This window comes from Juglans microcarpa x Juglans regia, chromosome 1S (assembly GCF_004785595.1).
Source record: "Juglans microcarpa x Juglans regia isolate MS1-56 chromosome 1S, Jm3101_v1.0, whole genome shotgun sequence".
Taxonomy (NCBI): Eukaryota; Viridiplantae; Streptophyta; class Magnoliopsida; order Fagales; family Juglandaceae; genus Juglans; species Juglans microcarpa x Juglans regia.
This window is the reverse complement of record NC_054595.1, coordinates 6,620,669-6,692,757: the sequence shown is the minus strand read 5'-3', so window position 1 is coordinate 6,692,757 and position 72,089 is coordinate 6,620,669. Positions and strand designations below refer to the sequence as shown.

The 72,089-nt window shown below is 36.8% G+C and overlaps 4 protein-coding genes and 1 long non-coding RNA gene across 5 annotated transcripts in view; 4 read left to right on the top strand and 1 right to left on the bottom strand.

Moving 5' to 3' along the window:
- The window catches only part of LOC121247518 (protein DEFECTIVE IN MERISTEM SILENCING 3-like), a 4,822-nt gene extending 1,519 nt beyond the window's left edge, over positions 1-3,303 (top strand). Inside the window, exons 3-6 of the mRNA XM_041145863.1 lie at positions 38-263; positions 686-877; positions 951-1,271; positions 2,794-3,303. Coding sequence (XP_041001797.1) covers positions 38-263; positions 686-877; positions 951-1,271; positions 2,794-2,989 — 935 coding nt within the window. The 3' untranslated portion in view covers positions 2,990-3,303. The remainder of the gene's footprint in view (positions 1-37; positions 264-685; positions 878-950; positions 1,272-2,793) is intronic.
- A 24,780-nt stretch (positions 3,304-28,083) lies between these two features.
- On the bottom strand, positions 28,084-56,376 carry LOC121247861. The gene is made up of 5 exons (XR_005937299.1): positions 56,243-56,376; positions 36,570-36,574; positions 35,028-35,032; positions 34,416-34,418; positions 28,084-28,094 (listed from the first exon to the last, which is right to left on the bottom strand). It is a non-coding gene; the product is annotated as an uncharacterized LOC121247861 (long non-coding RNA).
- Positions 50,663-52,269, top strand: LOC121247860 (aspartyl protease family protein 2-like). The gene has a single exon (XM_041146325.1). The coding sequence runs from the start codon at positions 50,740-50,742 to the stop codon at positions 52,174-52,176; it is 1,437 nt and encodes a 478-aa protein (XP_041002259.1). The 5' UTR covers positions 50,663-50,739; the 3' UTR covers positions 52,177-52,269.
- A 7,146-nt stretch (positions 56,377-63,522) lies between the features above and the next one.
- Positions 63,523-64,107, top strand: LOC121247260. Its single transcript, XM_041145636.1, has one exon. It carries the CDS (start codon positions 63,523-63,525, stop codon positions 64,105-64,107), a length of 585 nt encoding a protein of 194 aa, XP_041001570.1.
- A 2,878-nt stretch (positions 64,108-66,985) lies between these two features.
- Positions 66,986-67,543, top strand: LOC121247259. Its single transcript, XM_041145635.1, has one exon. It carries the CDS (start codon positions 66,986-66,988, stop codon positions 67,541-67,543), a length of 558 nt encoding a protein of 185 aa, XP_041001569.1.
- The last annotated feature ends 4,546 nt before the right edge of the window (positions 67,544-72,089 follow it).

Below are 72,089 nucleotides of genomic sequence, written 5' to 3'. Positions count from 1 at the left end.
TACTGCCATGTCTTTGCTCTGCTGACAAAGAATTTAGGGAGTCTTGGAAGGTATCATTCAGAAAATGTGGCTGAGACAGTAAGTGATAGTTCTTTGCACACTGAGGTGGAAACAAAGATATTGCAGCAAGAAAACTCTGCAGCTGGCATACTTTGCTGGTTGAAAGCTAATCGTTTAAGCCGGGCATTGGATTTGGCATTAACCAAGGATGTTCTGGGTGTTGTAGCTAGTCTTGCGAGAGTGGATGACGAGAACCTTAGCAGGTCAGCAGTTTTCACCCTCCATCTGTTCCCTTTGTCATCTGACTGTTGAAGAAGGCAGATAATTGAGCTACTGTTTATTCCGAGTTTTTTATTAGTGAAATTTGTTTTCTTGATTATCTGTGGTTATGTCGAACTTTGTTTTTTTCTCCACACTCTTGGTTTTTGCCGCTGTCAGTGATTCTTTAGTTCATGTACTTTACCCAAACAAATATAGACCATTGGTTTTGTTGCTCATTCCAAAATTCATCATTGGCTGGAGTTCAGACGTGTGTACTCTTCATGGGGTTCTACATGATATTAAGATTCCCCACTTTTCTGATTTAATTTTAACGAGGATAATCATAGAATAGTTTCAAGAATGGTAGATAGAAAGATTAATATTTATTAAGTCTTTTAATCTTTCCTCTGGTGTTGTTCCACAGACTTCTCTCAGAGTACTTGGGATTGGATGCCATGCTTGCGATAGTTTGCAAGACATATGGAGGAGTAAAGGCTTTGGAGAATTATGATGGGGAAGGCTCAGTAAATAGCAAGACTGGTCTACATGGGCTTGGATCATCTATCGGAAGGAGGATAAATGGCAGATTCCTTGTCATATGTCTTGAAGATATAAGGCAAGAGTCTCCTACCCTGTTATGTTTGAGTAATTATTGGTATGTAAAGATTCTAATTATTGTTTGTTCTTAGATCATATGCCGGTGGGTTTGTAGAGGATGACCAACAAAGGAAGCTTGCTCTTCCAAAACCAAAATTACCAAACGGGCAGTGTCCATCTGGATTTCTTGATTATGCAGTAAACATGATCAATTTGGAAGGGAGAAATTTATCTTATCTCACTGCCAGTGGATATGGTTTACGAGAGACATTATTCTATGGACTCTTTTCTCGTCTGCAAATATACAGAACCCGAAGTGAGATGCTACTTGCTCTCTCATGCATAACTGATGGAGCACTATCTTTAGATGGTGGGATGATCAAGAAATCTGGTGTATTTGCCCTTGGTAGCAGGTTCGTATCAAATTAAATGCAAGTTTTATCGTTTTTAAGGCATTTGTTAGTAGTCTTTTATTTTCCCCTCTAAAAATTGGCAATTCTAATGTCATGTTTTTTTCTTGTGATGCTCTTGCAAGGAATAGAAAAGTTGCACTCCTTTTTTTATTATTGTAAACTTCTTAGAGAATCAAATGTTAATTTATCAGAAAACCAGATTTATATGCTTCCCCAAAAAACAGGACAGCAAGATTTATGTGTTACAATCTGAGCATCTTTTATAAATTGATGTTTCTTTCTTAACATACTAGTCGTAAACCTGCGCGATGCATAGGAATAACTAGGGTATGTTTGGACACTTGGAGTATCTCAAAATTTTATGAATAGTAGTGATATGGTTTGAGTAAAGACGTTTTATTGGGTTTTGGGAAAGGAGAGAGAAAAACTTGAATAAAAATATTATAAAGTTAAAAAAATTGTTTAAATATATATATATATATATTTTTTTTTACGTTTGTAAAAGTTGTGTTTGACTTTTGATTAGGTAATGATTAAATGAAAAAATTGAAAATTTGAAATTGAAAAGTGTTTTGTGTTTGAGTGATGCTTGAGAATGAAATTATGAGGAGTTTGGAGAATTCTTAGTGTCCAAACGTGCACTAAGTATACTTGAGGCATCTTTAAAAGACTATCAATATTTTTAATCAGGAAACAATTTTATTGATAGAAATAGTCTAAAAGAATAGCACTAGTAGCACCTTGATTTTCAAAATCTGGCTGAGCATCTTGATCTTCTCTCACTTACTCTCTTCTTTGTTTTTATTTAAATGATAGGAAATTCCACAAACTTTACTTGAATGAATGGAGGGGCCATGAGCTCTTTATAGTGTAGGAAGGTAACTCTGATCATCAAGATAATCATTCATAGACTACACTTAATTGAAGAAGTTAAAAAAGTGTGAACGATTATCTCTTTTTTTACTTAAAAAAAAAAATAATCATTCAGACTTTTTTAACTTCTTCTATAAGTGAAGTTACGAATTAAAAAGGCATGAGTTCGGAAAGATACATGCGTTAGGAAAACTGACTCTCAAATGAAAATTACTGATATAGATATATTATTCTCATTTAATAATGTTGATTTTAATTATATATTATTTAATTTGAAATTGAAGACATAATGGGAGTGGATGGTGAAGCTAAATATGAGCAAAGCTCTCTCCAGGAGAATGAAGGGTCTTTTTGTTATAATAGAAATGCGTGAAGCTCTGCTTTAGTTCTTGATCAGTATTGGGTACTTGGATATGTTATAAATTTGCCCTTATGCTTTCAGTTAAGATTCTTTTTCTTCAAATCAATTTTTTTTCTCTAATTTGAAAATTTGCATGAATGACATTGTGCCATCTGATCTATGTCGTTCTTTATTTTGCCATTATATATAGTCCATTTTCAGATTGTTCAGAAATGACACCTTTGTTATTGATATCTGCTGTCATTGTACCACTTTAAGCATGATAATGAACAACTTATCTGATTTTAGGAAAGATATAGAGGTAAAGTTTCCTATAGCCTCTGTGAGATCTAATGCACCTGCGAACTACATCCAAACTGAAGATATGATCAGGATGCTAGAATGGGAAAGATCTAAAATTGCCGAGGACATGGAAAGAGAAGAACAATTGTACAATACAATGTCCTCTGTTATAATTTTCCCGCAGAAAGTTGAGCCAATGTGATACACTTACACCTTTCATGGCATCTTGGCAAAGTAGAATGAAGTCATGAGATTTGCCTCTATTATTGGCATAGTTTTGTTTGTTAACTAGAGGGGATATTACTGGAACCTCTTGTAAGCTAAACTTAAATTAGTTTATTTGACTTTAGCTGGTCTCTCTCAAACTTGGAGATTTGGAATTATTAACATGATTTCGTTTCAGAGGAAGTTTATGTTTTTTGATCAACATGCATGTAATTTTGTGACTTTGCTGTTGAATAGAGCTCCGCAGAGTGCGTTTTGTTTTAATTGTGAAGCTATTTACTTTTTCTAGCAGATGATATGCTGCCTCGTTTAGTTCTGTGCATGCTTACATTTATATTGTGACAATTTGATTGTATGGCTGTTTTATCTACGACTCTCTATGAGATAAAAGTTTGTATTTTTAGAGTAAGAGTCCTGCTGGACTGTTCTTCTTGCCTTTGTTATAGATTTCCATGTTGGGTTCTGATTAACTCGTCTTATTATTGGAAGCTTGTTATAATTATTAGTATATGTTAGAATTGGTCCATCTGGCTTTGTTGGGTTAGATCCTACCTTGTCAGAGACAGAAAGTCGTGGTAGTTAAAGTTCCAAGGTGATTGCTCCTGGATGTGGAAGAAAATATTGAAACTGAGATCCCTTGCATGAGACGTGATAAAGTGTGTATGGTGAAATGAAAATATGGCAATTAGCACCCTCTTGGTCCCTTTGTTAGCAAGTTTGGGAATGGTTTATATCAACTACTGATTTTGGAGAGGAAGCTAAAGTTCGGGCAGGTGATTGGAACTGGCCTAGTGGATCCTCTGAATGGCAGGAGATTGTAAGTGTCATGACTCATGGCTAGTGATTTAAAGTCCAATATTGCAATGGAGACAATGTCGTTTGGTTGAATGATCCTAGTGATAAGTTGTCTATCAAGCTTTGCTTGGGATGTTATTCAGTCTCGCTGCCCTGTTACGAATTGGCATCATCTTGTGCACCATGGCAAGTCTATTTCCCACTTATCCTTTGGTTAGCCATGTGCGAAACTTTGTCTATTCAGGTTTTCACTCTTCTGTTTCTTTTCTCTTTTGAGTTTTCAGACAACACATCTTACCTTCTATTTTGTATTTTCTTTCTTTTTTGGGGGCCTTGCTTGTTTCATTTCTTATAAACTGCTTCACTTCTATGAACAAATTCTGAAACTTTGATCTCATTGGGTTGATACCTATTCATGCAGAGCACCAGCAGATGAAATATTGGCCAAATAAGCAATTGTCCGCATTGCTTTGTATTAAATGGATAAGCTGTCAAAGTCTGTTAATTAATCTTGCTGGTGACATCTATATGCCCATAAGCAACTACGAAATTCCCTAATTAAGGTAATGTTTCGTCTGCCCACTTGTAAACCTCCCAAAGGTTGTTAATTGTAGTTTCATTCCGTTCCAGTTTGATACCATCCATGTTTCCCCGTTCTGCTACAACACTTTAACGCAAAGGTCAACATGTTTTCATATATTACGAGTATAGATATATTTAGTATGAACTGGGTTACAAAGGAAGCGGGTGTGAGGGTAAACGGGAGCGGAATGAGGCCTCATGAGAAGTCTTGGTTCTATGGTTTGAACCTTTTGATGTAAATAATTTCCAGGGACCATCAGATTAGGAGAATTTTTTCTTAAATTACTCGAGGCTCGCTTGCGAAAAACTACTAACTGAGTCTATGCACTCTTAGAAGTAGGTAAGATTCAAGGCTGGAGAACGTGAATTTATTTGAGAGGATGACAAGAAAAATGAGAAATATATGTTTTAGCTACCCTTTCAAGGAGTTGAAGAGAGAGGAAGAGGAGAAAAGAGAATGGGGTTCTCTTAAATAGCTCTACAATTAAGCTATTATAGTAAAGGAGGTAACAATGAGCTTGTCACTTTTAAGTTCTTAGACAGAGATATGATCCTATGGATCAGGCAAATAACTTGTTTCTTTTTTAAGTGCCTATTTGGTTGAGTTTGGAAGTTTAAAAAGTACTATTAATAGTCTAAAAACTCTTTCATAGAAATAATGATATATTTGATAAATATATAAAAAGTTATTTAAGCAGATAAAAAAGCTAAAAGTCAACTTTAAAAGACCATATTATCTTTTTGAGTGTTTATCTTTATGGCTTTTCTCTAAGTTCTCTAAAAGTCAACTTTGAAACATCATATTATCTTGTTGGAACCAATGGTAGAACCAACAATTGTTGAGGGGCCAACTTTTCTACAGTGTGACACATTTATTATAAAATAAATAAGAGAATAAAAAAAAAAACCTTAACTATATAAAGTATATCTGGATAATTTGCTACATAAATGTAAAAATAAAATTCTAAAAAAGTAACTTAATATATGTTTCAGTTTGATGATAATAATGTTTTATGGAATAATATTCATCCATAATTATTTTGTAGTTAAATATTTAGAATTTATTTATTTTTCAGAGAAACTATCAAGTGATCTTTTAGAATGTCATCTATCATTCTAGTATGTAAGTTAGTTTATTAAGTTTCATGTAAAATCTATATATTTTTGTCTCAATAAATATATAATAATATAATTGTGACCTTAAATAATTTTTTTCTTGCTCAATGAAGTTTAGAGAATAAAACCTCCCAACTATTTTTTTATATAGATCATCAATCTTAAATGATTTTTCTTGTATTTTCACTTTAGATTCTATATTAAGAAGCCTAATATTGTATAACAAAAAGATTTAGGATCCGTATTAATAAATTTAACATTTCTCCTAAAATTAGTTTAAGTGAAACCACGTCTTTAAAAATAGATAATATATGGAAATTATATAAAATTTTGGGATTATAGGAAAAAAAAATGGATAGAGGCATTTTTAGATATATTGAGATTTTCGAGAATTTTAAAGATTATATGGAGATTATAATTTTTCTGGAGGCCATTCTCCATATAAACCAACGTGGGTCCGCCACTGAGAGTTGGAACACAAGAGGTTCCATTGTCATCTTTGAAGGGGTGTAAGATAGATACATGATAAACCCACCTAATGTTCTTTCGCTATCTATGCTAAGTGCACCTTACAAGGCTTCCTTCCTCCCAAGAAGTGTAGGCTGTGATCTCATGAGAAAAGTAAAATACAGCCCCCCAAATTTAGATAGTATTGTATGAGAGTCATGCTATACAGAATCTTTATACTTTACGCACCACTTAAAAAATATATAATTTTACTTTTAAATATGAAATATGAGGGTAAAAGGTAAAATCACATATTTTTAAGTGGTGTGTAGAGTGTGAAGCTTATGTTTAAAATTTTTCATTGTATAAGAGAAAGATAGAAGTATAGAATGAACTTTATAATATTTATTAAACATTTAATGATGTTCAAAAAATACACGTGAGCAGATAATAAATCTTGTAAGACCTACTTCATAGTTTATCTCTTATTTACTCGAAGAGAAAATATAATTGCAGTCGTAAGTGTGTAAGTATTGCGCAATTACTTTAAAAAAAATAAATAAATATAAGACTTATTTGAAAAAAAAATTAATTTTTTAATAGTAGGCTCCTTTTCAAAACGATTGTATGATACTTGTGTACTCCACGACTGAATATAATATTACTCCTACTCGAAACACTCAAGTTCGGATAAAAATTCAAAAAAATTTCATCCTCTCACAAGGTCATCTCTTCATCTCTTTTCTTCTTTTCCTTTCATATTTTTTTTTCAACTGCTATGCAATTATTCGTGTAATCAAATACTAATATTAATATTACACCTTAACAACAATAAAAGTATATTAAATTAAACATTTATAGAATTTGAAAATAAGATTTATTTGTATTATAGAGATTGATTGTGGGTTTCAAGAATTGACCAGTATTAATCATGTTTTTTCGAGTCAATCCATTTTAATCCAAATCCTTTAATATCAAATTCAAACTCATTTATTTGATGTTAGATTCATGAGTGGTGTCGTATATTACCAATTGACCACCCATAGTCATATATTACCACCCTTAATGAGTAGCACCTTTGTAGAGACGGACGTTGCGCATAATTGGTCATAATGCGCTACAGTGCTTAGCAAACAACCTTATCTGATCTGTTTAAAGAAATCTATCTAGTTATTTGAGTTTAAATTAAGAAATATAATTTTGGGAACTTATAATTATATAAGCTAAATATAATATATTAAATAATATTTTCTTAAAAATTAAATCTCTTACATAAAATTAATTATTAATTTATTACTCATTTAATTTAATGATGTCTATAATATTTACATTGGGTGCGTGAGATGAAAAGGTTGGGTTCACCTAGGCATGAGGTTGTAGCCTTCCTCGCCAAAGAGTAATAAATCTGCAAACTAATAGTTAGTTTATTTTTTTACACGACGTTTTAATTTAAAAATGATAATAATATTTATTTATTAAATAATAAAATTTATTGAAAATCTATGAGATGCAAAACAAATAGTAATATTTTTTTGATTAAAAATATCTATAAGTCCTATAACAATTTAAAAGAGAATCTAATTTTTTTTGTACATATAGTATTATCGCTTATCCATATATATTTTTTTAACACTTCATTTTGAAAACAAATAAAGCCATCGATATCAAAATAAAAATCATATTTTATCAAATATTAAAGAGTAATATATCATCATTTTGCTAATTCTATTCCGATTTTACTATTGTCTGAAAATTTTGCGGTAAGAATTTTTTTTTTAAGTAAAACTTTTATATTGACTGGTTTTTTTTTTTTTTTTTTTTTTACCAAATCTTACCATTTAAGATTGATTTTATTTTAGGCAAAAAATTTTCATCTTTTTTGCTAACTAATATTTTTTCTGTAGTTTAGTTCTTAGGGTCTTAATAATTATTTTCTTCTTTTAATTTGGGGGCTTACTCAAGGTGGGGGCTTTAAGCGGTGGCCTTAGTTGCCTATCCCTTGAGCCGGCCCTGCCACCATGCATGTCTGTTTAGTACTGTTTGGATATGGAGATTGTTCTTTCACATTCTATCTCATCATTATAATTTTTTTAAATTTTCACACTAAATATAATAAACAATTCAACTTTTTGAAATCTCAAAATAATAATAAAAAATAATATTTTATTTAATTCATCTCATCTCACTATCCAATCTTAATTTCAGGAGAGTGGGGGCTTTAATTACAAGCATGCATGTCTATAAAACTATGTTTTCTTTGACTCAGCTATTGTCATCAAATTTGCACGGGAGTTTGATCAGGTGCGTGCCATTGACTTGCGAGGAAAAGCGACCAAACATTGTGTGAATCTGGTCCACAAAATGATCAGTTGAATTCGGTCTCAGACAAAAGTTAATCCCGTGAGCACTAACTTGCAATAAATAGTCTTTCTCCTCTTTAAATATCTAACAGGAATAATAAGCAGATAGGAATAAAAATATGTTACACAATAATTAATATCAACTGCCATTTTCAAAAGAAAGAAGTCAAGAATAAAGAAGAAGATAGGAATCAAAGCAGAGGAAGGGTACTAGACATGAAGAGTCACGAGGAAACAGCAACATTATTGCAAGGAAAGAGTATGATTTCAATTAGCTCTTTTTCTTATTTTTATTGTAACAAGGAAGCGTTATTAAAATAAAATAAAGGATGCAAGAGGAGATCGTATGTGGAACACCCCGACCGAACAAAAAGCCACTATATAGACAACACAATGTATTGAAAGAACATAAACGTCCTTTGGATAGATTGAGGAGTTGTGGTTGGGAATCGAGAACATGATAAGTTTCTTCAATCAATGACTTTCTTATGGTTGAGAAAGATGGAGATTTTCATGCTTTCAAAGTGAACAAAGGAGTGCGTGTTTTGAGGATGTCAATATGTTTGTTGCCTCATTAAAAAATTAGAGACCTAAATGACTATAAGTCAATTATATATAGTAATTTACTTCACACGAGACAACATGTACTCTGAAGTTTTGTTTGTTTTGTATTTTTCTTTCTTCAACTTGCACTCTAAAATTAATCACCTGTCCGTGATTGATTAATTGTTGAGTATCCTTTCATTCAAAAGGTTGGATTCTTTATTTGGAAGGTTGATTACTTAATTATTCAAAAAGAATTAGTATCTATCTCTAATAAAAGAACGAGCGTAGACCCTACCGTACCCCATAAGACATGGATCAAAATTGCTTGACTTGCTACATTTTGATCCAATTGAAATGTCCCTCTACAGGTCACTTGGGTCAAAATTTCACTCTACAGATCCCATGTTGGACTAAAATACCCTTACTACATATAGTGATCCGACCAATGTGCCCCTACAAGCAACCTGAGTTAGGCTCAAATGCCCCTGCCGCATATCCAAACTAACTAAAATATGCCCCTATAACAAATCGAATTAGATAGAAACAACCCTAATCCAAATCAAACTAGCTAACAACCAAAAATCTCTAGAATCAGCTTCATCTTCATCTAATCTTGCACCCCCACTCTCCATCTACCCTATTCTTATTCTTCATTCTTTTGTTCTTTCTCTTCTCCTTCTACTTCATACTTCTTCTCTAGAGAAATTGTAGAGATGGATGACCGCGTCAACGTGACCAGATTTAACCACGGCGCAACCTGTGGCCATAGTAGAGATGGAAATATAGAGCGACTAGAAATATCTTAACTTTCACACTAGAGACCCATGGCGCTGCCATTGCCGTGGGTCTGAGATGGATATTTCTAGTTGGTATTTTTGTCGTCGGCTTGATGATTCTTAGATGGATATTTTTTGCAGTATTTGTGTTGTGGGCTTGATGATTCTGAGATGGGTTCTAAGATGAAGATTTCCGGCGATATGTTGTTGCTCGCCACATAATCCAACCAATTTGATTGAGAGTCTGATATCCCAAGTCATCCAACCAATTTGATCGAAGGTTGGATACTATTGGCAATTAGATGCACTTTACATGCTCAAGAGCCAAGCTTCCATGTTAACCGACCAATTTGGCCAAGAGTCGGATACTTTTGGAGATCAAGTTGCTTTACACGCTTGAGACCATAGCTTCCACACAAGCATAAGATCTAGTCAAGCTGGTATGATTTTTCCAAGCTCCCATATGCATTGGGCACGATTCTCGAGCATGTAATGCGAGCAAAGTGCTCACCAGCGGGAGTGGGATGTTGTTGCTCGCTTGAGGTGGCTAGCACTTTTATAAACACCACATCATTTATTTTCTTGAATGTTTGCTCTTAGATGAGTACTTCCTGTGAAGTTGGTACAACTTCCTCAAGCTCCCACGGGGTTAGGATACTTTTGATCGCCTCAGGGTACAAGCATTAGCCTTGTTGGGGCATGGGGAAAAGTGTCTTGCTAGCCCTCGACAGACATGTTCTTCTTCAATATTGTCACTCGCTCGGAGTTCGAGTGCTTCTCTCACTCTTTGGGATGAGAGTGTTGCTTGCCCCCCATTGCCTTGGGCGTTGTTGATTAATATAGTGCTTGCCCACGAGAGTAACAGGCACTTTAGATCAACATATTCGTCATTCGGATCGAGCACTTTTGGTGGCCCAAGGAACGATCACTTTTTCTCACCTCATTGGGCGAGTACTATTTGCTTACTTAGGGTACAAGCTATTGTTGCTCACCCGATGCGAGCATTGGGTACGGGCATGCTTTGATCACCACGGGTGCATGGACGAAAGCTTTGTTTGTCTATAAGGGTAACAAGTAGTTTTAATCAACACAATGCTTGCCAATATTTTTTCACCCTACATCAATTGCTCACCCAGGGATTCAAGCACTCTTTACTCACCTGGGGTGCCAACACACCCATGCGAGCACTCCATGCTCGCCCTAGATTCACGTGGATACAAACACCACTTCTTGTTTTATTTTCTTCAAATTTCAAATAATTTTTATACGAAGAGTCGATCCAATGTCTAGCACGTGCCTACCTTCTAGTTAAAATAAAAATCGTAAGGTGTACAACTTATAAAAAAGATTATTTAATTGGTCTTAGATTTTTATTCTATACAAACAAATGAGTCCAAGGGATTTGTAAAAACTTCGAAAGGGGTTTACCAAAACAGTGCTTTCAAATATACGTGGTATAAAGAAATAATAATAGTGATGATGAAAGGTGCACTGCTTAATGCGTATGAAGTTATATAGCCAATTCAAATTGTGTACAATTGTGACACGTGTACTATTATTGCTACATTAAAAATTTTATTAATATAAATAAGTACAAAACTAACAAAATAAATAAAAGAAAAAGTAACGTCTTGCTCCGGCAATTCAAGAAACGGTTATTTAGGGGGGGAAAAAAGTCTCTCTCTTAGATATGAGCATTCTCATTGGCTTGGTAAAAATTGAAGGATAGCTAAAATTTAGATAATTTGTATCAAAAGGACTTCACATTAGATTGATCATCTCTAAAACAATTTGGATTTCAGCTACAGTGCTTCACCAAATATAGCTAACTATAATTGCTTCATCAAACATTAAAATATTAGTTTCTCATTCCAAGCAAACAAATTAAATTAATTAGAATATAATTAACATTTAACATTTAGAATATAATTATTATTAACATTTAATAATACTTTTTTAATATTAATTTAATTAGAATATAATTATTATTAACATTTAATAATAATTTTTTTAATATTAATTTAATTAGAGTATAATTATTATTAACATTTAATTGGTAGAACTACAAAATGTGATAAAAATAAAATTAATTAATTAATTATTAAAATAATAATATTTTATTATTATATAGAAAGTAAATGGATAATCCAATGTGGGAATTGAATTTAAATGGAATAGACAAATGTAAATTCATATGATATTAGCTAAAATTTGAAGATACATTTGACCAATCCAATGAGAATGCTCTAAGGTGAGAGGAACAATTTTGTTAGGGACCCCGATCTTGTCCCTAAACACTAAGTTCACGAACTCGCCTTGGTGAGGATGATGACCGAATGACTTTGCCCTCTTGCTTGGTCTTCGAACAATAATGGCAATGAAGGGTTCCTAGGTTAATGAAGGTTTAGTGTTTGAGTGATGCAATGATGATGATGATGATGGAATGGGTGTTCTAAATGATAATTATGAATGTTTGATGCAATGTGGACGGCTTGAGGGTTGCCCTTGATGTTGGGGCCTCTTGGATGATGATTAGGGTTTGAATGGAGTAGTGTAGCTAAGGTTTTTTGTGGTGGCTAAGGAGGATTTCAAGATTGGAAGAGATGGACTAGGGTTGGAATCTAGGATAAGTTGCTAGGGTTTGAGGATAATGTGGATGAATGGGACTAGGGCTTGGTGTCTAGGGTTGGCCGACTTTGGGTTTGGTTCATCCTTAATGTTAGGGTGGTTCGGTTTTGGAAAATGATCTTGGTTGACTAGATGGATTGGAAGAAGTTGAGAGATTTAATGGATTGGATTATGGAGATGAGATGGAGTTTGAATAAGTCTAGGATTGTTCCTTAAGTTTAAGAATTTGAATTTGAATTTGAATTTGGCAAGAGTGGTTCCTTGAGTTTAGGGATTTGAATTGGAATTTAAATTTGAATGTGAGGAATTCAAGACTCCTAAAAGGAATGAGTTTCCATATAGGCCTTGAGGTGGGCGGCTAGGGTTGGTCGAAAATTAGGTTTGGATGGATTGGAAGAGCAACAATGAAAAGAACACCAAGAACTCAATGAAGAACACCCAAAAACAAAAGTAATAATACTTAAGAACTTGAATGAACCAAATGATAATAATTCAATAATTGATTCACGGATTTCACAAGAGTTAAATAAACCTCATATATTGAATAAAAATATAATCACACCTATCCACGGATTTCAAAGTGATGATGAAACAATAATCAAAAGATAGATAGATGGAACAACACATATTCAAATAATTGCAAGGTGATGATTCTCTTCTTGGGGTTCATGAATGTCACCCAAGTAGCCTAAGTGCAAAAGCACTGAAGTGTTCACAAGAACAAGCCTAAACCGTTCACAATGGGAAAAAGTGTCAAATGATCCAAAGTTCTTAACTCAATGCCTAAGGATCCTATTTATAAAGATTAAAAAGTGGAAACCCCCAATAGGTCCCTTGGAATATTATTAAATAAAATAAATAAAAATGATAAAATGATAAGGCTTTGCATGGCCAATGTGGCCTGTGACATGTTTTGGCCCTTGGTGGCCTAGGCTGGCCCATGGCATGGGCTATGGGCATGGTTGGCACGGCTGGCAGACATGTGGCTAACATGGCTATTGGCTTGATCATGAGCCACAAGACATGGGGTCCTACCAAATTTGCCAATGGCAACTTCTCTCACGGAGGGGTGGGAGTTTCTTATTTGCATTTAGGCAAGATTATTCTTCTTGATTCCTTCTGGGAAGACGCTAGTTTCTGTCAAGATGGCTAAAGATTTGTCTCATTTGTTTGAGAATTTATCGTTAACATATGAAAAGGAGTGGCCTTGTTATTACTGATTTGGCAATTGAGGATACTCTGAATAAGAGTCATTGTTGTTGGGTTGGAAAGTTATTTTCTTATAAGATTATGAATAAAAATATCATCCAAACAACGATGAGTAAAGTTTGGAGGCTTTCTAGAGATTTTTCCTTCACTGTCGTTGGAGCCAATCTCTTCCTTATTAAATTTTCTGCAGAAAGTGATCGAGATAAAGTTATGCAGGATTGTCCTTGGCTTTTTGATCGATTCTTATTTAGTCTTAAGGATTTTGATGGATTTAGTTCTCCAAAAGATGTTGACTTTAGTTTGATTTCCTTATGGGTGCAATCTCATATTCTGCCTTTGGGTTGCATGAATAAGATTGTTGGTGAACAAATTGGCTCGATGATTGGTCTTGTACAACAAGTTGATGTTGTTGATGATTGTGGCATTGGATGGGGTAAGCATTTGCGTGTCAATGTTCTTCTTAATGTTACCCAACCATTATCTCGTGGAAGGATTGTGATTATACAAGGGAGACCAACATTAATTCCTTTATAATACGAGAGAGTGCCACAATTCTGTTTTCGATGTTGGGTTATTACACATGCTGATAAAGGATGTAAAGTTCCAAATGCTAACACCTTAGATGGTGCTGGTTCTCAGTCTCAGTATGGGACATGGTTGAGGACTACAAATCAGGCTCCATCTATGGTAGTAGAAAGATCAGTCATTTTTCGAGATTCTGATGAGATTCAGTTTACAAAGTCGAAGGAGCAGTTTGTCGATGCTGTGGCAGTTATTCCTTCTCTGGATAAGAGTGATTGCCACAAAATAATTACTACTAAGTTGGTCGATTTTTTAGTTGGGTTATCAGCGACAAATAAGAATGTTTCAAATTCTACTAAGAAGTTTGTGTCTGTCCCTTCTATAAAGCATTTTCTTGTTGTCTAAGCTAAACCTTCCCTTATTGAAATTGATGTTATACATGTCAATGAGTCTTTGAGCATTGCAGTGGCTTCTGCTAATTGTGAAGTTTCTACCCAAGAGGAAAGTAATAAGAGATGGAAGCGTAGGGCACAAGTTTGCACACCATGCATCCAATTCAGGAAGCTAATCTTTGTTTCCTATAAAAAGGAAAAACAAGACCGATCTTGGTTTGTCTTCACCCTGGACAGTTTCTTCCTAAGGTGTTACAAAAAAATCCTATGTATTGCCATCAGGTGATCATGGATCTTCTATTGTGTTGTTAGCTGAGGCTAATTCCCAACTCTGCCATAAAGAATGAACCTCAGAAGCAGAAACTGCCGAGGGTTTAGCAACCCTCAAACAGTTTGTAGTCTTTACCATCTGGAAAAGAAATATAAGCCAAAGTGGCTTTTTTTGTTAATGGAGACTAAACTAATTGGTAGTCGCATACAACCTTTAAAATTGAAGTTGAGTTAAAAATTTGATAACTGTTGATAGTGTGGGTTTTGGTGGTGGATTAGCTTTATTTTGGAATTGTTGATGTAAAAGTTTGTTAACTATGATTAGATGACTATGACCTATTGAATTATTGGGTGAAAGTAATTTGTCTTTATCTTTATCTATGAATATTTAAATTCAAAGATAAATAGATTAATAGATAAAGGTTTGTCTTTATCTTTATTTATGAATATTTCAATTCTAAGATAAGTGGTTAAATAGATAAAGGTTCAAAAGACTTTTGATCAAAATTGAATGTTCAAAAAGATAGGAGATATCAAGTGATTTGAATAGGAGATTCAAAAAGAAGATATCAAGCAGAAAGAATTTCGAACTATCAAGAAGTTATCCAAAACAGAATCTGAACAGAAATCAGTTACTGCAGAGAAGATTTATCGCGACATGTCAGCAATCCATCAGGAGACGTCTTCGCGACAGATTCTATCCGTCAGCAAAATCTTACTGAAACTAGAACTCTTTCCAGATAGTTTATTTAAAGGATTCTACTGGTTAAGACCGTTAAAGATTCAAATTTACATATTTTCTAGAGCACTTTCTTGTGCATTGTTTGGTGAGAAGATTCCTTAGTGAATTTTCATATTTGTGATCTCTCTTTGAGTGTGATCGTGCTTCGAGCATGGAGGATCGTGTGATTGGACTTTAGCCCCTAGAGTTCTAGGAGGAAAGGCAATATTTGAAAATCACCGGAGGTTCTAGTTGCTACTGCGGTAAAAGACAAACAAGTCGTTTGTCTGGGCAAGTAAGAGAGTCAAGTTGCAAAGGTTTTGTAATTGATGAGTACTTGTAATTGATTTTCAAATAATAAGATTGACTTTCGTGGGTTTGGCTGCCCCGTAGGGTTTTACCTTTAAAGAATTCTTTAAAGGGTTTTCTTTTGATACTAATCTTAGTGTTATGCAATTTATTAATTTTATGTTATTATTTAATTATTAAATTTGCTTGAATACTAACCAATTTGTTGAGTGAATTGGTAGATATTTCCGATGCATTACAGGGGCACTTGGGTAATTTCAATTGGCATCAGAGAGTGGTTCACTCATTCGAGTGTGATCCATTCCCCTGTTGACTATGTTGCTACATGTCCCGCCACACTTTGATGGAAAAATTATGCATATTGGAAAGTTCGTATGAGGCCTTTTCTTAAATCGTTGGATGAACAAGTGTGGTATTCCGTTGAGAAATGATGGACTAAACCAGCAACAAGTATTGATGCTTGGTCAAAATATGAGATCAACAACTGTAATTGGAATAGCAAGGGACTGAATGCTATATTCATGGCTGTATCTCCGAAAGAATTTAAGAGAATCTTCATGTGTGAGATTGCTAAAGAAGTATGGGACATCTTGGAGATTACACACGAAGGAGCAAAAATTATGAAAAACTAAAAATTACAATTGTTTACTTCAAAATTTTAAGAGATTAAGATGCTGAAAAATGAAAGTTTTAATGATTTTTATGCTAAGCTTAACGATATTGTTAATTCCAGATTTAATCTCGGTGAGAAGGTGGAAGATCCAAGGGTCATGAGAAAGATCTTGTGGTCTCGACCTAAAAGATTTCAGCCTAAGGATATTGTCATTGAGGAAAGTAAGAATTTGGATGCAATAAGGGTTGAAGAACTGGTCGGTTCCTTACAAACGTATGAATCCTCACTTCCTCAAACAAGAAAAGATAAGTCCATTACTTTAAAAACAATAAAAGAGAATCAAGATGATTTTTCTGATGAAGAAAATTTTAACAATGAGGATATAGATCTTATTGCAAGGAAATTCAGAAAATTCTTGTTTAATATGAAAGCTAGTAGAAAACAAAAGCCAGATACATAACTTTTTGCAAAGAAAAGTTATTTTAAAAATTGGAATAAAGAAAATTTTGATAATAATAATAAAGTAAAGTGTTATGAATGTTCTGGTTATGGCCACATAAGAATTGAATGTCCAAATTTCAAGAAAAGTAAAGGAAAAGTATTGAATGTTACATTTAGTGATAGTTCAGATTCTAAAAGTTCAAGCTCATCATCTGATAATGAAAAATCTTTTATGGCTTTTTCTTGTAAATGATTTTCTTGAGATTGCACTAACAAAATCTAAAAGTGGTTGTAATTTCAGTGATTCAGATATATCAGTTGTTGATGCTGACCAAGAACTAAGTTTACAGGAAGCATACAATGATGTGTGTGAAGAAGTGGTCAAATTAAAAAAACTCAACAATAAGCTATACAATAAGTTTACTATTGTGGAGAATGAGAAAAACAATCTCTTTGAGGCATTAAAAATTTCTGGTGTTGAAGTATCAATATTAAAATATCAAAAGGCTACACTTGAAAAAGAATTTGAAAAGTTTCAGGAGTGCAAGCAAAAAACAGCAACATAGAATTTAAAAGAATTGTTGAGTTTTCAAAGATCTAGTTGTGATCGCACGGGTTTGGGGTATACAACTTCTCAAGGTATGGAACTTAAAGGATCATCATCCGCTCTCACTTCATCAAAAGGTATTATTTTTATTAAAGAAAATTGAAATGAGGAAGCTCCAAACAAAGCCATGTCTAAAACTCATGTTCCAAGAGCCTCAAACGATAGATCAATGACAAAGAGGCCCAACCAAGGTAAGTCTATTCCTACTTGTCATCATTGTAGTATTCTTGACTATATAAGGCCATATTGTTTTAACTTAAATGAAGTGAAGAAAAATAGAGATGAAAGAAAGCTAAAAAAGAAGGAAAAGACTCTAAAAATTCAAGTTGATGAGATGAGTCAACAAATCCCTTTTATAACTCTAAAGCTTGGTAAACTAGCAGAATTTTGCCTTCACAATAATGAAAAGATCATGCAAAGTGGTGATGATGAAAATAATAGGCCAAAATTTAAAGCAAAGTGGGTGGTCAAAGAAGATGTCATGTCACATTAATTGCTAGGACCACTTGCATAATCTTGCATTCCTTGCATTTTATTTTATTAGTCTAGGATATGCATTTTATTTTTCTGTTTTTAATTTATGTTTCTCTTTTCAGTGTTTAAATAAGAAAATAATAGAAAAATTTTTCTTGTTTGTTTCCATTTTTTTGGGAAGTGCATACTTGATATATCAAAGTTTTGAGCACATGTGTTCTCACAAAATAAATTTTTAAACTTATGCATCTCTCTACTTTGTGCAGTTCACTTTATGAATACTAACCCTTTGGGTCATCTTGACAAAATTCATTTACAAAGTACTGAGAGAAACTTATGTGTATGCTACTTATAATTAAATTCCATATTTTTTATTGAGATGCTCACCATAAAGGGAGTTCATGCCTTGAATTGACTAATGCTAATTGAACCTAGTACAATAATAAAAAGATCTTCCCTTGTTAAACACAAATAGCTAATCTATATAAAAAAAAGTCGGTGTTATATCATTATGGAAAAAGACAAACATCATACATGGATCTATCCCTTAATTCTTTATAGAAAGAATCACGGCTCAAATCATTGTGGAAAAATATGACCAACAAAAATAGACATGAAAGGGGTTGTGCAAACTAGTGTTTGGAGGAGATACTCATGTATCTAGGCCCTAGCATAAAGTTTGACTTTTGAGGTGAGTGAGAATCTCCTGGGAGCATCTATGAGAAGAAAATAACTCATGAAGAATAATATCAAACATATTGAAGAGAAAAAGAAATAAAAAGTTACTGCTATATATAAGTTTGCTTACTCACATGAACTTTGATATTGATGATTTTATGAGGTGTAAACAACCATTGTGATTGTTACAAATAAGAGTGTATTTTATTGAATTTTTTTTGTGAGTGGCACTATGCTTGAGCTGAAATGCATTTAGGCATGTTCATTGCCTCATTAAAAAAAGGAAAAAAGATTAATTTAAAAAAAAATGGAAAAACAAAATATAAAATATTTATTTAGCTATTTTGTTGATTGTTATTTTTATTTCTTTTATATATTTTTTTTTTTTGGTCTGTGCTAGTTTTGGGTATTTTTGCATTTGATGCATAAGTCTGAAAGTAATAATGTGGGTCTCTATTTTATGTCCTAGTGGGACTCTATGACAAGAGTCAGTGCATGGCATGGGTAGCTCTTAAGTGACTTCAGTTAGTCAAATATGATCCAAACTCCTTATACGTCCCGATACCCCTTTCTCTCTCTCTAATTCCTCACAATACACAGACTCACAGCACTAACCTCACGCGAGCCCTAGCCGCTTATCATTCCCCCTTCATCTCATTCAACTTAATTGTGATAAAGACTCAGTTCCGATTATATTGATCCAAGGTTCTATATCACGGTAAGTTTACTTCATTCAAATCCATCTCTTTTTCAAGATCTAGGTTTCGGCGTACTTATATATTGAGATTGAGATTTATTACTTTGTGGTGTTGGGGCTAGAATACCTTAAATACCTAAATATTTGTTCATATGGGTTTATATTAATCATGTATTAAGGATGATTTTGGTGGGTTGCTACATTCTACCTCTCGGTTTTTAACTAGTGCCCACCAAGTGTTTGTTTTTATGTCTCAACCAAGCTACTGCATTCATTTTATCATGATTTTACTTGCATTCATTCTCATACATCAAATGCATTTAATCCATAAAAAGTTGAGACACATGGGAGCTATGAGTCTTGTCAGATTAGTGACAAAAAAGGGGAGATATATTAGAAGATTGATTTACTTCGGGTATTATGAAATTCGTATTGTGAGTTTTAGGGAGAGTTTGAGTAAGTGTGTTGTTGATGGGGAGATCAGGGGAGTTGAATGAATTTTTATTGTTTTAATTAATAAAGTTTAATATTGAGGGGGAGTACTAAAATATGGATATAATTCAACTCCAAGACTAGAACATGCTTAGATTTTAAATCTTGTGAAATTTAATCTTACTCAAACTCCCCCTAAAACTCACAATATGAATTTCATAATACCCAAAGTAAATCAATCTCTCCAAGACTAGAACATGCTTACATTTTAAATCTTGTGAAATTTAATCTTAGTCATTGTTCTATGTCATTATGTTTTGCCTGGAATCTCTACTCGGTCTCTTGCTCTACTGTTTGTACTGTTGACATGTTTTATATTACATTCATCAAGTTATTTTTGTCACCAATCCGCCAAAGGGGGAGATTGTTGATGTAAAAATTTGTTGGCTAGGATTAGATGACTAGGACCTATTTGAATTATTGGATAAATGTAATTTGTCTTTATCTTTATCTATGAATATTTAAATTCAAAGATTAATAGATTAATAGATAAAGGTTTGTCTTTATCTTTATCTATGAATATTTGAATTCTAAGATAAGTGGTTAAATAGATAAAGCTTCAAAAAACTTTTGATCAAGATTGAATGTTCAAAAAGATAGGAGATGTCAAGTGATTTGGATAGAAGATTCAAAAAGAAGATATCAAGCAGAAAGAATTTCGAACTATTAAGAAGTTATCCAAAACAAAAGCTGAACAGAAATCAGTTACCGCAGATAAGAATTATCGCAACATGTCAGCAATCCATCAGGAGACGTCTTCGCGACAGATTCTATCCGTTAGCAAATCCTACTGAAACTGGAACTCTTTCTAGATAGTTTATTTAAGGGGTTCTACTGATTAAGATCGTTAGAGATTCAGATCTACATGTTTTCTAGAGCACTTTCAAGTGCATTGTTTGGTGAGAAAATTTCTTAGTGAATTTTCATATTTGTGATCTCTCTTTGAGTATAATCGCGCTTCAAGTGTGGAGGATCATGTGATTGGACTTTAGCCCCCAGAGTTCTAGGAGGAAAGACAATATTTGGAGATCACCAGAAGTTCTGGTTGCTACTATAGTAGAAGACAAACGAGTCTTTTTGTCTGGGCAAGTAAGAGAGTCAAGTTGCAAAGGTTTTGTAATTGATAAGTACTTTTAATTGACTTTTAAATAATAAAATTGACTTTCCTGGATTTAGCTGCCCCATAGGGTTTTACCTTTAAAGATTTTTGTAAAGGGTTTCCCTTCAATACCAATCTTAGTGTTATGCAATTTATTTATTTTATGTTATTGTTTAATTATTAAATTAATTGCATGCTTGAATACTAACCAACTTGTTGAGTGAATTGGTAGATATATCTACTGCATTCTAGGAGTACATGGGTAATTTCAGGGATAATTCTCTTGATGTAAGTCTTATTAATTTTTCTCTAAGACATGTTCATCTTCAAGTTAAACAACAGAGAAATTCATCATGTTGGTTTTTCACTGGGTTTATTAGCATCCAATCACAAACCAAAGATTGGAGAGTTTAGGACATACTCAAATTCTTAAGTAGAGGGATTTCTTCTCCTCGGAATGGGTGATTTTAATGAAATTTGAACTTTTTTTTGAGAAAAATGGTGGTGCCAGTAGATCAGTGAGACAAATGAAGGGCTTCAGGGATTTGAGTGTTTTAATACAACTATGTTGGCAAAACAACTATGGAGAATGTTACATTAGCCTTCATCTTTGTGTACTAAGATTCTTAAACCCAAGTATTTTCCGAATTCTTCACTATTTGAGGCAATGTTATCTAAACATGCTTATTATGCATGGAAAAGTATTATTCCAACCAGAAATTTATTGCTTAAAAGTCTGTGGTGGAGAGTATGGAATGGTAAAAGTATTATCGTATTTGGAAAGATAAATGGATTCCAAGACCTATCAACTATAGAATTCAATCCCCAATTTCAATAGTTGATGAGAATGCTTTGGTTGCAATACTTATTCTTCCAGGCACAACTGAATGGGATAAGTCTTTGTTGCAGTATGTGTTTAGTGAAGATGAAACTAACATGATCTATAATATTTGCCTCAGTCCTTTGGCTACTGATGACAAATTGGTATGCAAGTGTACAATTGATGGGATGTTTTCTATAAAAAGTGCTTACCACCTTCATCTTGAGTTAAATACCAGAAATTCATGTACTTCTTCTAAGGATAGTTTTAATGACAAATGTTGGATGACTATTTTGCATTGCAATACACCACGAGTGGTTAAAACTTTTATGCAGAAAGCTTGTTGCAATATTCTTCCTACCAAAACAACCTTAAGCTCTTGCATATGGTGCAAGATGCTCTTTGTCCAATTTGTGTCGTAGTAGTGGAGACTGTGGAACATATTCTTTGGGAATGCTCTTCTAGTAAGAATGTTTGGAGTATTTGTTGTAAGAACTTTTAGAAATGTAGTCTTGTTGGCAAAAGTTTTATGGAAATGATTATTTATCTAGAGGGGTGTTTAGAAGTTGCTGATTTCTAGCAGTTATCATAGTTTTGCACGTACTTAGTGAGATCTGTCTATAGTACTAATTATGTTACATACCAGTTGGACAAATATTGTAACTTTTTGGATATTAGTTATATTGTGAATGTCATAAAGTATGTTTATGTTTTTGAGATACATTACTTATGGTACATAGTATTGTTCAAAGAAAAAAATTGTCCGCTGCGAATATTGCATATTGTTAGTTACATGCTAGATGCATTGCATCTTTAATTGTCATGAACGGAGGCATGTAACCTTGTGTTGTATATCTCGATGCTTCAGATATCTGTCCAATCCCAAGAGGAAATCTGGGGGCATCACAGGTAGTACTAAAGCAATACGTCTCTAGGTTAAACCCACATGTCCCTAGGAGTTGTACCAGAAAATAGGATTGGAATTTCAGTGTTTTTTTGGGCTTGAATTGGCGATATTTAGGCTTGAATAAACTAAAGTGTAGAAGTAGGACAGCATGACAACATCGGCCACATAATAGAGACAACATGGCTAGCTGTCCAGATCATGGAACATGAATAGAAGTCTTTAATGGAGAAACTTAACAATTTTGGATTATTCAGAAGAGTTGAAGGCTACTGCTAAGATATTATGGATTAGAAGAGATAAATTTATGTGTGATAATATTTTTCAGCATCCTTCTCAATTGTTTGAAATGGCTACACATTTTTTGGAGGAGTTTCAGACTACTACTCAACTTGTCGTCGCCACTACTCTTCAATAGCAAGTTTCTACTCAATCTTGGCATCCACCAACAACAAATTGTATTAAGGTCAATTGGGATATAGCTTTAGACTGTAAAAGAAACAAACTAGGCAATGGTATTATATTACGTGGTGGAAATAGATGTGTGATAGCTACAAAACAAATCTCAAAACATGGAACTCCTAATCCACAAATTGCTTAAGGTTATGGAGCTTTCATGGCTGTGGCTTTTTGTTTGGAACAGAGTTGTGAAAAAGTTATCCTTGAAGGTGATGCTAAAAATGTGGTGGACTTCATTCAAAAACCTGAAGGCTTTTATAGTAATTGCGGTCATCTCTTACAGGATACTCAGATTTTGCTATCAAATTTCTCTGTAAGTTTTGTTATGTGAAAAGAGATCTTAATCATGTGGCTCATCTTCTACCAAAAGATGAACTTTGTTTAAATTGTGATTTTGTTATCATGAAAAATGTTCCGGATTGTATCCACACTCTTATAATGTCTTATTTGAGTCAATGAAACCTAGTCTATATTTATCTAAAAATTAATAAAAGACAAAAAAAGGGGAGACGGTTAGAGGGGAGAGAGGGGATGCTTGGAGAATGATATAATATGAGAATTTTGTGAATAGTAGTAAGATGATTTGTGAATAGTTGTGAGATAGTTTGAGTTAAGTATTTATTGGGTTTTAGAAAATGAGAGAAAAATTTGAATAAAAAATATTATAAATTTAAAATATTGTTAGAATATTACTTTTGTTTTGGGATTTAAAAAACTTAAATTATTTTTTATTTTTTATTTAAAAGTTTGAAAAAGTTGTAATGAATAGTTTGAAAACTTGTAATGATTAGTATGAAAGTATTTATGTTTGAACGATATTTGGAAAGAAAATGAGATAGGATGAAATGATATGAGATGAGATGAGATGTGATGAGATTGAAACTTTTCCGAACATCCCCTTAGATGATGGCCTCTTCGCATGGGAAGGGCGATGGCTTATTGGATTGTCAACAACTTATTTTCTCAACAAATTCCTCTTACGATCATTAAATTTTAATTAAATTAATATCTAACGGTTAGCAAAAGCCACTCTCCGGGGTCATATCGATTGGTTGAAAGGTTTGAAAGGCTTTTGAATTAATGATTGCACTTTTTGTTAGGGTAAATTAGCAATATAGTAAAAAAAAAAATTCCAAACAGAATAAATAAAATCAAGCAACCTACAAGCAAGATACCAAGATTTTTACATGAGAAACCCTTCAATGCAAAGAGAAAAATCACAGGACCTAGTCTAGTTAAAACTTGCACTATCAATAATAATGGGTTTACATATTGTCTTCCCTAAAGCAATCTAGAGGTTACCAATACATCAACATCTATATTCTTTGTTCAAAGCCTAATTATTACCATACAATTGGATATCAACCAAAGAGACAAGAAACATCACACCAAGTGAGTATTTGCAGTAAACAAACGGAGAGAAATTTTAATGATCAGGTCTATTCAAAACAAAACTCTTGCCATCAGGAAGAACATATTGAAATTTCATCAAAATCATATGACAAATGATCCCTGAAATCTCTAATGGAAGTGTGAAAAATAGACAAGCTCCCACTCTTTCTTTCTTTTCTCTCTACCCGCACAACACACACAACACATGGCACTTTTAAACAAAACCCTACTTATTCAAAAATTACCAGATTGTCACTAGGTGGATCAATAGGCTTCCCTCACATAGAGAGACCCACCCAACAAATTTCCCCCTCCCGACTATGTGAGGAGCTCCACCAAGCCTTTTTTTCCCCTACATGCTTCAAGTTTTTGCATAGGCTGTGATTTTATCATTGTTATGAAACATGGAGAAAACCCACACCAAAGGGAAAAACCCTTTGATTGACAAAAACTAACTTCTGATTCATTATTGTTCCAAATATATATATATATATATATATATATATTATATACCACGCATACAATGACAATTATACACTCATAAGTTATACATGTTACAATAATGTCATCTAACACTCTCCCTCAAGTTAGGGCCTATATATCATATAAACCCAACTTGGAACAAATAAACTTTAACCTACTCTGACACAAGGACTTAGTAAATGCATCTGCAAGTTTATTAAGTTTATTAGCAGACTTCACAAAAGGTGTGAAAATGTCACCCCTCAGTATCTTATCCCGAATGAAGTGACAATCAATCTCTATGTGTTTAGTTCTCTCATGAAATACAGGTTTAGAGGTAATATGCTTTACAACTTGATTATCACAAAATAAGTGAAGCGGAATAGGAGTTGAAAATCCAATCTCTTGAAGGAAGTGTTGCAACCATGTCAACTCACTAGTAGTGTGAGCTATTGCCCTATATTCAGCTTCTGCACTAGAACAAGCTACTACTATTTGTTTCTTACAATATCCAACAGCAGATCTCCTATCTGACGAAGAACATGCTTAATCAGCATTTGGAAAGGCTTCAACTCTAAGGTGTTCATTTGGCCTATACAACAATATAAGACCAGGAGCTCGCTTAAGATTACGAAGATTATGGAGTACAACATCCCAGTGTGACCTTGAGTGTTTCTAGAAATTGACTCACTACACTCACTACATAAGAGATGTCAGGTCTAGTGATAGTAAGATATAATTCAGTTTTCCAACAAGTCGTCAATACCTACTAGGATCTTCAAACAATTTCTCTTCTTCCTTCAAGAGTTTTCTATTTGGATCCATAAGAGTGTCAAAAGATCATGCACCCAGCAAGCCAATTTCTTCCAAAAGGTCAAGCACATATTTTCTCTAACATAGGCTAATCCTCTTTTTAGATCTGCCAACTTCAATCCCGAGGAAATACAAAGCTTGCTCAGATCCTTTGCCTGGCACTGATCATACAAAAATTGTTTAAGCCAACAAATCCCAACTGAGTCATTCCCAGAAATTACAATGGTATACACATATACAACCAAAAAAATATGACCTACATCACAATGTAGGTGAAATATCGAATGGTCTCTTTGACATCTATGAAGATGAAATGCCAATATAACATCAGAAAAAAGTCCGAACTAGGCTGAAGGGGATTGCTTCAAACCATATAGTACCTTTTTTAACTTGCATACAACACCTCGATACTCTCCCTAAGCAACAAACCCCAATGGTTGATCCATATAAACTTCCTCATGCAAGTCGCCATGTAGAAATACATTTTTAACATCCAGCTAAAATAAGGGCTAGTCTAAATTAGTGGCAAGAGAAATCAACACTCTAACAAAAGAGATTTTGGCAACCGAGGAAAATGTCTCCTCATAGTCAATGTCATAAATTTGTGTGTAACCCTTAGCAACCAAGTGGGCTTACAGAGCTATTAGGATGGAATTTGACTGTATACACTCATTTATAGCCAATAGGTTGTTTACCAAGTGGTAGTGTAACAAGATCTCATGTCTCATTATGGTGAAGAGCATCAATTTCATTCTTCATAGTTGTCCTCCATTCCGGATCAGATAAAGCATCCTAGACTGTCTTAGGAATAAAATATTTTGAAAGTTGAGAAGTAAAACATGTGAATGAAGAAGATAAAGCATGACAAGAGACAAACTAACTAATTGGGTGTTGAAGAACTCAAGAATGAGTACCTTTTCTGAGAGCAATAGGCTGAGAATATGAAGTACTAGGTAACTCAGGATCTTAAGACAAATATGAGATTGGTGGAGGCAAAGGAGCAAGTGGTCATGAGTGCAAATAAACCTATAGAGGAAAGTTGGAAGGCGTTGGGGAAGAGTGGGTGATGGTGAGGAAGGAATGGTAAAAGTAGGTAATGGTAGAAGATCACACTCACCAATCGAATATGTGTTTGAGAAATAGGATATGGACTGAAAGAACATGACATCCACACTTGTGAATTAGCATTTAAGAATGAGACTATAGCAACGATATCCTTTTTGAGTCCAGGACAACCAACAAAAATATATTTGGTAGCACATGGATCAACTTATCAAAGCCTAGGCTAAGGTTATGAACATAACAAACAAATCCAAAGATTTTTGGTAGAAGAGAAAATGAGGGAAATGTATGGAACAAGATCAAGAAAGGAGAAGCACCATCAAGGACTGATGAAGGCATGCAGTTGATAAGGTGACAAGCATTAACGACGCCATCACCCCAAAAAGGTTTGGAACATGCATGTGAAGTAAAAGTGTTTGGGTTACATCTAGCAAATGACAATTTTTGTGTTCAGCCACATCGTTCTTTTAGGGTTATAAGAATATGAAGTTTGATGAACAATTTCTTTATTACTTAAGTAGTAAAGTAACTAGGTTGATATTCTTTTGGCATTGTCAGAATGTAAAACTTGAGTTTTCTATCCAAATTGGGTTTTAATTTCTTTTCAAAAGATTTGGAATATGGAAAGAAGTTCAAATCTTGCCTTCATAAAAAACAATCATGTCATATAAGAATAATCATACACAAATGTAACAAAATATTGAAATTTGTTTGATTCAATATTGATTGGTCTCCATACATTAGAGTGAATTAATTCAAAATGACTCCAGGTACAAAAGACACATTAGGAGGGGTATTTTCCGCCCGACCCATCCTACTTAGGCCTAGGCCCAACATTGAATCTTGTTCCAAACCGAGTCTCACTCTTATGAGGCCCTAGAGTCGCCAAATGTGTCATATCCCTCAAGGTTGCATAGAGGAAGAAGCATGCATAGTCCAGGAAACCAAACAAATGGGACAGATGAGACACACCGACTCTAACATCCCCTGTTAGACTTAGCACTGAGGGACTTACGTTAGTGAATAAACAGAAGATGTGGATGACCTTCCATTCTCTAATGGAGGGGACCAAAAGTGACAGCGTCATTCGCCCACGGCCAGGACTCACCCTGGAAGCCACGCCGCATTAAAAGCGTTGTCCCAAGAGCCACACTACATTGAAAGCTCTGCCTCAGAACATCACATCGTATTAAATACCCACACAAAGATAGATGCAGGCGAGACGGCTTAAACTTGACACGGGGAACAGAATGTTCCCTCAAAACTTTGTATAAAAGCCACATCCAAGGTACAAAGAACTTTCTGGAAACTTGATTATTCTAAGGCCAATACTGAAAACAAGCAAGACTAAATTAGGCATCGGAGGTTCCCCGAACCACCCCGAGTCCACCTTCCTCTTTGTGTTCACAGGTGAAGATCGCAGTCCGAGTTGTTAGAACCTTATTCATGTATACAAAACACGACGTTAATAGTGGCACCTTCTGTAGGATCCTTCCTATAGACATAATGTGTCTTTTGTATACCAGCGACAACCCGTTCTCAGACAACTCAAAGACCAGAAGCCTTATCAGAAGACATGGAAGCGCGATTTACAGAAATTAAACAGTTGGTAAAGACGCTGACTGCAGAAGTGCAAACACTCCAAAGGGAAAACAAAGCCCTATGGGTAGACACTACCAAGCTGCCTGAAGACATTGAGTCGAGCCATAATAGACAGGACAAGTCACGAGCCGTAGGGGGACCGGATGCTGATGACAAAGACAAAAAGTAGATACGGAATGAGCTTCATGACCTCATGGACAAATATGAAGTGATGGCCAAAAAGGTGGGAGCCTCATCCTCGATAGACCAGATGCTCACCAACACGAATCTACCTTATAGCGAGGAAGTGATGGCTATGCCGTTACCACCAAAATTCAGGATCCCCCAGATAAACTTGTACAACTGATCCAATGACCCCTTGGAGCATCTGGACACCTTCAAGGCTTGTATGACCTTACACAGATTCTGTGGGGAGATCGCGTGCAAGGCCTTCCCGTTGACCCTAAAAGGTGCGACACAAGCATGGTTCACATTGCTAGCACCAAACTCCAATCTACAGATTTGAGGACTTGGCTCGTCTCTTCATCACGCGATTAATGGTCAACAGGAGGAGAAGACACTTGGCATCTTACCTCCTAACCATTAAGCAACGAGAGGACAAGAGATCGAAGGCCTAACTGGCCAGATTTAACAATAGCGCATGACCACTGATGACCATGACGAGAAGATTACTCTCGCTGCCCTCACGTGTGGCCTCGAAACCCATTTATGGCTGAGTTGGCTAGGAAGACTCCCACCACGCTGCGAGAATTCATGGACCAAGCGGACAGGTGCATAAATGTTGAAAACACGCTTCGGGCCTTGACAGCACCAAGAAAATCGGAGCTGGAGTGGGCCAACGGTAAAGCCAAGACGTTGGTCCAATCCAAAACTGTGGACAAGGCTAAAGGAGGACATCGTAGCAAAGGGTGGGATGACTCCCGCTCATCAAAGGCCATGGACAAACTTGGTAGCAAACTGCCCCGAGGCCATGGTCAAACTTGACAGCATAATGGCACCCAGCATACAGCAAGCTATGATGCAACTCTTGACAAAGCATCAAAGCATGTTTGCTTGGACCCACAAGGACATACCTGGGATTGGCCCGAAGATCTTTCAAAACCATCTATATGTGAATCCTGAGGCCAAGAAAGTCAGACAGAAAAGGTAGAGTTTTAGTGCCGAGAAGTGCACTGCCATCATGTAAGAGGTCGATCGCCTTCTAGCCGTAGGGTTCATATGTGAAGAAAGCTACCCGGACTGGCTATCCAATGTTGTGCTCTTGAAGAAGGCCAAGGGCAAGCAGAGAATGTGTGTTGATTTCATACACTTGAATAAGGCTTGCCCCAAGGACAACTTATCTCTTGGATCGACTTGATAGTGGATTCCACCGTGGGACATCGCATGCTTAGTTTCATTGATGCTTACTCAAGGTACAACCAAATCCATATCCCGACAATCAGGAGAAAAAATCTTTCATTACGGATAGGGGTTTGTACTACTACACGGCCATGCCTTTCGGCCTGAAAAATGCAAGGGCCACCTACCAACAGTTAGTCAACCGCATGTTCAAGGAACAAATAGGGCAGAACATGGAGGTTTATGTAGATGATCTATTTTTGAAGAGCAAGACCTCCAAATAGCTCTTAGACAATCTGCGCAAGTCCTTCACGGTACTAAGACACTACCAGATGAAGCTTAAACCTGCAAAATGCACGTTCGGTGTAGAGTCCGGGAAGTTCTTGGGTTACATGGTCTTGGAATGGGGATAAAGGCCAACTAGGAAAAGATGGCGGCCATAATCAACATGACCCCACCTCGAAGTATCAACGACATGCAAAGACTTATTCGCCGAGTGGCGGCACTTAATCGATTTGTATCCAGATCGACGAACAAGTGCTTGCTATTTTTCATTGTACTACAAAAGGCGCAGACTTGGAATGATGAATGTGACCAGGCATACGAGAAGTCTTGAGCATGTATCTATTTGTCTCCCTGTATGTAGTCTCCGTAGCTTTGGTATGAGACTTGGAAGGCTCCCAAAAGCCAATGTACTACACTGACGTGCTTTCCGGGGCACTAAAGCAAGATACCCCCGTATGGACCAACTCACGTTCACCCTTGTAATGGCCGCCCGTCGACTCAAACCATACTTCCAAGCACACCTGAAACAACGACTAGATTTCATGGGCTGGTTGATGAATACGATAGTGGAACTGAGTGAGTTTGACATCGAGTACGTCCCTAGAAGCTCCATTAAAGGACAAGTACTGGCAAACTTCATCGCATAATTCACTGGTAGATCTCCGACAATGGTTCATCCTGCCAAGTTGGAGGGAGAGTGGAGGTGCATACCTTTATGGATGCTAAAGAAGAGCACAACTACTCCATCAGATTGGCTTTGAAAACTACCAACAATGAAGCAGAATATGAAGTACTAACGGTCGGCTTGGTAGTCACCAAGTCACTGGGTGCTAATGAGATAGAGGTAAAAGCTGACTCTCAGGTAGTCATCAACCAAGTCCGAGGAGAATTCACCATGAAGAGCGAAAAATTAAAAAAAATACTTGATGTTGTTGGGAGACAAGCGCGGCCACTTCAAATATTTTTAGATTTACTAGATACCAAGAGTCAAGAACCAAAAGGCCGAAAAATTGGCATGAACTGCGTCTGGGCCAGAAAACCTGCCCCTACCAGAGCAGACAATGGTCAGGATAATAGAGATGGTCGTGATGGGGGTCAAGATCTCAGAGGTGAGGCTGGGAGCTCCGGAATAGGCTACGAACATAATCAAGTACCTCGACGCCAATGAGTTACCCAACGATAAGTGGGAAGCAAGGAAAATCAAGAATAGGGTGGCTCGCTTCATTCTTAATGATGGGACCCTGTACAAATAGGGTTATTCCATGCCCTCCTATGGTGTGCCTCGCTTGAGAGCGGGCTACTACTAGCCACACACCCTTAGAGATGCGAAGGAGTTTGTTTGGAAATGTCAGAAGTACCAGGAATTCTCCCGAATACCTCATTACACGCCAGAGGAGCTGACATCAATCATGTCACCACGACCCTTAGTACAATGGGGTGTCAACCTGGTCAGCCCCTATCATTCGGGCAAAAGGGGGTAAAATTTGTGGTAGTGGTTGTGGACTACTTTACTAAATGGGTTGAAGCTAAGGCCCTGACAACGATAATAACAAGCAATATCACCCAGATCCTATGGAAGGCAATCATGTGCAAATTTAACATCTCTTGTTTTTTCATATCTGACAATGGAAGGCAGTTTGACTCGAACCATTACATGATTAGTGCAAGGATCTGGGTATCAAGTTCAAGTATTCCTCCCCAGGGCACCCACAGTCCAATGGACAAGTCGAGGCGACCAACAAGACACTACTCGAGATCCTTAAGAAAAAGCTCGACTAAAAGAAGGGAGCATGGACAGAAGAACTCCCAAGGCTGTTGTGGGCTTACCGGAACATGGTCAGGACCCTGACAAGTGACACCCCTTTCGCCCTCACCTATGGACACGAGGTTGTAGCACCTGTTGAGTAGGAATGTCCACTGACTCACTCAAAAATGAGTAGCACAAAGGATATCCCAAGTGCAGGAGGATGTCGCGTAATAATTAGGAATAAATTCCTAAATCGTCTCCTCAAGAAAAGTTACTTAAAATCAAACTCGTTTAAAATAGTGAAAATATTCACAAAGAGAAAATAAAAATGATGGTATGTGCAATGGATGGAAGAGTGCAACAAGAATGAAAAAGAGCACTAGTCATAGACTAGATTCGTATTTTTAGATTTTTGAGTGTCGAAATGAAATGTAAAAGACTAACAAATTGAAATTAACAATCGAAAAATCAACTAACCTGAACAATCTAAATTAATCTGAAAATTAAACAATAAAACTGAAATTATTTAAGTCCTAATTAAACTTTAATCAATCTAATATATAATGGAACTAAGAGATTAAAAAAATTAAGCTAAGAATTAAACTATATTAGAAAGTAATTGACAAAATACGAACTGAAAATTGAAAAGTCCCAAAATCAAGATTCTAGAGTTCATCCTTGTATTCAAATCACAAATTCTTAAAATAATCCATAGCAATTGTAATCACTGTTAAATGAAAGTTAAAAAAGCGAGAAAAATAAATAACACGAAGTAAATAAACAGCAAATAAATTGCCCAAACTTCTAAGCCAAAAATCTCAAAAATATTCCATAAACTCTAAATTGAAATTAAATAAAAAGTATGGAATGAAAAGAGCAAGCCAAATGAATGTAGATGAAGATGAAAAGCAATGGAGGAGGCTGGAAAGAAATTCAACGGCGCTATGTGCATCTCCCAAAAAGTATGTTTTCCTTTTTGCATCTGAATAGTGAATGAAAAAGAAAATTTATTTTCTTGTGCAGCGTTGCTATCTCCTTTTGCATTCGTCTGAAAAAGAAATTAATCCCCTTGTACTTGTGTGCAAAAACCCAAAGACCAGTCCTCCTTTTCGTCTGCCTAGCCAATCCCTTTCCAACACCATGAAGACCAAGTCAAACTAAAATAACTATTAGCATGGGTCTCCCACGTCCAACTCCATGAAGACCAAGTCAAACCAAAACTCCAATTGCATCATCAATCCGTGTGAAAGCCCATAGAAGAATAAAATCTCATTTGTGCCTAGTCGTTTGTGCATGCATTTTTTTCTCTTTTATTCAGCAGCTCTTATATTTAAATAACATCTTCATTTAAATGAGAATGTTCATTTGACTTTTCTTTGCATTTTTTTTTTTTTGCCTAAAAAAAATAAAATAAAATTAGAAATGAAATAAAATAAAATAAAATAAAAAGAAAGAATAGAAAATGAAAAATATGTTGTGCATGTAACATAACACTATCCAATTAAATCACAAGTTATAAAAATTAAGCATTAACTATACTATAAAGCAATTTAAATCACAACTCAGATTTATTCATCTTAACTATTTTTTCATCTAAAACCAATAATAATATAATGAAATAAATAAAATATATTGGTTCTAAATGTATAAAATATGCAATAACTCAGCTCAATCATCCACCTACAGTATCCCAACACTTCGATCAAAACTCCAATAGCAAGAGATTGGAGGAAGAGCTCAACATGTTGGAAGAAAGAACATTAGAAGCAAAGGTAAGGACGACAGTCAGTAAAAGAAGGGTCGAACGATGCTTCAACTAGTAAGTCCGGCCGAGATCTTTCAAAGTCAGAGACCTAGTGCTAAGGCAAGCTTGTATAACCACTCGGGACAAATGCAAGCTGGGATCAAGATGGGAGGGTCCTTACATAGCCACAACCAACAACTGCCCAGGCTCATATAGGGTCAAAGATGTATGGAAAGGACCTACCACACCCGTGAAATGTCGAACACCTGCAAAAGTTCTTTTGTTGAAAGTGTAAATTGTGTTAATTTCAATAATGTATAAATGATAAATGAAATGATTACTATCACCCAGAAATGTGTTATGTTCCATCAAATTTATGAGTTTAAAGGGCTAGTCTAGTCTAACGTATTACTCAACCTCCCTAGCGTCTACAAGGGCCAACGAGGTGAGTTCAGTCTGGCATACTACTCGACCTCCACTCATTTACAAGGCATAGGATGAGTGCAATCAAAAGTACTACTCGGCCCCCTCGCGCCTACGAGGGCTAATGAGGCGAGTACAGTCTGACGTATTGCTCAACCTCCACTCATTTTATAAGGCATAGAACGAGTCCAATCTAACATACTGATTGACCCCCATTGTACCTGCAAGGGCCAACGAGGCGAGTCCAGTCTGACGTAATGTTGTACTTCCACTCAATTTAAAAGTTCGCGAGACAAGGCCATCAAGTTCATAAATCCTGCGAACAACTCGAGTCTTATGAATCTAACCATCAAGCCTATAGATTTTTAAGTTCACAAGTTTACAAGTCTACGAGGTGAGTCCAGTCTTACAAACTGCTCAACCTCCCTAACACAATTTTGATTATCTTACATCTAAGGTCAGGTTATTTGTGGCAATTAATCCGAGTTGTTTTAAACACCAAGACAATAAAGAACAAATGACAAAGACAAAGAAGAAAGTAAAGAATATGAAACGAGAAGAGGCTAAATGTCGTTAACATACTTAATACAAAAAGCGCAAACAAATATATTACGCAAAAAGCCCAACCAAATACAAAGTACAAAGAAAAAAAAATATGATACAAAAAGGGCTGCAAGGAAACGAAAAGTCAGCCGACAAGGTCGTCTGGGAAGCCGTCAGACCTCAAATTTGGGCCTATGTAGGTGCCATGCTCCAGTCGGGTCCGGAGGTAAGGTCAAGAGATCTTAAATCATCCTGCGGATTCTCCAGCATGTGATCCCGCTTCGTCTTCAAGTCCTCTTTAAAATCGTACGATCAGACCTCATTCCGGACAAATGGTGCCTTCTTTAATTGGGCATTTAGGTAGGGGACCACATCATTCACATTCGCCAGATTGCTCTTCAAGGACTTTGATGGCAGTTAACTTGCAATCCACCTCAGCCAATTTGGTGACCGCCTCGTCCACCTGGGTCTTCTCTTGTATGTCTGTGGTGCGGGATAGAGTAAGTTCAACCTCTAACTCCTTCACTTACTGCGACCTGGACTTGAGGGACTCCATTTTCTTCTTCAAAGAGTCAGAGAGGGACTCAAACTCTTTTTTAAGCCAATTGTATGACCGGGTGTTAGAGTCACACTGCTCCCTCAACTACGAGTTCTCCTCCTATAGTTTCTGCAACTCCACCTTCTAGATATCTAGCGACTCTTGTAGAATGTCCCGCACCTACCCTTGAAGTACAGCATCGAGCCTGTGCTGCCCAGCCTCCTCCTGTGACTTGGCGAGGTCAGATTGAGTGTGGCATCCGCAGATAAAGCTAGGCCATCCTTTTACGCCTCCAACGACAGCTGGACTTAGCCTTAACAGGGCCTCCTCTAGCTTTTCCTTCTCCTCCCTCTCCCGCCTTATGTGTCACAAGGCCAGATTGGCCAAGGAATGGAGCACCCGATTCTCTTCCTCCAGAGCTACCTGGTCATCCACAATAAAAGTTGCATGTTGCTCTGCCACCTGTCATGAAAGGAAAATGAAGTTAGAGCATTTAAAGTGAACTAAGGGAAAAGAAAGAGAAGGCAGGGCGATAAAACATACCCTGGAGAAGAGGTCCCTAAGCTACTCGGTCATCTCTGGGATGGATTCCTCACGCACCCTCCCTAATCCCGACCGATAGGGAATTGGAAGGGAATCCAGGACCAGACACCCTGCTTCTCGGGGTAGAGGCGGACCTCGGGACTACACCCAAGTTCTGACCTAGGCTCATTGACCTGGTCCCTAGCCTCCTCAAACGTTGGCTCCTCGCGAGCACTGCCTCCCTTTGGACTAGCAAATGGGATTTGCTCGGGCACCCACCCTATGTCCTTGCTAGCAAGAAGTTTACTCATGCCTGAGCTTGACATTACAACCCCAATATCAATCGGGGTTGGCGAGACTTTGATAATCTCCACTGATCACATCTCAGCCTCGAACTCATGCGCAACGGCTAGGTCTTCCCTACCTACACTAATGTCTTCTCGACCTCAATTTCCAGCGAGGTAGGCAAGACTTCACTAGCCCCATTGAAACCAACTCGTCCCTAGGTGCGGCCTAGATGATCAAATCCTCATGTCCCCTATCTGGCACCATCCCGGCTTCACTCACCACCTCCCTTTGATCTTCCCCTCTAGTCGTTGTAACCTCAGACTCAACCTCTAAGGGGGCTTCTGTCGAGGCAACCTCATGCTTGGGAGACTATTCAAATGGGGACTCAGGTATAGAAACCCTCCCTTAGCCAAGTTCAGAGTCCCCTCCTCTTCGCCAACCCCCTTCTGTTCCCAGAAAACTAGGAACCTCACGTCGCCCACCTCAACAACCTTTAGGGAGGAGATCGTTTTAACAGTAACTTTGGGCGGTGACACGCAAACTATACTCTCTGGGGGTGGGTTTCAACAGAGCCCCATAAAAGTGCAGCAAAAGCCTCTCATAGGCCCACGTAAGGGTCTCAACTACCCTCACATAGCCAGGCGGGATGAGAGAATACGTAATTGGAGAAGCCTGGAGAGGAACCACGACTAGAGGGACTATGGCCTTTGAAACTTGCCATCTTGTGAGCCGCATGAGCTTCCCGAGGCACCTATTTAGCCCCCGCTTTTCTTGATAGGGTTGGAAGTGACACAGTCTTAGGAACAAAATGAGTCCCAATGGAAACAGTAAACTTTGATACTAATGCTGAAGGCTTTGGGTGACAAACTAAGATGGGGATGGAAGGCTATCCAAGAGGAGGCAACGGAGCAGAGTCTAAACTACTATCCTTAGACACCTTAGTCCAGGTTTTCTTCCCTTTCCCCTCCAATGGTAGGCTCGAGGGCTGCTTGCAGTCTTGAAGCGTGTTGGCTCGCAAGGTGATAGTGCAGTCATCAAAGCAAGTGTGCACCAGGGGGCCAAATGCAACCTTATATTGGCTTCGATTAGTAGGGCGTCAGAAAAAGGTTCATCTGGGTGCACCTTTGCTCAGTGTCGCACAATCTTCAACCGCCTCACCTCCGCGGGAGTCGTCTTTGGTCTGATTTCTTTGTCCGCAAGCACGACCCCCCATATGGCCGGCACGGGGTACTCCCTTCATACAGTCTACTCGGCAGGGAATTCCCACCCCTTGCCGAACAAGAAGAAAAATCATCGATTCCAATCTTTGACCTATTTGTATTGTGGCTCTAAATTGGCCATTGTCTACCCAAGTGCAAGCAAAAGCTGCTGGTGTTCCCTTTATGTTTCAAAATATTGTGGACCAAGAAGAACTCATGGGCAATGGGAGCTTCAGGTTGACCTCCAACACCCTGTGCTAAACTATGCTGCAACAAACCAAGATCCTCTACACGTTGGGGTAGAGCTGCGCAGGGTTCAAGCCAAGAAGTCCAGAACTTCATGAATTGGCCTGCAGAAAGGGAGCCACAACCCGCTAGCAAACATACCAAAGTATAGCACCACCTTCGAGGCGAAACCCTCGAGACCCTTTCACGACCCTAGGAATCTCCTAGATGATGGAGTCCAGGAACCCATAAGAGGCCTTCAATGGCCATAGAATAGCAAAAGTCTCCTTCGACCTCTAGTTGGAACCTTCAAAGGACCGAGACGCCTCACAAGCCAATGATGGGTCGTCATCACTAGGGTGTCGAACAGAATGGCGAGAAGCGTCCTTAGCAGCCATCAAAGGGGGAGAATAAGACTGGTTAAGGTCACGAAAGAAGGAAAGAAGGAAATGGAGAAGAAATGGACATGAAGACAAATTCTAGGTCACCGAAAGAGAATAGAGGCAAAGAGACCAAAATGGAAAGGGGGCCTTAAATAGCCCCTGCGTCAATTGAACTAACCCATGTAAGCAGCAAGACACACATTGTGTGAAGGAAGGTGGATGGGTGCAGACCCCTTAAGTGACATGGGATAGGAACCGTCATTCGATTAACCTACGCAAGGGAAGCCCGACGGGCACAATCAAGTGCACGTCAAATCTGTCAAAAACGTGCCGCCACAAAAAATAAAAAATAAAAAGGAGAGAAAAGAAGAAGAAGAAGAAGAACACAACGACAATAGAATTCCTATTGAACTAGTCCAACAAGAATTGGCGGGGTAACTAGGAGGGGTATTTCCCTCCCGGCCTGTCCTAATTGGGCTTTGGCACAACATTGAATCATGTTCCAACCCAAGTGTCACTCTTCCGAGGCCCCAGAGTCGCTAAAGGTGTCTAGCCCTCAAGGTTGCATCAAAGGATGAAGGATGCATAGTGCGGGAAACTAGACACAGGGGACAGATGGGACATGCAGACTCTGACATCCCATGAAGATGTCGACGACCCTTCATTCTCTAACGGAGGGGACCAAAAGTGGCTGCATCATTCGTCCACCACCGGGACTCGCCCTAGAAGTAAGGCTGTATTAAAAGCGCCATCCCATCAGCCACGCCATATTGAAAGCTCTAACTCAGAACACTATGTCGCATTAGATATCCAGACTAGAATATATGCAGGTAGGACAGCTTAAAATTGACAACGGGAATACTGAAAAAACGCAAGACTAAGGGCTCGTTTGGAACTTGGAGACACTAAGATCAACTAAGTTTAATCTAATTTTAAACTGAGTCTAACATCTAAACACCCAACCCTCAAATCACTAAATATCACTCAACTTAAAACCTCTTTCATAACATCTTTTAACTTCCCATAAATACATCTAACTCATCTTAACATCTAAACTCATATTAGGTGGCCCACACAAAACTCACTCTAATATCTCAACTCACTACTATTCATAAAGAACTCAATTCATCTCAACTCAACATCGAAACGGGGCCTAACTTAGGCATCAGAGGTTCCCCAGACCACCCGAAGCCCACCTTCCTCTTTGTGTTCACAAGTGAAGATCCCAAGTCGAGTTGCTATAACCTTGTTTAGGTATACAAAAAGTGACATTAACACACATGATGATGTTTGTTACGTTGACATGCTTCACGAGGAAAGGAAGATACATTTCCAAGATCCCTAATCTAATGTTTCAATAGGGATGATCAAGGCGACAATGTCATCCAAAAGCGGATGATGATGAGGATGTGAAAGCTCAAGTGGGTGAATGCTTGAAATCGAGATAATACATGCCACCAGCTTCATGCCCCATACCAATCTTCTTCCTCGTCTTGAAATTCTGAAAGATACATAAAGATGGGTAAAAAGTCACTGAACATTGGAGATTTGGAGTAATCTTACTGATAGACAACAAACTAAAGGGAAAGCCAGGAACATATAGAATAGATGACAAGGATATACAGTCAGTGAGTTTAGTGGATCCAACACTTGGAACCTTAGCGAGAGAACCATTAGAAAGAGTAACACTCTTTGGAGATTTCATAGTATCCAAATTAAACAAGGAATTATAGAAACCACCGATCATATGTTCATTAGCTTCTGAATTGATGATCCATGGATCATGAGTGGATGAGATAAGATATGCAAATGTTGTACTTAATCAAGCAAGAGTAGTTATGGAAGATGAAGGAGCCCGTATATGAGACAAAACCTGAGCATACCCATCCCTCGGTATGCTAATCATATCTAAATCTATAGGTGGGTTGGAGCTAACTGATGGAAAGGTAGAATCTTGACAAATGGTCTGATTAGAGGACCCAGATTGTCTACCATATAAATCCCAACAATAGTCTACCGAGTGATTACTATGACCATAATGAGTGCACTCACAAGATTCACGACCTCAAGTGCAACCACCCTTGATGTCACATCCCCCACGTGCACCTCTACCACCACAACCTCCACACCCAACAAGAGTAACATTCTGACTTGAATAAGAGGCATCTTAAGTGGATTTCTCACTACTCTAACCAGAAGCCATATGAGGTCCAAGTCCAAACAATGTGGCATGTTGTAGCTAAGATAACACATCAGGAAATGAGGGAAGCTGTCAACTACCCAAAATTTGGAAACGAATAGACTCATATTCTGGCTACATGCCAACAAGGAACCGAACAACATTGAAATCTTCACGTTGTTGTTGCCTACATGAAACATCAGATGTAATAGGTTGATACATTTTGAGCTCTTCACAATACTCATAACCTGATAATAATACTCTTCAAGACCTAAAGTACCTTGTTCCAACACAAAAAACTACTTACACAACTCATAAATACAGGTCATGTTCCCAACACATTAATACATCTGCTTGAGATGCCCCACGCTTCTCGAGCAGTGTGACGATATATCAAACTAGAACAAATATTAGGCTCAATGCTAGACAACATCAAGGACAAGATATGAGTATCTTCTTGTCCCCATTGAGCAAATGTAGAACTAGTTGAGTTGGGTTTTGCGTCAATCAAGTGACTACGTGGACCCTTGCCCATTAAAGACACTCCAACAGATATTTTCATTTCATTTTACCGACTTCATAGGCAGATTAAAGCATGATGTAAGAGATAATGACTCAAATTTAGTAGACATGCGATTGAGAAATATCACACAATCCAACCAGAAGATTGGACACCAATACAGAATGTGAAAAATGGATAGAAATTGAAGAAACCAATCTAAAAAATATAAACTGAGCTGAAGTCGTGTAAAATATGCAGAAATTACACGAGATATAGACCAGAATAACCAGAATACATATCGGCTTTGAACCGATATGTATCAGCTAGAATCAATTTGTATCGACCAGAACTAGCCTGTATCGAGTCCAAACAAGATTGTACCTGTACTAACTTGAAACTATCCTTAAACCTGAATTAGTTTATCTTAAACAAGAATAAGTTGGTTGTGGATTACCTTATTCTCATTACTAAAAATACGCTATTATAGATAAGGGCAGACACTTTCTCCAGGTTAAGGGCATTTGCACTCCAAGGTTGAATAGCTTAGCACCGCAACCAAACACTCCCTCAGCTTCGAAGTTGTCGACAATTGGTGGCCCTTCCGACGGCCGACGATGATGGGAAACTTACCGAGAGGCATAGAGGACAATGGGGAGCTTAAATCCTATAACTAAAATCAGATACAATGCTGGAAAACACCAAAAACAGTGTGCATCCGAGTGCTTCGCCGGAAACGTTTGTTCTAGCCACTCCCAACGGCACTGCCACACCACTAGCCACCACAAAGCCTAACTACAGCAACCGAACCGTAACAACTGACAACCGATAGCACAAAAACCGTCAAACAAGTACCACTAGCTAAAGACGTGGAAACGATGACTACGACTCTTTTTTTAATGCATGCAACAGATTAGGCAAATTCAAACTTGCAAATGGAATAAACAAATTTGCAATCAACCACAAGCATGATCTAATACCATGTTATGAAACATGGAGGAAACCCACACAAGAGGGAAAAACCCTTTGATCAACAAAACTCACTTGTAAATCATTATTTTTCCACTATATATATATATATACACACACTAAACATACAATGAAAATTATACCCTCATAAGTTATACATGTTACCGTAGTGCCCTCTAATATATATGAATCATTCTCATTAGTATGGATTTTCACAATCTGTAATAACCGCATCTTCATTGCATCACGAATCCAATGATACCTTACATCAATATGTTTGGATCTTGAATGAAAAGTTGAGTTCTTACTGAGATGGATAACACTCTGACTGTCACAGTAATGAATAAACTTCTCTTGTTTCTGACTCAATTCTTCTAAAAACTTCTTCCTTCATAGCAACTCCTTACTAGCTTCATTGATGACAATATGATCAACCTCTGTGGTAGGCCAAGTAACATATTTTTATAATTTGGATTGCCATCACATAGCTCCCAGTGAATAAGTAATCAAGCACTCAGAAGTAGACTTCTTGGAATCAATGTCACCAGCCATATCTGCATATGTAAACTCATCAAGCTTATGCTTACTATTTCCAAAGCACAAACACACCCTGGAAGCACCTCTGAGATACCTGAGAATCAATTTCACAGCTGCTCAAAGTTCTTTGCCAGGATTAGAGAGGAATCAACTAACAACTCCAATAACATGAGCGATATCAGGTCTTGTGCACACTATGGCATACATTAAGCTACCCACAGCTAATGCATAAGGCACGTTTTGCATCTCTTCCTTCTCTTTCTCACTTATAAGACTCTACTTTGAACTTAGCTTCAAATGATCTGCAAGTGGAGAACTCTCTGGTTTTGCCAGGCTTATGTTGAACATGTTTAGTACCTTCTTGAGATAGTCAAAACTTGGCATTCTTTTTGTCATGCAAGATCTTCATACCAAGGATCTATTTTACAAGTCCCAAGTCTTTCATAGCAAAAGACTTACTCAACTCCCTTTTCAATTTATCAATTTTTTTTCAAATCACGATCAACTATCAACATGTCATCCACATATATCAAGAGAATAAAAAGGTCACCATCAGAGAACTTTTTAACAAATATACAATGATCAGAACTAGTTTTATCATACCCGTGCTCAACCATAAAGGAATCAAATTTCTTGTACAACTCTCTAAGTGCCTACTTGAGTCCCTATAAACTATTTTTCATGAAGTACAAAAAGCTTTTTGGCCTTTGTTGTAAACCCATCTAGTTCTCCATATATATATTTCATCCTCCAAGTTACCATGGAGGAAAATAATTTTCACATCAAGCTGTTCAATTTTTAAATTCATACTGGTAGCCAAACCCAAGACAAGTCTGCTAAAATACATTTTTATCATGGGCTAAAAAAGTTCTTCAAAATCAATGTCTTTCTTCTAACTAAACCCCTTCACAACCAAGTGTGTCTTGTACTTTAATTGTGAGCTATTTGGCTCAGTCTTCAACCTAGAAATCGATTTATTCTTTAGTGCTCTTTTACCCTTTGGTAGTTGTACCGGCTTATAGGTATGGTTCTCATGTAAGGATTTCATCTCTTCTTCCATGGATCTCAACCACTCCTTTTTCTAATCATACTGCATAGCCTCTTGAAGACATTTTGGCTCTCCCCCATTTGAAAGCAAAACATACTCAACAGCAAAAAACTTGGTCGAAGGCTAACGCTCTCTAGTAGATCTTCTTAACCGATTTTCTACGAGCAATTTTGTATGAGGTTGCTTGTTTTTCTAGTCTCATATCATCAATTTCAGATCCACCAGTTTTAACAACATCAACTTGTTCTTCTAATACATCTCTCCCATGTTCATCATGAATCGCAGAAGAAGGAAAATTTGAAACCATGTCAACAAGTTCTTCATTGAAAGACTCGATCTTTTTATTCTTATTCACATCTTTAATGTTTTGATCTTCAAAGAAAACAACATTTCTGCTTCTTTGAATTTTCTTCTTAAATGGATCCCATAGTATATAATCTAATTTTTCATGTGCATAACCTAGGAAGATGCACTGCTTGGATTTTCTATCAAGTTTGGATCTCTCATCTTTAGGAACATGAACAAAAGCCCTGTTTCCATCACTGAACACCCACAAATGCTCAAGAGAGATATCTTTCTCTATCCAAACCCTTTCAAGAATGTCACCATCCAAAGGAACTGAAGGAGAAATGTTAACCAAGTCAATTGATGTCCTCACTGCCTCATCCCAAAAGGAATTAGGCAATTTTGCATAAGAGACCATACACTTGATAGTTCCACAAATTGTTATATTCCTTCTCTAGCATATCTGCCACACCATTCCATTGTGGTGTCTTGGGAACTATTTTCTAAAGCCTGAAGGCATGAATTTTACAATACTCCTCAAATGGTCCTCTATACTCGCCACCATTATCTACCCGAACACATTTTAAATGTCTTCCAGTTTCCCTTTCAGCTTTCACATTTAAGACCTTGAACACATCTAGCACTTGGTCTTTAGTTTTCAATTGAAAAGCGCACATTTTTCTAGAGTGATCATCAATAAAAGTAACATAATAAAGTTCACCATCAAGACTTTTGGCATTCATAGTGCAAACATCAATAGGAAATAAGTGAAAAATATCGCTCGTTCTATATGGAGAAAATTTATGAAAAGAAATTTTTTGTAGCTTTTCCACGAGACAATGAATACAAGGCATTAGTTAGGTACCTTTGATATTGGATAGGAACTGCTTCTTAGAAAGAATATGAAGTCCCTTGTCACTAATGTGACCAAGCCTCTTATGCCATAGCTCAATGGAGATTTCATTCCCAGCAGCAATAACATCTCCATTGATCAATCTTGCATCTATCTTGTAAAGAGTGTTGATCTTTCTTCCCCGAGATAGAATAAGAGAACCACCCTTACTAAGTTTCCACTTTCTTCCTCCCAGGTAATTATTATAGCCTTGATCATCCAACTTTCAAATTGAAATCAAACTGAAACGCATATCAGGAACATGCTTGACATCTTTGAGAATAAATTTGAACCCAATGCTAGTTTCCAATTGCACATTTCCTACACCCGCAATTTCACACTTTGATTCATTTTCCATCCTAATCCAACCAAAGTTACCACTAATATAGGAATAGAAGAAATCTTTGCGTGGGGTTAATATGAAAAGAAGCTACTATATCACCAAAGTTACTCAAGTAGAGTCATGAAAAGCGACATTAACATGAGCATCATCACAAGCAACGAACACATCACTATCAAATGCAACTACAACACTTTCTTTTTCTTCTTTCTATCCTTCACCTTCTTCTTTCAGCTATTCATTTTTAAACTTTCTATACTCTTTCTTCATATGCCCAAGCTTACCACAATGATAACATTTTATCCATTTTTCTTGAAATGGACCTTCCTATTGACTTGTCACAGTTGTTATTGCCATGAAGTTTTCTACTTTTACTCCTCCCTTATTTTTCCATAACAAGTGTCTCTGAATGAGAAGAAATATGATGCTCTTTCCTTTTTGAGTCTTCATTGAACAGGCAATATTTCACCATATTCATAGTCATCAAACCATTGGGAGTTAAGTTGCGAAAGATACAACTAAAGTTTCCCAATTGTCTGGCAAGGAACTCAACAAAAGTAAAACTTGAACCTCATCATCGAAGACAAGCTTCATGGCAGAAAAATCATTTAGCAATTCTTGAAAATTATTCAAATACTATGCAACGCTTTGTCCATCCCTGTACTTTAAATTCATAAGCATTCTTATCATAATGGCTATGTTTTGTGCAATATTTGGCTCATAAAGACTTTCTAATTTCATCAATTGACTGTAACCATCTACTTATTTGGATACATAATGGAAGACTTTAATCAACCTATTACCTGATATGATCGACAACTTTCCTATTCAATTTCTTCCATTCATCATTAGTTTTCTTGTCTAGTTTGACACCAGCCAAGTCAATGGGCTCAAATGACTCTTTTGCAATTTAGGACATCCCTCGTCCTTGTCTTCCAAGTTCAATAATCGGAAGAAGTGAGTTTAATCATGCTACCTGATGAATCTTCCATTTAGTCCATACAAATAATTAGCAAGAAATAATCAACCAATCTCTAGTACCACTTTGTTAGGGTGAACACAAAAAACACAACAGAATATTTTCTATCTATCTTTGTGCAAATAAAATTGCCGATCTAATAAAAAAACCCCACAAATGGAATAAAGAAAATCAAGCAAGACACCAAGAGTTTTACGTAGAAAACCATAAAATTGCCGATCTAATAAAAAAACCCCACAAATGGAATAAAGAAAATCAAGCAAGACACCAAGAGTTTTACGTAGAAAACCCTCCTATGTGAAGGAAAAAACTACGGGACATAGTCTAGTTAAAATTTCTACAATCAACAATAATGGGTTTATAGCTTGTCTTCTCTAGAGCAATCTCAAAAGGCTACTAGTACTTCAAGAATATAGATATTGTGATGAATTAGACCACAATGTTCCTCTACATATCTTATGTTGGACTGGAATACCCTTACCAAAGATGGTGACCAGACCAAATTGTCCCTGCAAGAGACCCGAGTTAGGCTAAAATGCCCCTGCCACATATTCAAACTAACTAAAATACCCTTATAGCAAATCGAATTAGATAGAAATAGCCTTGATCCAAATCAAACCATTCGACAACCAAAAATCTCCAGAACCAACTTCATCTTCATCTGTCTCACACTCCCCACTCTCCATCTATCCTCTTATTGTTCTTCATTTTTATGTTCTTTCTCTTTTCTTTTTGCTTCAGATGTCTTCTTCTCCAAAGGACTTGCATAACCATGTTTGTTCATTGACCATGGTTCACATGACAGAGATGGACAACCGCGTCGACGTGATCGAGATTTCTTCATTTAGTGGGTATATGTGTCGTCGACTTGATTGTTCTGAGATGAAGATTTCTAGTTGTGGTGCTACAATTATCGTGAATCTAAAGATGGGGTGCTAGCAGTCTGCTTGGATGCAAGCATAATGCTCGCCCCCAGGGTGCGAGATGTTATTGCTCACCACATAATTTGACTAATTTGATTGGAGGTCGGATATCCCAAGTCATCCAATGAATTTGATTGGATGTCTAATAGTGTTGGCGATTTGGTACACTTTACATGCTTAGAAGTCAAGCTCTCATCTTATCCGACCAATCGTATCAGGGGTCATATACTTATGGAGATCAAGTACACTTTACATGCTTGAGAGCCGAGCTCCTACGTAAGCATTAGATCTAGTGGAGCTAGTTTGATTTGTCTGAGCTCCCACGGCCATCAGGCATAATTTCTGAGCATGTAATGCAAGCAAAGTGCTCATCCCTGGGAGGGGGGTATTGTTGCTCGCCCTGGGTGGTGAGGATTTTTGCAAACCTCACTTCATTTATTTTTCTCTCACCTTTAGATGAGCACTTCTCATGGAGCTAGTACTTTTTGCCCAAGCTCCCATAGAGGTTAAATACTTTTCCTTTCCCTGGGGTGTGAGCACATGGTGTTCTAGGCATAAGAAGAAGTCCCTTGCTCGCCCCCGGGGGAAGAGCTCATCAGTGTTCTCTTACCCAGGGTTCGTGCGCTTCACTCGCCCTTTAGGATAAGAGTTTTGGTCAACCTCTGAAGTGTCGAGTGCTGTTGATCAACATAATGATTGCCCTCAAAGGTGACAAATACATTTGATCAAACATAGTCATCACCAAGATCGAGCACTTCTGGTGGCCTCAAGTACAATCACTTTTCCTCACCCCCACTGGGCAAGCACTATTTTCTTACCTAGGGTACGAGCTATTGTTGTTTGGCCCTCCTATTCAGTCACCCTTTGGTCGCCCTACTAGAGAGCACGTTGGTCGCCCTATAGAGGCTGAGCACTTTTGATCAACAAAATGCTCGCCCACAAGGGTGACAAGCAATTTAGATTAGCAAATTGGTTGCTCAAGGACGAGACGAACACTTTTGCTTGCCCTGGGGGACAGGTTTAGTTTTTCCGTCCTACCTTCATTTTTTTGTCCATTGTTCATTTTCCCATCCTACCATCATTTTTCTGTCCTAGGTTCTTTTTTCCATCCTACCATCACTTTTCCATCCTACCTTCATTTTCTTGTCATAGGTACATTCACTTTCTATGGTGACCGCCTCGAGGATGGTGACCACTTTTGTTCAACATAGTGCTCACCTGGACCTAGCACTTTTTCTTCCTTTGTCTTCACCCAAATGGCAAGATCTATTGCTCAACCCTAAGTTCGAGCACTTTTGCTCGAGCTCTAAGGTGCAAGCATTTCTGATCAATAGTCCTCACCTGGATCAAGCACTTTTAATGGCCTCTGGAATGAACACTTTTTGTTCCCAATCCACCAAGAGAGCACTTTTAGCCCTTGCCTAAAACCCTCATGCTCTTTCATTGTTGCTCACCCTAAGGTTATAGTAGTTTTGCTCACACCAAGGTGCTAGCTTTCTTCGCTCACCTCGGGGTGCAAGCATCGTTTGCTCGTCTCGGGGTCTGAGCATTGTTTGTTTGTCCCTAGGTATGAGCACTTGCCTCTCGTGGTGTTATGAAAACTTCACTTCTTATTTTATTTTTCCTGAAATTTCAAATAACTTTTATGAGAAAGCCAAGGATGTGCTCTTACCACATAGTTGTACCTAACCAACTTGATCAGAAGTTAGGTACGCTTTACATGCTCACCTTCGAGGTGCCGGGCACGGTTGCTCAACATAGTGCTCACCCACAAGGGTGACAATCACTTTTGATCAACATAGTCGTGACTTAGGACTAAGGCAAACACTTTTGCTCACTTGGGGGACGGGTTCCTTTTTCCATCCTACCTTCATTTTTCCATCCTAGATTCCTTTTTTGGTCCCACTTTCATTTTTCTGTCCAAGGTTTATTTTTCTAACCTTCATTGTTCCGTCCTTGCTTATTTTTCCATCTCCCCTTCATTTTTCCATCCTAAGTTCATTTTCCGTCCTACCTCCATTTTTTTCATGGTGACCACCTTTTTCATAATGCTTGCTCGGACCTAGCACTTTCTTTCAATTTGTGTTCATCAGGGTGGCGAGAATTGTTGCTTGGCTCGGAGTTCGAGCACTTTTGCTTGCCCTTCCTAGCTGCACTTTACTTGAGTTTTGGGGTGTGCGCACTTCTAATCAACATAGTGCTCGCCCAAGAGGGCGGCAGGCACTTCTTACCAACAAAGTCCTTGCCCGAAGCGAGCACTCTTGGGCCAAACACTTTTTCTTGCATCTCCACCAAGTGAGCACTTTCAACCCCTTTCCCAATGCCTTCATGCTCTTTCATGGTGCTTGTCTCAAGCACGAGCAATTTTGCTTTCTGAAGATAAGGGTGGGCAGTAGGCCACATCCCTGCTACCCTGCCCCTCTTCCGCCTAGCCCCAGTGTCAAGGGGCGGATCACCCCGTCTGCCAGATGTGAGGGGCAGGTGGCCCCGCCAGCATCTGGCACCCACAGCGGGGGCAGGGGCGAGATAGGGTTCAACCCCACCCCGCCCCCTCCTTTTATAATATATATAAATAAGTCTATATTACAAGTAAGACTTATTTATATGAAGGTTGGTCTAGGAGGTCAATCCACAATATAATCTTGTGAACAAGTCTAATACTCTTATGATCAAGTCTAACAAATTTAAAAATTGATAACATAGTTTTTATGTTGTCAGTTTTTAAATTATTGTTATATATTTTAATTTTAATTTACAATTTAAATTATATAATAATTTTAGTTTGGGTTCAAAGATATTTTTTAGACGCAAAAATAATTTTTAGATCGAATGAGGCATTAATACCCTTGAAATGGCCCGGGGGGGGGGGGGGGGGGGGGACATTCCCGGGGGGTGGGGCGGAAGGAATGTCCGCCCCCTCCCCCAGCACTAGGGCGGGGTGCGTGGCTTGAAACACCACCCCCAGCAAATGCAAGGGCGGGGTGTACGGAAGGGGTGACCCCGCCCCCGCATATGCAGGTATCACCCTTATCTAAAGATGTTGTTGTTCCCCCCTAAGGTTCAAGCACTCTTTACTCACTTGAGGTGCAGACACACCAGTGCGAGCCGTCCTTACTTGCCCTGGGTTCGAGCAATTTTGATCACATTGGGGTGCAAGCATTGTTTGCACACCTTAGGTCTGAGCATTGTTTGCTTGTTCCTGAGAATGAGCACTTGCCTCCCATGATATTTTGAAAACATTAATTTTTGTTTTATTTTTTATTTCAAATTTCAAATAGATTTTGTAAAGAGAGTTAGGCAAGTGCCTTTCACGTGTCCTTCTAGAAAGGCCAAACCTCCAATCACTTTGAAGATAATATTAGTCAATGCTGACACAACTTTCACAGACAAAAGAAGAAAAATTAAGCATTTTGTCTCTCAACTATCGCTGTCATACACTACAAACCCCAACTTCCGTTCCTTTCCCCAAAGATTCAAACAAATAAAAAGTCACTCAAATTTTGGAGAAATTAACCCGAACTCAAAGTGCCTACTATCATGCATCGGATAATGTTATTTCATGTCCAATATCTCTATCAAATACGACCTATCAAAAAGAGAGTACGTAGTTATATAAAACTAAAATTATTTGTAATGAATTGGCACAATTATAAATATAATGGATTATAACATAAACTGTAAAATAGTTTTATAATAAAACTCCAAGTCAAAACCTAATTGGGGCTTCTCTTTTCCTCCCTCAATATTATCCCTTTTTCCCCTCTCCCATCCATCTCTTCGTGTTCACACGTTTTTGTATGCATTTTTTCTCTTTTTTTCTCCTCTGGATTGGAAAATCCGAAGCCGTTCTTTTAGCAACCAAACAAAATGCACCACAACATTCCTCACTTGCTGATCTTTTAGATATTGTACCTAAAATTCTCGTCATGTTACCAACAAGTGGGGCACCCGCACTATCCAAACTATGTACTTCCTTAGCGAAAGTACCATAAAACCATAAATCCACTGACCGCATGTCGACTTCCTCGATTTCAGCTTTTCAAGATCCAATCCTCCCTCGCGACTTGCACATGATGCACATGTGCCGGCACAATCGTGTATTCTTTGGATGTTGCTCTAGTACTTTAGACTTTAGACTCTTCGATCTTGTCTTTCTCGCCATATTGATGTTCTTTCATAACTAGGAATTGAAGGTGCCGGAAGAAGAAAATGCCAATAAATACACCAAAACACTCCTCTTATTTGGTTCATGGAGTTAGGAATATGATAGATAGAGGCTTGATTTGGATTCCCTTGCTTGCAAAACTCTTATTTATGAAATCATTTCAATTTATTATTATAACTTCTTTTAATTTTAATATAAAATATAATAAATAATTTAATTTTTTTAAATTTTTAAATAATAATAATATTAAAAAATAATATTTTAACAGCTCAACTCGACACCAACACCAACAACTATCTCTCCATTATTTATTTATATCCTCTCTCACCCCATCATTCATGCACTCTCGCGCAAGACTCCCTCCTTCCTCTTCGCCTGTGTCTTCGAAATGGAGTCCATCCCAAAGACAAATACTGTCCTTTTTCCCCTCACCATTCTCATCTTCTTTCTCTCAACCTCTTCCTCAGCCCCACTTCAGTACCAAAACCTTGTCCTCAACCCACTTTCTTCCAACACACACACCCTCTCATGGCCGGAATCAGATTCCCTGCTTCCCGAATCCACCGTGCACGACCCAAATGCCGCCTCCACCACCACCCTCCAATTACGCCATTTAGACTCCTTGTCCCTCGACAAAACTCCGGAGCAACTCTTCCACCTCAGGCTCCAACGCGACGCTCTCAGAGTCAAGGCCCTAACCTCACTAGCAGCTGTTGGAAACGGGAGTCGCGCGGCCGGCACTGTCGACGGGTTCAGCAGCTCCATCATATCCGGCCTGTCCCAGGGCAGCGGGGAGTACTTCACGCGCATCGGCGTGGGCACTCCTCCAAAGTACGTGTACATGGTGCTGGACACCGGGAGCGATGTAATCTGGATCCAGTGTGCTCCATGTAGAAAATGCTACTCCCAGGTCGACCCGGTCTTCGACCCCACCAAATCCAGATCCTTCGTCGGCATATCCTGTGGCTCCCCCTTGTGCCGGAAGCTCGACTCTCAGGGCTGCAACTCACGTGACAGGTGTCTCTATCAAGTTTCCTACGGCGATGGATCCTTCACAGTAGGCGAGTTCTCCACAGAAACGCTGACGTTCCGTGGCGAAAAAGTGGGACGCGTGGCTCTCGGATGTGGCCACGATAACGAGGGCCTGTTCGTCGGTGCTGCGGGATTGTTGGGCCTCGGTCGGGGGAAGTTATCGTTTCCCTTGCAGACCGGTCGACAGTTTAACCGGAAGTTCTCTTACTGCTTGGTGGACCGCTCCGCCTCGTCCAGACCGTCGTCGATCGTGTTTGGCGACGCAGCCGTTTCTCGGACAGCCCGGTTCACTCCTTTGCTAGTGAACCCCAAGCTCGACACTTTCTACTACGTCGAGCTCCTCGGGATCAGTGTGGGGGGAGTGCGCGTCACCGGCATTACAGCTTCGTTGTTCAAACTGGACTCGATTGGGAACGGCGGTGTCATCATTGACTCGGGCACGTCCGTAACCCGCTTAACCAGACCCGCATACGTAGCCTTGAGAAACGCGTTCCGGGCCGGAACATCCAGCCTGAAGCGGGCACCGGAATTCTCGTTGTTCGACACTTGTTATGACTTGTCCGGGAAGGCAGAGGTGAAGGTACCAACAGTAGTGTTGCATTTTGGAGGCGCCGACGTGTCGTTGCCGGCGACTAATTATCTGATTCCGGTGGATACCGATGGGAGCTTTTGCTTCGCGTTTGCAGGTACCACGAGAGGTTTGTCGATCGTTGGTAATATCCAGCAGCAAGGATTCCGTGTCGTCTATGATTTGGCGGGTTCACGGATCGGGTTTGCTCCGCGTGGGTGTTAATGATTGGAAAAGCCTTATTTCAAGAAAAAAGAAATTATTTTTCTTTAGAAATGGTTTAACTGCAAAAATAAATATAAAAGAAAGACTTTTAAATTGATATGTGTTAATTATTCTAACATGAATATTAATAATCGCATCTTTGATATTTAATAATTTACTATAATAAAATAATAACAGTTAAAAGATGTATATTTTTTCATTACGGATCGATGAAGAATCTGACCTAACTATGAGAGAAAGATCATCCTAGCAACTTAGCCTTACAAGTGTCTTTCTATAGCTAGAGGCACAATAATGTTTTAGGTGAGAACCCTTAACCCCCCAGTACTATTTATAGACTTCTGATCATTAAGAAATTTAGAGACTTTGCATCCCACTATGATTAGAAATAAGGTTGTTCTTATCCTAGTGTGACTCATCAATTAAGTGATAACTATTGAACTATTTTAAGCCTATCAGGATATGGGTGTCTAGGACATGGAATTTAAATAAAACTCTTACATTCTCTCACTTGGCCCATACGTCTATAGCATTTTCTATTCATGGATTTATTACAGAAAATTAACCATATTGCGCAAATTTATTTCCAGAAAACTTTCATAGCTCAGAATACATTACATGAGTTCCATAATATCAATGTCAAACCAACTATTAATGCAAGTCATGGCGGTCCTCTATTATATAATCAACAAATTCTCTTCTATATACTACAACACCAGTAACTTAATTTAACATGATCTTTAATTGGGATAATTAAGGCTAATATTGTAATGTTTTGAGTTCTAATTCATATCTATTGTAGACATTATCTTGTCATCATTCATTCACACCATTTAATATACATATAAAATGAAAAGATAAGAAAATAGAAACAAAACAACCATAATAGATATCATTAAGTGTCCAAATAGAATTCTAAAACATCTATGAGCTTATTAATAATATGTTCACATCATAAAACTCATTGTATCAACATGTTTTTTAAACTGTTTCGCTACTAGACCATTTGTCAATGAGTCTGCTATCACAAGCATAGTACTAATATATTATATGGACACTACTTGTTTCTGTACTTCCTCATTAACGCTTAGGTATTTGAACTCCATGTGCTTAGCACCTTGAGAATACTTATCGTTTTTGGAGAAAAATACTGTAGAGCAATTATCACAATAAATTTTCAACGACTTGGCAATAGAGTCGATAACTTCAAGTCTTGAGATAAAGTTCCTCAGCCATAAACCGTGCACTATGGCCTCAAAGCATGCCATAAACTCAACCTCCATTGTAAATGAAGTAGTGATTGTTTACTTCATACTTTTCCATGAGATCGTTTCACCAGCCAATAGGAAAACATAACCTAAAGTATATTTACTGCTATCAGAGCAACTAGCAAAATCAGAGTTTGAGTATCCAGTTACCTCCTAACTGTCAGTTCTTCTAAAGGTAAGCTGGTAATCCTTCCTTGCAGATATCGCAATACTCTCTCTGTTGCTTTCCAATGAGACATCCCTGAGTTATTTTGGTAGCACCCAAGCATGTCGACCGCAAAACTAATGTCTGGCCTCGTACAAGTATGTGCATATATCAAGCTCCCCACAACTGAAGTATAGGGGATTTTTTTCATCTCTTTACGCACTTACTCAATTTTAAGACATTGTGATAAGCTAAACTTGTCACTTTTTGATATAGAAGTATCCAGTGATGAACAACTTTCCATACCAAATTTCTCAAAAATATTTTCTATGTAACTTTTCTGAGACCATCCCAACAGTCCTTGTTTTCGATCTCGAAAAATTTCGATTCTGATCACAAAGGATGTCTCACCCATATCTTTCATTTCAAAGTTTTTAGAGAGAAAACCATTGGTTTCATAAAGTAGGCCAAAATCACTACTAGCCAACAAGATATCATCAACATACAGGATCAAAATTATAAACTTACTCCCACTGACCTTTAAATATATACATCGATTGACAATGTTTTCCTTAAATCTAAAAGCAGTAATGATATCATTAAACTTTAAGTACCATTGTCAGGAGGCTTATTTAAGCTCGTAGATCGATTTCTTGAGCCTATATACTAGGTGATCTTCGCCCTTTTCTTAGTAACCTTCTAGCTACTCCATGTAAACCTCTTCATCCAAACTTTTATTTAAAAATGTTATTTTCACATCTATTTAGTATAACTCTAAATCATAATGAGCCACCAATGTCATAATGATCCTAAAAGAGTTACTTTTAGATACTGGAAAAAAAGTTTATTTGTAATCAATGCATTCTTTCTGCGTGAAACCCTTAGCAACAAGTCTGGCCTTATATCATTCAACATTGCCTTTTGAGTCGCGTTTGGTCTTAAAGACCCATTTACACCCGACTCTTTTACTCCCTTCAGGCAATTCAACAACATCCCAGACTTGATTTTGATTCATGGATTTCAACTCTTTTTTCATGGCTTATGAAAACGTTAGTGGATCTTTACTTGTCCCAATGTCAAATTCAGATTCCGAAACATGCATGTGCCTTAAACTTGGTGTCGTACCAGTCCATAGCTCGAAAAGAGTTTTTGGAACTAACTTACTAGGAACTCGATTTAAGATATACATTATCATCTTAATAGCTTCACCCCACAATGATTTTGGTAAGGTGGAATTGCTTGCCATACTTCTAACCATATCTAATAAGGTTCGATTACGCCTTTCAACAACACCGTTCTATTGTGTCATCCCTAGCATCATGTACGCAACAATGCTATGATGTTCAAGAAGTTTGGCAAATGGGTCAGGGTTACAACCCGATTCGTCATATTTTCCATAGTATTCTCCACATCAATCTGACTTGATGATTTTCACATTTCTACCTAATTGTCTTTCCACCTCCATGAGAAATACCTCAAGTACCGAAACAGATTGAGATTTCTCATGTAGCAAATAAATATATCCAAACTGTGAAAAATCATTTATAAAGATGATAAAATATTTTTCTCCACCAAAACATTCAGTGGAGAATGGTCCACATATATCTGTGTGGATTATTTCAAGAAACTCCTTACTTCTTGTGGCACATTGCTTAGTATGTGTGGTTTACTTTCATTTAACGCAATACACACACACTTCACAATTAGTAAAATCTAAATGTGGAAGTATCCCTTCTTTTACTAATCTTTGTAACTTTTCTTTGGAGATATGCCACAATCTTTTATGCCACAAGTCATAAGAATTTTCATTCATCATGTTTCATGGTGATGGGTATAGGTATTTTTAACAAATGTATTATCGAGGCAAAATCGATAAAGGCCATCGGAAAGAAACCCAGAATCAATAGATAAGGTGTCTCTAAACAAATTGAAACTACCATTATGGAATGAAAAGGAATAACTATCAGTGTCTAGTCTAGATAGGGAAATTAAATTATGCTTCACAAAAGGCATAAAAACTGTGTTATGGAGGTCTAAACAATGAACGGTACTCAAAACTAAATGAAAGGTTCCTATGACCAAATGTAACACCTCGGTCCAGAATGGATCGGAGAGTTACTCCTTATCACTCAAAATCATTTTTCAACCATATAGTTATAGACTCCAAAGTTTTCAATGACACGTGCAACTCACTATTTAAGATAAACTACTCTAACAAGATTAATCTAAACACCACAAAAAACCTCAAATTTAACATCAACTTTCCAAGATACCCAATCAATAGAGCAAAACATGATTTCTTTGTACTATCTTTGTACTTAATCCATTATGCCCACGTAGCCTTATATATAATTTCTTATCTTGATCTTCAGCTGTACTATTAAAATTATCTGAAAAATGTTATAGAAATAAGGGGCAAGTTATTAACAATTCAGTGTGTAGAGAACATATACTAGTATGTAAACATGAGCCTTTTCAGAAAGTTCGGTATGCAGAAATAAAATATTTCATTTTCATATGCAAATCTCATAAACGTGTTATTAGAAAATCAGAGCAACTTTTCAATATTTTCATACTCAAAAACCAATTGTTCATATTCATATTCAAAGACCATTTTCATATTCAAAAACGTTTTGGCATAATATAACTGAACATCTTCTTCTTATCATAATTTAAGAAAATCTTATACATTTGGGCAACCAATCTCTTCTGTAATTTTGGTGTAAATCATTTGCCCCATATTTGGATAAAAAATTATATATGGCATAAAAACAATAATTTAAAGAAGAGCCAAAATAATTCATATATGTATTTAACAATATGTATTTAAGTGTTGACATGGGTCGAGCCTACTATTCAGGCCCGATACCTTCCCCTCCCATTTTTTTTTTCTAAATTTTCTTTCAAGTTGGGCCACAAGGCCCACAACAATGGATCGTTTCTTTTCTCTTGGACTTGGCCAAGGCCCAAGCCTAGACCCTTTAGAAGTTAGAATCAACGATTGCAGCGCCGCACCAGTGGGAGAATTCAAACTCCCTTCGGTTCGGCGCAACTGTGGACATCACCAGCAAGGGGAAGACGGCATGGCCTCCCCAGCCTCCTCCGCCTCTGAAGTCCACCTCCATTAACGGTTTCACCTTTTTTTATTTTTTATTTTTACTATAACATCGTCGCACGCCACAGCCAGTGAACTTTAAAGCCCTCTACAGCCATCACAGAGGTGTCGCGGAGGAGTTTCTAATCCTCCTCCCTGCACCAACAGCCCTCAGCCCCGACGAGCTACATAATCCAGCTGGAGTAGTGCCCATTCGAGACTACACAGTCCCTCTGCGCTGCCCCTATACACCTCAAGTCATTGGCACAATGACACGGCCACCTTATGCTGCACACTACCAACCCACAGGCGGCCCCTTCCTCCTCAGCTTTACAATACACAATACACATTTACCCAACACGGCAGCCCCTTACCCAACAAATGACAGCCCCATACCCAACACATACACAATATAACAAAAGGGAGAAAATAACTTAAAAACTGAAACAAACACTTTCACTGCGTAATTCTCTTCATATGAGAACACAGAATAGTAAGTTAAAAAATACCTTTGTAAATTTATTTGTCATACCAAAAGGTCAGTGTGTTTTCAGTCGACCATAACATAAAATCAATAAAGACACATGGAGGAAATTAAATAGTCATTTATTTATTGTATATTTTATCGAAATCATAAAATACCTAAAGCCTAATGCTCTGATGCTTTGATACCATATGTTAATTATTTTAATAGGAACATTAATAATCGGATCTTCGATATTCTATAATTCACGATAATAAAATAATAAGAGTTAAAAGATGTACCTTTATTCATCACAGATCGATGAAGAATCTAATCTGACTATGAGAGAATGATTACCCTAGCAACTTAGCCTTACAAATATCTCTCGATGGTTAGAGGCACAATAATGTTGTAGGTGAGAATCCTTAACCCCTCAATATTATTCATAGACTTCTGATCATCAAAAACTCTAGAAACTTTGTGTCCCACTATGATTAGAAAAAGGGTTATTCTTATACCACTATGACTCATCAATTAAGTGATAACTATTAAGCTATCTTAAACCCATCAGGATATGGGTGTGTAGGACATAGAGTTTAAAATGGGTGGTTTGATTACACAAAATCAAATTATCTCATCTCATATAATCATTATAACTTTCTCAAACTTCCACACAAAATATAATAAATAATTCAATTTTTTCCAATTTCAAAATAAAAATAATATTAAAAAGTTATATTATAACAATATTTTATTCAACTTTCAAGAAAACATCTCATCTCATCTCATCTTAGCTGCATAACCAAACGAGGCTTAAAACTCTTACAACGAGTTAATATAATACGTCAAATTATAAAGTTAAAATTTAATATATTATATATAATTACGTCAATCTATTAATTTACTATTATAAAAAATTTCTGTAGCTATAATACTTCTCAAAACGAAACCTTTCTAAAAATTTTAGATTAATATGTAATGAATGAGAGCGAGAGGAAAAAAAAAAAAAGAAGTAATAATCAATACGTACTTGAATTGATATGTAAATTGAAGATCTTATTCAATAGATCAACGAAGCTTTGTTTCACTCATCCCCGGCCATGATGACACGCTAGTGGGCATCTCTGGCCGACAGCCTTGCTGGTCAAAGGCTAATTGAGTTTCATTGAGAATAAAAAGAAAATAACGGAAACATTTATATTTTCGCAATTTATATTTTGGGTGCTGTTTTACATGCCGGAAAGAAGTGTTCTTTAGTTATTTTCTCTAATTTCAAGAAATCATGCATAGAAAAAGTTTCCCTCCCCATGTTTTCTACTCCGGTGAGAGCGGTTTGATCTTGTCACAGTACAAGACTTTCTTCTTATGATTACTTCCATTCCTGTGATCTGTTCCTGTTCTCTGTAATTCTGAATCAAAGCTTTACAAATTTGTTAAGTTCAATGTGAAGGGGACAATTTTTAAAGAGCTGAACAAGTTTGGAGTTAGAGAACTGGTGAGAGATGAAATTGGAAGAGTTTTGATAGCAGCTTGTAAACCACAATATAGGTAACTGGAAGTAGAAAATGTGGAAGCCCTTGCAATTCTAAAGGCTTCAGCTTACTTTTCACATGAGCATTCTTTATGATTATCATCGAAAGTGATTCACAAAACTGTCACAAATATCCAGAATTGAATATGTTTTCCCCAGAAACTCTCTTGGCTGATATTTAAAACTTGATAAATGCGTTTTACAGTCTCAAGGTATCTAACTTTCGTACTTTTTTTTTTTTTAGATTTACATGTAAAAAAAAAAAAAAAACTACTTTTTAATTGTGGCTCTACTTTTTTAAAAAGAGTGTAAAATTTACACATTTTATGAGGAAAAATTTTATTTATAAGCCCACATGCCACACAGCATCTTTTTTTAATTTTTTTTCTCTTACTAAATGTGTGGTTTATGAATGATGAATAAAAGAATTCAATTATTTTGAGAATAATTAAACCAAATAAAAAATAAAAATAAAAATAAAAACGTAAAAGAAATTGTAGTGTGTGGTGTATGGACTTATGAGTAGCAAAACTCTTTTATGACTGTACCTAATGTTATTTTTTAAAATAGGTTTTGTTATACATCAGTCACTATTTATCCTCACACCCTATACCTGACAGTTTTTTCTTTTTATTTTTTATTTTTTTTATAAAGTGTGGGGTGTGAGGTAGTAAATAATAACCGATAAGAATAATTATTTTTTTAAAACTTTATGTATTGAGTTTATAGAAGTGAGTTCTGTCACATGGGAATGAGATGCAAATGTGGCTGCTAATACTTTGGCTAGATCTTGTAAGGATATGAATGATATCAAAGTTTGGTAGGATTCCAAATGATCCTTTAGTCAAAAGCTTACCAACCGACCGAGTCCGGATCTCCTCATAGAGTCAGTCATAAGAACTACCATTATTAGTTCATGGTTATTTGCATATATATTCTTCTGACTTTTTTGGTACTTCGAGATTTTCTAAACCATGAAAAATTCTAAATTCTAAGTTCATATGCACCTTAAAAATTAAAAGATATCGTTGAAAACAATCCCAATGCAATTTTTTTTTTTTTTTCTAAGATTTGAATTTTTTAAGATTTTTGTTTAAATTTTAGATGTAGAATGGAAGAGATAGATATATAAAATAAGTCTGAAAGTATTTATAAACATATGTACCTACCTCTCACTCTAGACTCTAGAATTTTGATAAGAGATCCAAATTCATTTTTATTATTCACAATTTTAAGATAAAAGTTTAAAGAAAAATGCTTGGGCCACCGAGAGGTGGTTCCGAGACATTTTCCAGATTAGTTTTTTTTTTTTTTTTTTTTACTTAGTGATTAAAAAAAATATTTTTTTAATTATGTAAATTTATTTTAAAATGTCTAAAGGTATAAAAATATGTATGAAAAAAAAATAAAAAAAGGGTCAAATGACCTTCTGAGGAGATTTTCTTGGACCACACCCTCAATGGGAGTAGCACGTCTCAAAGTATATAAAAATTTCTATTTCAAATAATTTTTATAATTTGAAAGTAGATAGAAAAGATATGTAGAATTTACACTACTAATTGTTATCCATGGAGGATGTGAAACTCAATATGATTAAATAGTGTGGAGTTTACTTGTTTTATTTATATAAAAAGAAAAATGATTTATATATAATATTTTTTACAATAAATTTCACAATAATATGTTAAATGATGGATAATTTTATAAAACATTTTATAAAAGTAACTTTATAAAAATACTCTTATCTTATAATATTATTATAAAATGTGTTATAAAAATAAATTGCGGTACTAATCCTTATATACAAATACAAACAAGCAGCAAGTCAGTCAACAAAAGCGGGCACCAACCAACATTTAACAATCCCCAATGCAGCTGTAGCATTGGCTCCGTGCACACGCAGTACTGCCTTGTACAACTAAGGCACTGGCGTTTAGCCTGTAGAAAGTGCCAAACCAAAGGAATTATATTCTTTGTTTCGATGGAGGTGGGCTCTAGCTGCTGCTAACTATCCATTTTTTTATATATTCGGAGGGGAAATGTTATATATCAACTCATATTCACTCACATATTTTATATCTATAAATTTTTTCATACGCTGTGGAAAGTTTTTCATAAGTTATTGGGTGTGAGATAATGAATAATGACTTATAAAAAAAAATATTTCATTTGGTATATGTTAATTTCCACCTAAAGTCCCGTTTAGACAGTGAGATAAGATATAATGATTTTAAATAAAAGTTTAAAGTTGAATAAAATATTATTAGAATATTATTTTAAATTTTATTATTATTTTAAAATTTAAAAAAGTTGAATTGTTTATTATATTTTGTATAGAAATGTAAAAAAATTATAATGATAAAATAATATGAATAAAACCGTTTCTTTATCCAAGCGGGACTTAATTCTAATTTATTATATGGATCCATCTTCATCCTCTCTTCTATTCATGTCTTATTATGGCCCACATGCAAAGAGAACCATAATCAATTCCATCGATTCTATGTACATGGGAGAGAAATCCAACACAGTGCTGCATCGGATTCACAAGAAATTTAAAAAGAAAACAATCATTTTGTGATAAAATTTTAGTCTTTTATATAACCCTGATCAATCTCATCCGGCATGCAGCCAGCAAAATATATGGTTGCTACTATTTTATGTACGCCTTTATAATGATTGAGATATTCTAAAATTTTTAAATTCAAACATTGTCTATAATTCGGAGAGAGATAAATGTGAATCTCTCCTTGTATTAAATTATATTTACAAATTACTATATTTACTAGATGTTTTATCTTTTAAAAGAGATATAGACATAGAAGCCCGCTAACATAATGTTTCCTCTCTACTCGAGAACTTTCTGGTGAGGAGGAATTGTGTCCTTCACCTTCGGTGGAAGGTATTTTGCCTAGGGCAAGATTGTAGTCAACAGTGTTACCAGTTCTGAAGTTTTTGTTTTATACAAGTGTTCTTGTTACATTTCTGTCTCACAAGTTATAAACTTTGAGTCTATACAAGTTTCGCACTCTGGTTTCAAATGGAAGAGGAACTTTCAGAATTGTGGAACAAGTTTTCTTTAACTGAAGAGGAAATGTATGAGATAGTCACAACTGACCAAGTTATAGAGAATAATATGGAGAGAGGGAAGTTATGTCTGGTGGGAAAAGTTATTGCTGATAAAAAGATTAATAAAGAGGCTTTTAAAAATACGATGTTAAAGGTGTGGAAATCTTGTGCTGGAACAAAGATTATTGAAGTAGGTGACAATCTTTATGTGTTTGAATTCCAAACTGAGGTAGATTTTAGATTTGAAGAGAATTTGGGGAGGTCAGCCCTGGTTGTTTGACACAAATCTGGTTTGTTTGAAAAAGTTTGATGGTGTTACTCCACCTTCTGAATTGAATTTTAATTCTACTACTATGTGGGTTCAATTGTATAATTTACCATTTGGATGTATGAATAAGGATATTGGTGGTAGAATTGGATCCACGATAAGTAAAGTTATTAAGGTGGAGGCTGACTATGATGGGAATTGCTGGGGGAAGTGGATTAGAGTGCAAGCAGAGATGGATTTAATGAAGCCTTTAATAAAAGGGAAATTTGTGGAACTGCTTGGCTAGAAAAGTTTTATTCAATTTAAGTATGAAAGACTTCCTAGATTTTTTTTTAAATGTGGGACTATCAAGCATGGAGTGCAAGGATGTGTGGGAATGTTGACAAATCAGGAAGGAAAAAAAGATTACAACATGCAGCAGTATGGATCATGGTTGCGAGCTTCAAGCTCAGTTGTAGCTTCAAGTTATGGAAGTACTTCAGGTACTATATTTCCTACTATATCAAAGTAAGGGAATTGTAACAAGGTGGAAAATTTAAAACAAAAAGAAATTCAGTCTGGTGAAGTTGATCCAAGCAGGGAACTACTGAAGCAGAATCTACTAGGAGAGGAGGCAGCAAAGAGTATTGTTGGTAACCTTCAACTTATTGAAATACCTATGCTTCATAAGGAGGCAGAATCTAAAACCATAGTTCTTGACACTGCAAAAGATTTACTGGATCAGTCTGTTACAACATCTCCATTAGCAATGATGAGAACTAGTCAGCCTGCTCAAATTGAGATAATGCAGGAACAGAAATATGTGGGTGAAGTACAGAAAATTCCTGAAGTATGTGCTAACAGATGGAAGAGAAGGGCGAGGGGACAGCCTACTAATGAATTGATGCAACCTCCTCATTATGCTACAAGAAAGAGAAAGAATGATGAAGACTCTGGTATGTGTGTTATGGAAAATCAGCAAGATGGTAAGGGCAAGTAACAGACTTTACCTCTTGATTATGATATATCGGTGGAGGCTGTTTAATCAGCCCCACCGGGAGAAATGAGGCTCCTAAGTTGGAACTGCCAAGGGCTTGGCAACCCTCGGACAGTTAGAGATCTTAACCTATTGGTTAAGATACATAAGATTAGCATTTTGTTTCTTATGGAAACAAAATTGCATATGAAGAACTTAGAAGTTTTCAAATTGAAATTGGGGTTCCAATGTGTATTTTCAGTTGAAGGTGTTGGAAGAAGTGGAGGTATGGTTCTGTTATGGGCAGAAGAGGTTCAACTCAATATAAACACATTTTCTCAAAGACATATAAACATGTGGATTTCTGACTCAGAAGCAAAGTGGATGCTTACTTGTTTTTATGGCAATCCTGAAATAGAAAAGAGACATGAAGGGTGGGGTATTCTGAGACATCTAAATCTTCTCAAGCCTCAAAGCTGGCTTTGTATAGGAGATTTTAATGAAATTACATCATAGTGAAAAATATGGAGGGGATCGAAGAGATGAAAAACAGATGGATGATTTCAGAGGGGTTTTACAGGACTGTAAGTTGAAGGATTTGGGTTTTATTCAAGGCAAATATACTTGGTCTAACTTTAGACAGGATCATAATTTTACTAAAGAAAAGCTTGATCGAGCCACAGCCAACTCTGAATGGTGTGCAGCTTTTGGTGGGGGAGAAGTACAAGTCTTAGCCTCTTCTACTTCAGATCACTATCCTCTTTTGATAACAGTTGGGCAACAGAATGATTGGACTAGGAAACCTGTTCAAATTTGCAGATATGAAGACAGTTGGTCTTTATTTACAGAGTGTGAAGATGTTATCCACAATGCTTGGCAAAGGTATGGGAGGAACAAGGAAGGCCTCACAAAGATTAATAAAAAACTTGAGGGTTGCTTACAAGTGCTGAAGCATTGGAGTTACCAAAAAGAGTGTGCCTCTAGAGATAGTCTTAAGCAAAAGAGGAAATCTCTACAACATTTACAACAATCTGTTACTGCTAAATCAGTGCAACAACTTAGAGAGTTACAAACAGAAATTGACAACCAGCTTAAAAGAGAGGATGTGAAATGGAAACAAATGGCCAAAGAGAATTGACTACAGAAAGGAGATAGAAATACAAGATTCTATCACATTTGTGCAACACAGAAGAAAAAGAGGTACAATATTTCCAAGATTGTTGATGATACTGGCAAAATAATTTCTGATCTAAAGCAAATAGGAGAGGCTTTCACTCAGTTTTTTAAAGGACTTTTTACCACCTCCAATCCAAAGCAGATGGAAGATGTGATTAACACAGTCAAGAGAAAGGTCACTCCTCAAATGAATGAAGCTCTCTTGGCACCTTTCAGAAAAGAGGAAATGGAGGAAGCTGTTTTTCAGATAGGCCCTTATAAAGCTCCAGGACCAGATGGATATAGGGCTTGTTTTTACCAAAAATACTGGTCTGTGGTAAGGGAGGAGGTTAGTGATGCAATTCTTGACTTTTTGAACTCTGATCGTGGCATGGAAGACATCAATTTTACCTATTTAGTGATGATCCCTAAATGCAGTAACCCAATGAATATTACTAACTTTAGACCTATTAGTCTTTGTAATGTTCTTTACAAAATCATTACTAAATTGTTAGTCAATCGACTCAAACAGATTCTCCCTTCCATTATTTCTCAAAACCAGTATGCTTTTGTACCTAGTAGGTTAATTTCTGATAATATTTTGGCTGCCTATGAAACTTTGCATGTTATGAGAACTAAGATGAAAGGAAAAAAAGGCTATATGGCTTTGAAATTGGATATGAGCAAAGACTATGATAGGATTGAGTGGAATTTTCTGAAATAAGCTTTGTTGAAGATGGATTTTGATGTTAGATGGATTGAGCTGATTTTGAGGTGCATTTCTTCATCTTCTTTTTCTGTGTTATTAAATGGTGTCCCTCAAGAATGCTTTAAACCCACTAGGGGACTTAGGCAGGGCTGTCATTTGTCTCCTTTCTTATTTATCATATATGCTTAGGTGTTAACAGACCAGCTACAGGAAGCAAAACAGAAAGGGGAGATCTCAGGCTTTCCAATTGCTAGAGGTCAGATGAAGCTGAGCCATTTGTTTTTTGCTGATGACAGTATTTTATTTTGTCGAGCTAATATACAAGAGTGGGTCAATTTAAATCAAATTCTGTACAGCTATGAACAGGTCACAGGACAAAGACTCAACAGAAACAAGACTTCCTTATATTTCAGCAATAACACAAGGCCAGAAACAAAGCATTATATTCTGCAAGTTGCTTGGTTGAGAGCTTCATCAAATATGGAAAAAGTATTTGGGTTTGCCTTCAATTATTGGAAGATCAAAAGTCACAGCTTTTCAAGGTATAGTTGAAAAAGTGTGTAAAAAACTTGAAAATTGGAAGGTTAAGTTTCTCTCACAAGCTGGAAAAGAAATTCTAATCAAGGCTGTTGTTCAAGCTATTCCTACCTACAGTATGAATGTGTTTCTACTTCTAAGAACTTTATGCAACAAGTTGAATTCTCTGATTTCAAATTTCTGGTGGGGTACTCTTGATAAAATTGCCAAGATTCACTGGAAAGGGTGAGATAGTTTGAGTAAAAACAAAGCAGCTGGGGGACTTGGTTTCAGAGATTTGATGGCTTTTAATTCTGCTTTATTGGCCAAACAGGTTTGGAGGATTCTTAATAATCCCACAGCCTTAGCAGCAAAAATTCTCAAGGCTGCTTACTTCCCAAATAGCTCTATTTTACAGGCCAAAGTTGGATTCAGACCTTCTTATACATGGAAAAGTATCAGCTCAGCAATCCACATTGTTAAAGAGGGCATGATTTGGAGAATTGCCAATGGAGAAGGTGTTAAGATATGGCAAGATAAGTGGATTCCAACTAACAATTCTAGCAAAGTAGTGTCTCCTATGAAAACATTGTCTTTGAATGCCAAGGTAGCAGAGCTCATTGATCCTAACCAGTGTTTTAAATTTCGTATTGTACCGGCCGGTACGGCCGAAATTTTTCGTTTCGGCCGTCCGGCCGGTACAGGTACTATACCTGTTCCGTACCGGCCAAAGTACCGGCCTGAATTTCGGCCTGTACCGGCTTATATTTCGGCCGATACTGACCGATATTTCGGCCTATGTTTTTTTTTTTTTTTTTTTCGTTTTTCCAAACTACAAACTTATTTTTTAACCCTCAATTCAGACTAGACTATTTATAATTTTTATATATATGTATTTATATATAATTTATTTATATATAGACTATTATTTTGGAATATAATTTTTATATATATTTATAGATATAATTTATTCATATATCGACTATCCCGAAACGTTATCCCGAAACGGTACCGGTACCGAAATATTTCGTTCCAGTGCCTTGACTGGTACGGCGTCCGGTACGGCATTCAAAACATTGATCCTAACACTAGATGGTGGAAAATGCAGTTGCTTAAAGATATTTTTTGGGAAGAAGATAGGCAACAGATTATAAAGATACTTGTAGCATAGACCACTCATTCAAGGGACAATATAGTATGGAAGTACACAAGTAATGGTTGTTTTACTGTCAAGAGTGCTTATCAGTTGTGTAAGCAGAGGCAAGATCAGGATAAAGGGAAAACTTCAACAGCAGGGAAGAATAAAGCTTTATGGAAGCACATATGGCAAATACAAACTACAAATGTTGTAGAAGTGTTCATTTGGCATGCTTGTAATAATGCTTTACCAACTAAGCAAAATTTATACAAGAGGAATATTGTAGAGGAACCCTTTTGTCCAATCTGTCAACAAACAGAAGAAACTCCAGGGCATGTTCTGTGGGCATGTTCTGTGGGCATGTTCATCTGCACAGGATGCATGGATGTTAGGAAGCAAGAAAATGAAGAAAGCTGCAATCACTCATGAAGAGTTGGAGATATCTTTATGCATATGCTACAAAAAGTAGGTAAAGATGAAATCTGTATGTTTGCAGAAATGGCTAGAATGCTGTGGACAAGAAGAAATATGATGCTGTTTGAAGACTATTTTGTAGCCCCTTCCATTTTGATGCAGAAAGCAAAACAGGCGTGCACTGAGTTCCAACAAATGCAACACAAACAATGCACCTCGAGAAGCCATGGAAATTTGGATCAGATAGACAATGCTCTTTGGCTTCCTCCTGAGTTAGATTGGATCAAGATAAATTGGGATATTGCAACAAAGGAAATAGGCCAAAGAATTGGAGTTGGGATTGCAGTTAGAGATTCTGAGGGAGATCTATTGGTTTCATGCATGCAACCACTAAGTTTCTGCACACAAGCTACTATGGCAGAGGCTAGAGGATTAATATCAGCTATGAAGCTATGTAAAGAACTCGGCTTACAGAAAGTTGTGTTTGAAGGAGATTCACTTCAGTTTGTTAATGCAGTAAGACATCATCTACAAGAGAATGGTTTGCTCCAATGCCTTGTGCAAGATGTTTACTCCATCATGGCTAATACAAGATGGGAGATTAGACATGTAAGAAGGAAGGCCAACCAAGTAGCTCATTAGCTAGCCCAGCAAGCACTCCATCAAAGCTCTGTGGTTATTGATTTTGAGTTTGTCAACCCTTGTATTCGTGCTTTAGTTATGGCTGATAAAATTAGATTTGGTTTTTGTCCAAGTTTAGTAGATGTAGAACAATCTACTGTAAATGGTGAAAGTCTTGTAATGTTTGATCATGTCATGAACAATGTAATGGCTGATTGCCACAGTGATGGCTTTTGAAATGAAGTTTGAGGTTTTCAAAAAAAAAAAAAGAGAGATATAGACATCTTTTCATTTATCAATGCATGAACTTTCTAGTATTTACCATTTGAGTAATGTTAAATATAGTAATAAATTGTATAAGCGCGTCACGCACTCATTTTGAAAAAGAGTGGTGTCCACTATTAAAAATTTAATTTTTTCATGTGAATCTCATATTGATTCACTTTTTCAAAATAAATGTACGACACTTGCACACTTTATGATTGTAAATATCAGACCGAACCCGGTTAAGTCCTGTCCCATTCGGTTTACCAATTCACCGATTTTTTTTTACCCCTAACCACACTTAGCTTCATGGCTTACACATCCACCCATAAATCTGCCTTGGTACCAAGCATCTAAATGACCATCTGATTAACTTTTCTGAACTTATCTTATTCTTGATCTTATAAAAGTTTACGTGTCTTATACAATGTGAGATGCATGATACATACATAAATATAATATGTGGAATAAAACATGATGAATGAAGTGCTTGCAAATATCATGACATGCATGGTACGTAAATACTAGCTTCCAAAGAATTGGCTTTAATAATAATATACGTAACTAGCTAACGTATACTAATCCTAATTAATGATCAAGCTTGTAGTGTCGCGTCCTAAAATTTTCGACATGAAATCGATCATGCGAACTACAATGAGAGAGCAAACGTGATGGATGTTGTAAGAGGAATGAGGCAGTTAACTATTGGCATGATGAACGTGGGACATGCACGGTGCTAGACTGGGTATCTTGGTTTCAACCACTGTGCTTATAGAGATTTATGGTTTTTTTTTTCAAATATCACACGGAATGGAGATATTTATAGAGAGATTTGGAAGAGGGTGCCGATGAGTTTGAGTTGAACGTGGTTAATACATGTAGTGACACTAATCTATTGAACACTCAGTCGTGATCATCTAAGAAGATAGTTTGAATTTGAAAACATAATCTAGTAGTTCATTCATTGTAAAATTGGCAGTGACTGAGATTGTGTAGGAGATTTCAATCAATGATGATTTTAAATTGAAATAAATTTCTAATGACCGATTTTTAAATTCTAAAAAGAGTCTAACTAGTTCAATAAATAACAAATGAGATTTAACCTAATTATTTAGTCTAATTAAAAATCATATCCAACCTTAATAATTCATGGCTTGAGACTTATCCAATATGGCCTATTAAATATAATTTAGGCCTAATAAAAATTATCAATATTCCGACCTTAGAATTATTGCACTGGGTCGTTACACAAAATCTTGTAGATAATGGCTTTAGACTGATGAGATCATTGAAGTCACTACACAATCAAGGAGAAAATGATCTCATAATTAGTGTCATAGTGAGAAGATCTATGCTCAATGTGGAACCCCACCATCTTAGGGCAAAAATGAAAGAAGCTTGATACATGTATATTTCATTTCCCTTGAAAACAAATTAGAAAAGGATTCAGAAACTTCTTTCCTATCACAAGAAAAATTGATCTAGGTATTGGAGTTCTCATCTGTTGGTCCACACATACAAACTCTTGTGTTGATCATTTCTGATCTATGTGCAAGCGTCCTTCAAATAGTGGTTGACATTTGGTAAGTTGTTACAACATAGTGCATAGCACAAAACTATTGGGCCAGATAGGATTATATTATTGCCATTATTCCTAAGGTTGTGAATAGAGTAAAGCCCACTAAGAATATGGGCTTAAGGCAAGTACATCACTCGATTGAGACTGCCTCAATGGAGGAGGAGGGTTGCATAACGAATACGGAAAACATGACTAAGATGGTCAACTAGGTGAGTTTAGGCTCGGGGCTGAGTTTTATCAGTAGTGCTACAGACATGCACAAGTCTGTGACTGCTCGCGAACCTATGCCACGTCAGCAATTATATTAAAAAGAAAAAATAAAGAAAGAAAGAAGTAGAAGAAGAAGGAGAGGGAAAAAGCAACCGAGCGGGAACGCAGCTTTGTTCATTCAAGCTTAGAAGGAGAAAACGTAGCAGCAAACACCATTTCGTTCTCTTCCTCGCATAAGATCTCTTGTAACACCCAAATCCCAAAGGTCCGGAGAGTTAGCTCTTAATACTTAATATCAACTTTAATAACACAACTATAAAATCCAGAAAACTCTATAAAATGTTAATCCATTTAATCAACTCAAATATCTATGTTCCTTCATGGAGACAACAAAGAAATTCTCAATAACATAAAGTAAAAACTCTCCAAAAACTCGAAAATATCCTTAACTCATCAAATCAAAATAACTAAAAATAAATCAGTTTACTAACTGCGACTCTTAAATAAGCACTGGTACCCTCATGCACTTATTCCACTACGGCCGTCACAGCTTGCTAAAACTTCTTACTCCTATTCTCCAGCGGAACCATCAAAATTATCTGAAAAATAATTGGAGATAAGGGGTGAGTTATCAACAACTCAGTAAGCAGGGGACATATACTAGCGTGTAAACATGAGCATTTACAGAGTTCAGAATGCAGAACAAAATATTTTCTTTCAGAATGCAGAATCAGAATATTGTTTTCAAATGCAGCGTCAGAACATCTTATCAAAAATATCAGAGCGAAAGTTCAAACATATTCATAATCAAATTCCTTTGGGCATAGCATAAACTGAAACATCACATCTTATATTATCATATCAGAACAAATACCATGTTTAACCCCCGTGGTAGGGTTGTACAAACCCCGATAGCTAACCGAGCATAAACAAAATGTGAATCTTCCCCTTATTCATTTTCGAAGCCCCGAGTGTGCACATAGGAAAGACCACGCAGAAAATCACTTTGTTTCCAAAGTGGGTGCACTAGAAACAGAAAAGTTGGTACCAACCTGAACAGAGGCCACAGTTTTACACCCGTGGTAAGGTCAAAACGGAACAGAAACAAAAACATAATGTTATACCAAAGGTTTTCAGAAATCACATCATATCATATCATAGTACAGAACATCTTCATAACAGAACAAAATTAGACTACAAAAACATAATTTATGCACAAAATTTCATATTCGCTCTCGTTTGCAAAGTTTAGAAACAGAATGTCAAAAAATAATCTCATGTCTACACCAGTCATGACAGAAAATATTTTCTTCTTAAACAGAATCTCATGAGTAATGCAGAACAAATAACTGAGGTAGTTCAACTTTCTTTTCATAATCAAATATGTAAATTTTCCAAAAAGTCAACCTCAACTCATTTTATTTTAATGCAAAGTCTAGCATAGGAACCCCGTTTACCTGGACTTCTTAGGTTTTTCAGAATTTTTCTCAAAAAATGTCGAACAATAATTAATCGCCACCTATACATAATAACGCAATTTTCATAAATTTCCAATCCAATATATATTTCAATATTTAAGCCTAAGATGCTAAAATGGCCTATTTTAATTCTTCAAAAACATAACTTCACGTAATCCTAAAATATCATCACATTTTCTAAATTAATCAATGCCCCAATAATTAGTCTGAACAAAACACAAAATCTAACTTATTTACTAATGAGATCAAATTATAAAATAATAAAATTGTATAACATAATTATATAAAAAAAAAACTATTAAAGTATACAAAGCAAAAATACCATTTAATTAAAATAGACTTAATTAGTCTCTCTTTAAAGAGTTCAAAATAAAAGTCTTGCACTACATTGTACTTCTAGAAATATATTAAAAATATATAATAGTACTAATATCATATTACAAATCTTTATTATTATCATTATAAAAATCATGTATTTTCTTAAGTAAAATTAAACCAAGACCATTTTTAAAAACATAACCCAAAAAAAAAGACCTCTCACCCGAAAACATAAACCTGGGAACTTTCCATATATATATATAGGTTAAAACTGGAAAGTACCCAACAAAACTTTCCATATATATCATATATATTATGTACGTATATATAACTTATAAGAAATAAACCAGACAAACACACATACAGGATTAACACCCAGTATGCGACGGCAACAGCTTACCCAAGGGAAACAAGGCATGAGTGGAGGGGTGAGGCGCGATGGGGCTGGCTAGAGGGACCGGGGTGACGCGACAGAAGAGCGAGAGTGCGGCGAAAACTCTATCGAGCTAGGTTGTGCACGAGCGAACGAGAGAGAGTGGTGAGCGACAGAGAGACGGAGAAATTCATTGTGATGCAATGAGGTATGCGACGGTCTAAGGCTGGGCGTTGACCAGGGCAGTGTTCGAAGGTGAAGGCTCGACCTCCGGCATCCTCTGATGGCAGTGGCGTCAAAGTGGAGGGGGGCTAATGACGTGGCTCGCGGTGGGGATGCTTCCCC

What these genes read in the sequence shown, in the direction of transcription:
- LOC121247860 (XM_041146325.1), top strand. Translation starts at nt 50,740, where the DNA reads ATGGAGTCCATCCCAAAGACAAATACTGTCCTTTTTCCCCTCACCATT.
- LOC121247260 (XM_041145636.1), top strand. Translation starts at nt 63,523, where the DNA reads ATGGATGATTTCAGAGGGGTTTTACAGGACTGTAAGTTGAAGGATTTG.
- LOC121247259 (XM_041145635.1), top strand. Translation starts at nt 66,986, where the DNA reads ATGGCTAGAATGCTGTGGACAAGAAGAAATATGATGCTGTTTGAAGAC.